General features: G+C 34.8%; 5 protein-coding genes across 5 annotated transcripts; all 5 read right to left on the bottom strand.

Moving 5' to 3' along the window:
• Positions 1-4,908: 4,908 nt before the first annotated feature.
• On the bottom strand, positions 4,909-6,379 carry LOC142627650 (uncharacterized). The gene is made up of 3 exons (XM_075801529.1): positions 5,877-6,379; positions 5,691-5,782; positions 4,909-5,420 (listed from the first exon to the last, which is right to left on the bottom strand). The coding sequence occupies exons 1-3, from the start codon at positions 6,199-6,201 to the stop codon at positions 5,136-5,138; spliced, it is 702 nt and encodes a 233-aa protein (XP_075657644.1). The 5' UTR covers positions 6,202-6,379; the 3' UTR covers positions 4,909-5,135.
• A 6,474-nt stretch (positions 6,380-12,853) lies between these two features.
• On the bottom strand, positions 12,854-33,768 carry LOC142628319 (uncharacterized). Its single transcript, XM_075802417.1, has 21 exons — positions 33,111-33,768; positions 32,883-33,027; positions 31,256-31,587; positions 30,677-30,758; positions 30,286-30,601; positions 29,355-29,413; positions 28,860-28,949; positions 27,140-27,231; positions 26,865-26,963; positions 26,681-26,758; positions 24,773-24,857; positions 24,630-24,688; positions 24,441-24,510; positions 24,236-24,327; positions 22,780-22,842; positions 22,587-22,653; positions 20,640-20,918; positions 18,571-18,687; positions 14,387-14,539; positions 13,812-14,002; positions 12,854-13,352 (listed from the first exon to the last, which is right to left on the bottom strand). The coding sequence occupies exons 1-20, from the start codon at positions 33,542-33,544 to the stop codon at positions 13,907-13,909; spliced, it is 2,808 nt and encodes a 935-aa protein (XP_075658532.1). The 5' UTR covers positions 33,545-33,768; the 3' UTR covers positions 12,854-13,352; positions 13,812-13,906.
• Positions 33,769-50,086: 16,318 nt separating this feature from the next.
• On the bottom strand, positions 50,087-50,629 carry LOC142629259 (subtilisin-like protease SBT3). The gene has a single exon (XM_075803212.1). The coding sequence runs from the start codon at positions 50,627-50,629 to the stop codon at positions 50,087-50,089; it is 543 nt and encodes a 180-aa protein (XP_075659327.1).
• Positions 50,630-57,942: 7,313 nt separating this feature from the next.
• Positions 57,943-60,404, bottom strand: LOC142627618 (subtilisin-like protease SBT3). Its single transcript, XM_075801494.1, has one exon. It carries the CDS (start codon positions 60,388-60,390, stop codon positions 58,087-58,089), a length of 2,304 nt encoding a protein of 767 aa, XP_075657609.1. The 5' UTR covers positions 60,391-60,404; the 3' UTR covers positions 57,943-58,086.
• Positions 60,405-64,308: 3,904 nt separating this feature from the next.
• Positions 64,309-68,992, bottom strand: LOC142629258 (uncharacterized). Its single transcript, XM_075803211.1, has 2 exons — positions 68,706-68,992; positions 64,309-64,483 (listed from the first exon to the last, which is right to left on the bottom strand). The coding sequence occupies exons 1-2, from the start codon at positions 68,990-68,992 to the stop codon at positions 64,309-64,311; spliced, it is 462 nt and encodes a 153-aa protein (XP_075659326.1).
• Between the last annotated feature and the right edge of the window lie 3,097 nt (positions 68,993-72,089).

Below are 72,089 nucleotides of genomic sequence, written 5' to 3'. Positions count from 1 at the left end.
AAAACGCACCGTTTCCCGGATTTTATTATATATAGTCACAAATTAGAATTTTTAATAGTTTTTCTTTTTCCTCCTAAAAATACTTTTTTTTTAAACCTTAAAAATAATTTTTTTTAAAAAAAGGTGACAAAATTATAGTATCTCATAAAAAAAAATTACAAATTTATTATTTTTGTGAAAATAATACATGACTATTCATTCTTAAATTTAAAATAAAATACCTAATTTGGTATGAGTAATGAAATATTGTCTAAGAGTTTTAAGTTTTGTTAATTATGCACTTTTTAGACCGTGTATCAATGCTTAGTTATTTTTTTCATTATTTTCTTGAGTTCTTTTTTTTTTTTCCTTCAATTTTTTTTTCTTGTGATTAATTTTTTGGTCTTTGTAATAAGAAGAGTGCAAAGTTATACGATAAGATGTCAATTGTAAAGAAAATTGAGTTGTTTGAGAAAGTGGTTGGAATGATAGTTTCCAAATTTGATTGTTGATTGGTGTATTGTTTTGTTATTTGCGAGTTATAAATGAAATTATTTTTTTAAGTAAAAAATTCAAACATATAAAAGTTTAACCAAAAAAACAAATCTGATAGTACATTAATAAAGCTAAAAATATATTACAAATACAACATAAATAATTAATTTAAATTCAATTTTTTATATAAAACTTATTGATTCTTCAATTCCTTGATAGCATATGACTTATTCAATGTTATATGAATTATTACGTTAAAACATCTAAAACAGAATTTGAATGAATATGTTTCTATTATATAATTAAGTTTAGCTTTCTTACAAAATTTCAACTCACCTTTTCAAGTAAAAGAGAAAAAGCATACGTAACTACATATGAGCATGTTTGTATGTATATATATACTTTTAGGTTTAGACCCCTATCAAAAATATTAGTAATTAACAAGTTTTAACTACGATTTGTTAATATATATATAAACCGAAGTCTTTAATTTTTTATTGACCTCTCTAAAGTTTGCCACATCATTATCATTTTTTTAAAATAAAATTATTTTTGTTTAATCCAAACTTAACAAAAAGCGAAACTCTATCTTTCTAACAAGTCCAATTTAAACTCAAACGTTAATAATTTATCTTCAAATTTGCAAGGTTAATCATGAACACTATAAAAGTAGTGCAAATCTCAATATTTTTTAAAGCCGAGTAGATGTATGAGCTCTTCTTCTGTTATTTTCTTCTCCCCTACTTTGTTTAAAAAAATTATTTTACGGTTTTTCATATATTTTTAAAAAGTAATTTTCGTAAATAAACTATCAAACTCTCTTTAGCCGTTTCTTACAAGATAAAAAAAGCTTGCATTAATTGAAATTTAAGGTTACTGCTACTACATATGTCTTTGTTTCACCTCATGATACAAAATTTTGTTAATTTCTTGGATAGAAAACTTATATACAATATATTAAGAGGAGGTATGACTTTCAATATTTCAATGTGGACTCCTGCTCAACATTTTTTAGCGTGGGCCACATGCTAATAATGTTTGTTTAAAGTTTAGACCCGTTAAAATTTAAAACTTATTACTTTATGGGTTCGTGTGCTTTTTTCTTTTTCTTATATTTTTCTTTTGTTATTCTTTAATTATATATCTTTTTTGGCATTTTGAAAGTTTTAACATCTGAATATGTGTAGTCACATACACGCACGCACGCGCGCGCGCGCACACACACACACACACATATATATATATATATGTATATATATATTTATTATCTATAATTTGTAGACTTTGAATCTTTTGATTCATTTCCTAGTAATTTATATATAACCATTATATAGTGCATATAGTTAGGTATAATAAATTAGGGGTTGATCAACAAAAATCAACATGTTGCTCCACGCCCTGTGATGCTTATTACAGATCATGACGCTTGAGTGTACCATTAACCACCACCCTGGGCTCCAAAAGTCTCTAAGGTGAAAGTGAAAACTGAGTGCATAGATTTCAGGCCCAAATAAACCTAATCTTTTATGGAACTTTAAAAAGGTGACAAAACTATAGTATCTCATAAAAAAAAATTACAAATTTATTATTTTTGTGAAAATAATACATGACTATTCATTCTTAAATTTAAAATAAAATACCTAATTTGGTATGAGTAATGAAATACTGCCTAAGAGTTTTAAGTTTTGTTAACCTAATTCCAATTATGCACTTTTTAGACCATGTATCAATGCTTAGTTATTTGTTTTCATTATTTTCTTGAGTACTTAAGTATTTTTTTTTCCTTCATTTATTGCTTTTTTTTCCTAGTAATTAACTTTTTTTTTTTTATCCTTTTAATAAGAAAGAGTGCAAAGTTATATGATGAGATGTCAATTGTAAAGAAATTTTGAGTTGTTTGAGAAAGTGGTCGGAATGATATTTTCCAAATTTGATTGTTGATTGGTGTATTGTTTTGTCATTTGTGAGTGATAAATGAAATTATTTTTTTAAGTAAAAATTCAAACATATAAAAGTTTAACCAAAAAAAAAAATCTCATAATACATTAATAAAGCTAAAAATATATTACAAATACAATATAAATGCTCAATTTAAATTCAATTTTTTATATAAAATTTATTGAATTTTCAATTCCTTGATAACATATGACATTCAATTTTATATGAATTAAATTAGTATTTAGACAAAATTTATTATGTTAAAGCATCTAAAAAAGAAATTGAATAAATATTTTTCTATTATATAATTAAGTTTAGCTTTCTTACAAAATACCAACTCGCCTTTCAAGTAAAAGAGAAAAGGCATATGTAACTAAATATGAGCATGTATGTGTGTGTTTATATATACTGTTAGGTTTAGATCACGGTAAAAAATAGTAGTAATTACCAAATTTTAAGGTCGAGTTGTTAATTAGATCTACTAAGAAAGTCTTAGGTTAATCAAAGAAGCATCAATATCATGCACAGTAGAATATATATATATATATATATATATATATATATATATATATATATGACACAAAATATGATGACTTAGGAAAGTTTATAAAACAACTTATTCTAAAGGAAAAACCTATGGGACTTGACCTAATTAATCCCGAAGTAACACTTTCATTCTAAGCTAGAGACTTGACCTAATCAAGAATAAAAATCCATAATAAATCTAATTTCAGTTACTGAATTGAGCTTTGAATCTCACAAACCTCCTTTACAGTGAATTGCTTCAACGTGAACCTCCAATCCACTCACTTCAAAATCCCATTGAAGATTTAGATCTCCAATACAATTGATAGCCGAAGGTTAGCAACTTGAATCCACCGGTTCAATAAGCGTGTGAGTGATCACCGGTAATGACTTTGAAAGAGTAGTAGGCACAAACCTCTAGATCTCAAACTGAGCTACTACAAAGTCCTTGAAAACATGCATTAGGGTTTCCCTTAAGGATTGAGTGTAGTTGGACTGAAACCCTAATCACTTATTGGACTTAAAATGGTGAAACATAAATCAGCAAAATCATCTTTTGAACGGGCGAACTTTAGTTTCAATCTGTTAAAACCATTGAAATGTGTTCCTTGAATATGCAGCTTCTCTATTCTTGTACACTAAGTGGCAATAAGTTGAGCATTGTCTAATCATATCTGTAGGCACTATGATCTATATCTAAACAAGTTTATGTTCACCTATTTGCCAACAAACCCTATACAAAAGTATAACTTAATATATATTAGTCACAAGTTGTTACCGACTTCTTCAACCGTACCAAAAGAGCACTCAATAATTAAAGTGTTCAACTGTTTCAAGGACTGCATTGCACAACATATGTGACAACAACGCTATATAGATAACCCCTTCTATAAGATTCTGCAAAGTAGTAACTGTTTTTGACTCCTTTGAGTAAGTTTGCTTGACTTCCTATTTACTAAAGAAAGGAAAAAAGTTATACATAATTGCTAGTAATTTATATGTAACCATTATATAGTGCCTATAGTTAGGTATAAATTTAATAAATTAGGGGCTAATCAACAAAAATCAACATGTTGCCCCACGCCCTGTGATGCTTATTGCAGATCAAGACCCTTGAGTGTACCAGTAACCACCACCCTGGGCTCCAAAAGTCTCTGAAGGTGAAAGCGAAAACTGAGTGCATAGATTTCAGGCCCAAATAAATGTGTCAGTAGCTGGGAACTCTAGCTTTGAGAACTGCTTCTTTATTAAACACACAAGGGCCCGAAATTCTTGACAAACACCAATAGCGACAAATGGTATTAAATCATCAACAGTACAGTACTCTACATAGTACACTGCAGTAGGACCGACCAACTAAACTGTATATTTAACCCATAATGAACAAATCAATGGTGATACGGTGAAGAGGATTGGAGTTCCATTAACATAACTACTGCACATTGATCTTAGATTTATGAAAGTTCAACATCAACCATAGATGCACTTCTCTTGCAGACAGAATTTTACTTACAAATTGGTTTGCTTTTTGGTAAAACCATGTGAAAAACATGGCATTGCTACATAAAGTTGCAACCACTGCATTGCATGATGAGGCTGAGAATTGTGACAACCGACAGTTCCAGGTGGATCTAAGTGCTCCCCCACCTTTTCCTAGTTTAGTTTCCATAAATGTTAAATCTTTTTCAAAACTGTTGCGATAAATTTTGATTACATCATTTGTATATGCTCAATCTCTAACACCGATTTTGTTAGTATCAATCACAGCATATCAACTTAATAATTGTAAAGGGTTTATGAAAAAAAAAATTGTATTCTTGACTTCATTGCACCAAGAATATTTTAGGTCTCCCACCATGTGCACTCTTGGTATCACTGTAGCAACTGGAAGAGACCCTAAAGGGATCAATGGACCCCATTGTCTCTCCCTTAACCATAATAGCCAATGGCCCAAATAATGACACTACACACTTTTTCTTCTTCTTCTTCTTAGTAGTGTTCTTTTTCTTCTTTTGTTTTTTTTTTTGGGTTAATATAGCACAAGCTTTTTCATACACACCCAATCCCCTTTTCATAACTCAGCATGATTTATTATTTACAGACAATACAGACAACAATCATACTTTCTCATCTGGTTAACTTACTCTCATGATCACAAGGCTTCAGATAATTAATTAATATTTACTTATGCAGCCAAACTAAGCCAAGAGCCAAAAATCTTTCTGACGCTTTGTAGTGATCAAATACCCTCCAAGCTTCTTGCTTTTCCTTCTCACTGCAATTGCCACGCAATCAGCATTCTGAATACAGTACTCCACCACACCACCAGCAACCCTGTTGCCTGCCCACATCATCAGAAGCCGCAATGTTGTGGAGCGTTTTTTCTGTCCTAAAACCAGCATTGACACCCCTTGTTTTCTTGCCTCTTCCACTATTGTAGGTCCTTTATCCTTCCCTTCCACAACTGCAACCTCAATTTTCACCTAAAATTTGGACCAAAATTTTGTTATCACAAAAGAAATGACCAAAAAAAAAAGTGATATATAAATAAACAACACTACATTGCACATATTTCAATGAACAAACATACATGTGATAGCCAACATTTATGTTCATTCAAGATACTCTTTAACCATTCAAACATTATGCTGAATTTTATTAGTCCATGCATGTAGTGATGAACAAAATTCATCAATGACAAAATGTGATCCTGTCATATGATTTTGATCACAACTAATATATTATCTACTAACCTCAGGTTTCTTGGATTGACACATTTTTTTGAGAGAGTCAATAAATTCATAAGCCCTTGGAGCTTTCTCCTCTCTGGACCCTTGACTGGTGCCTGTGACAATTACCAAACTTTACTCAAGACTTTAGCTTTGAATATCAATCAATTTACATGGAATTTGGAAAGAAACAAGAAGCTAGACCCGAACCTTTCTTAGAAGGCTTGGTTACAAAGAGAAGAATAAGTGTGTCCTGGTTCTGAACAGTGTGAGAGAGTGCCCACTGTAAAGCTCCTTTAGCTTCAAAGCTTGAATCAACCACAATCATTATTCTCCTACCAATTATCAACACGGGTTTTGCACCATCACCAAGTTTTTCTTCTTTGACATGGCCAGAATCATTCTCAGCTTTGGTGGAACTGATCACATTCTCAGCTGGCTTGGATTGTGCTTGTGCAGGAGGGGAACGAACTCTAGCATGAGGCCTAATTCTGTTTAAGCAGAAATTAGGCAACTTTGTTCCTGTTTTGGCCATCCTGAGATGGGGTATTAAGTGAGGCACCAATTATTATAAGAACTAAGAAGGAGAAGAGAAAGAAGAGAGTGTGTGGCAACAATTAGCTAGGCATTTGCTTGTGCCTGAACAAATTTCTAGATGTTGTCATCTTGGTCTGGTCCATGTTTTTATTTCTGCTTTGCTTTTCTCTTTTTTCTTTAATCATGTCACTTCATTTGTTTCTTTTTATTTGGCCTTGTGGGGGCTTATTGCTGAACGTGCTTGTCATGAAGCTGTAGGGCCATATTACTCATAATACCAGCTGTTCAGTTCAGTTCTACTGCACCAGGACATTTGGTAGCGTAATCAATTTCAATTATACCTTTAAGCTGCTTTTTCTCACCCTTAATAAGACTGATTACTCAGTTAATTCATGAACTGGTTGGTTGATCACTGTCACCCAGTCACTTATAATCTTTGACCTTGTCCTTGTCCATTTCTTTTTCTATTTTTCCTAACAATATTTAGTCTATTCTCATATCTTCAACAAATTGCAGATATAGATTCTCCATGACAACATGTATTTTCTCTCACCCACATTGTGCCTTGGTGTTTGTGACAACTGTTTCTTTCTTTCAGTTTCTAAAATAAGAAGTCAGGATGAGATTATTAAACAGAAGCCACCCATCTATTTTTTAATAAAACTATGAAATTAATGAGGCAAACTCTCTCTCTCTCTCTACTCGTATTTTCTCCATTTTTTTTTTTTATATATTAAAAATAATGTATATGTACTTTCACCATTGATGTTGGTATACATACTAACATTATTATTATTATTACAATTATTATTATTATTATTATTATTATTATTATTATTATTATTATTATATGATTTCTCTTTAGCATGAATGATGTGATTAAGTGAGGAAGATTCTAAATTTCTACAACTAGCAACCTAATGACATTTCCAATGACGACTATCAAGTATCAACTAGGGGTCTAGGCTTATCATGATAACATTTTAAAAAATCCTCAAAAAAAAGAAGAAGAGTAAAATAACAACATATATACTTTTTAATGCTGATGCCAGAAAATTTTTATATATTTATAAATAAACTATATTCTTTTACCAATACTACTAGTCCAATATTAGTATCATCATTTCTTTGTTTGATTTCCCTGTAAGAAACTATCTACGTTTCTTGTTAAAAATTAGATATGCTTTTTCTTTTTTAATATTTGCTATTATGCTATTCTACTATTATAGCAACCATTTTAAAGTTGCTTTTTCTTTCTTAGAGTACTTCCTTCTTCTTTTCCTGTTCAATAAATCTAGAATCTAGTAATAGTAAGAAACACAAAATTAATAATTTTTTTCACAAGCTAAAGTCACCTATTGTGATTAATTATAAAAGAAGTGTTGGTGATGAATTCATATGTTGATCCAACATTATTTAGTAAAAACCTTATGAACACCCCCCCCCCCCCACACACACACACACACACACACAAACCTCTACTTGTAGGGTGGAAAGGTTTTTTTTTTTTTTTTTTTGAGAAACAGGATGGAAAGGCTTATATTTACATGTCCCTACCAAATGCTTGATACTTTTTTCTCTTTTTTGAGAAGAAAATGCTTTGATACTTACTTAGTTTGATTATATAATTTCGTATATTTATTTTGGAAAAAAGTTAGTTTGATACTTTAATCATGCACATCTAAGTAATTATAACGATATGAACATGCATACAAAAGAAGTAGACACAAAAAAATGTCAAGAGCAAACCGCTTGCAGTGCCATGTTAGGTGAGCTTAACATTTTTTAATTCCACAAAGCTTTTATTAGTACAATGATGGCTTTCCTAAATTAAGGTTTCGTTCTTATTTTAACTAGCGTGACTCAGACGCCACAGAACCATCATTTCTAGACTGTACAATGGAAACCAACACACAAACTTAATGATTTTATTTACTAAAGGGAAAAAAAAAAAAATTTCTACTAGATTTTAGAATGATTTTATAAACAGTCCTTCCTTAATTAATACTATGCAAGGTAATTATCTATTTTAAGACGATTTAATGATAGAAAACACTATAAGACACTGACTAATCTGACAAACTAAAAGTTAGGATATAATGCCCAACTATCCTCCCCTGATTTTTATAATTTTGATGGTTAAGATGTCCCCTCTCACTCCTTTAGTTACACTTAAACTGTACCTTACATCAATATTAGTTTACGTTTTTAGGTTGCGTTTGAATAAATTATTTTTTGTCAATTTATTTTACTATTTAGTTTATTTTTGTTACTATTTAGTTTATTTTTGTTACTATTCATGGGCCTTACTGCACTTTTTAGTACTATTCATGAGTCTCACTGTACTATTTTAGCTAACTTTTATCTTTATCTATAGTATTTTCAACAAAAAAATTTCAGTTTCAGCAAAATAACAGATCCGAAACAAACCCTCAAAGTTTGCTTTGTTGCCTTGTCCTTTATTTAAATCTTTAAGTAGGACACATATTTTTGCTTAAACAAAAAGCTTAGTAAAGGCAATGCACCATGCTGGAAAATTCTCCTTTTGTTGGCATCAATTAGAAGTACAAGGTAATTTCGGAATGAGAAATGGTTTATCCAAATAAAATTAGAAAATTGCACTTACAAAATAGGCTTTTTACTATCTATTAAACTCTCAATCTGTTATCTATAATGACAATTTCAAGGCTTATTCATCAAAAAAACAAAAGACAATTTCAAGGCTGCGGTAATGTGGCCCTTCTTTCTTTTCTTTCTTTTCTTTCTCCATATTCCATACAATTATATGCCTTGTGCCTTTCTAGACGAAGGTTAATCTAGAATCCAAGGCTATTATAGTTCCAACCCCACCTCACACCCCCCCCCCCCCCCACACACACACACACACACAAAAAAAGGAAAAAGGGGCTTATGGTAGTAATTCTAATTGGATCAACTTATGCCACATTTGTGATTGTGTATCCTACACTCCTACTATATATGTAAAGAAGGAACCCATATGGGGAAGATGGCTAGAGCAGGGTCATGTAACCTAGGGATGTCCATTGTGAATAATAATCAATCATAGTTTTTCTATGATAAAATAAATTTTTAAATGACGTGACATTATACATATCCTTAAAGTCATGAAAATTAAATGTGAAATATAAAATAGAGCTTCTCCACTAAGAGGCAATGGAGAGAATATTTGTTTTCGTGCACTACTTTTAAGGGTAGGAGTTAACATGTCCATGCAGATGCTAATAATCTATAAGGACTACTGAAGCACCATCCATCACAAAAAGGGGACATACCAACTTCCACTTTGACATTCTACCCAAAAGCACAATCAAAGTGGAAGAATTGACACTGAAAATGGGGTTTTTACGAGACAAGCATACAAGATAACCCAACATGGCCGGCATGAGAATGTTATTAACCAATTGAGTAACCAGGTCAAGACTTTATTAGTTATTTTCACTGATGGCATAAACCCCTTTTTGCTTTTTTTTTAACCTCTTTTTAACTTTAATACTTTTCTTTGCAACAATATACATCCAATCCAATGCTGACCTAGTGATTAATGACCATTCACATAAAATATGCTATTCTAATCATATGATTAAATTGTGAAGACAAAAGGAAAAAATGAATCATGATTGTATGTCTGAGTCTCACTTGAAAATGTGAAGGAAGACTTTAGAAGATTGAGAATTTTATATTTAAAATGGAATGAGATATGATTAGCCACACAGTCTAGAAATGAGATGGGAATTAATATCAATCATGGTGTACAAGTGTACGACACTGGCACTGCTATGTAATATGTATTTTCCTTTCTGAATTACGACAAAGCTTTGTAATAAGAGGTGGAAGTGGCATGCTTGTTGGACCAGGCTGGAAGAACTTGGTCAATTCACCTCCGCATTTGGATTGCACAAACCATTCATCATATGGGGCCATGCCTAAATTTGGGCACTGCACAGATTAGTGTGCCAAGCTTAAGATCACAAGGCATGTGTATGAGATGACCAACATCATTATCATTATTGTTTTTGGTAGTGTTATTAAGCTGGTTGGAGATGAAATTGCGGTTGGTGGTCAACGAGTCGAGTCCCAAGAATTGCAAACGCACCGGAATCTTACCAGTGGTTTCACTGGTAGCCTTGCTAAGATGTTCAGTAAGATGTCATTTGAGAGATGGTTCCTTCCCACGTCGGAGGATTTGCGGTTGTGGCGTTTGGGACATTTTTGGGATAGCAATGGGAAGAAGTAATAACAACAGAACAGAACAGAGTAATAGAAGAATAGAGAGTTTTTTATTTTTTGGAAAAACAGAGGAAGAGAGAGTGTGGTTCTAAATACAAAAGACACGATTAAATTCAAACTATGGCAAAATGCAAAATACGAATAAATTTGGGCCCAGATTCTATTGGAAAGTCCTTTAGGACTCTCAATGGACTCGGACCAAATTCTAACCCAAAAAGAATTTGTACACATTGGTCAATCTAATCTGCTTAGGCTAACCCCATCCTTCTTCGAATTAGAATAGCATGGGCGGGCAGAGTCCGGCCATATCAGTCTATAAATGGAAGGGAAAAAGTTTGGCTACAAATATGTTTAGAGCTATTTTACTTCATCCTATTATGTGACTACTAAATAAACAATTCATATGTAGTTTCAGTCATATAACTTTTTAAAGAAGTCACGTGATATGTTTAAATAATATACATGGATAACTTTATAGATCTTTACCTAATAGATTAATTGAAAATGATAGTACTAGTCATGTTTATAGTCAAATTTTGTCCCAAAAGAAGAGAACTATCTATCACTTGTAGGCATGTGCTGCAATCAACTCAATCCACCTGCCCACTTTGCTCCACATCACCTCGCATGTATATCATACTTATTTCCAAGTGGCTGGGTAGATTCAACTATTAAAGTGGCAAGTCAGGTTGGGTGGTTTCAAACCGCCAAGATCCAACCCAACCCGGCTATATATGTGTGTGTGTGTGTGCATGTATACCATGCTCATTTCCAAGTGGCTGAGTGAATATAACTATTAAAGTGGCAGGTCAGGTTGGGTGGTTTCAAACCGCCAAGATCCAACCCAACCCGGCTATATATATGTGTGTGTGTGTGTAATTTATCTCAAATCAAATTTAAGTTTTTTTTTTTATTACAATTTATTAACTCCATAATTAACATATGTTGATAAGGAGAATGATTAGGGGTGGCACTAGTTAAGCCAAGGGGGTTCATGAACCCCCTGACTTGGCCAAAAAAAATTAAGCAGCTTTCTTTAAAGTGGTTACCCATTTGGTAAAAACTCTTAATTTTATTGTAACGACCCCACCCTAACTATGTAAATATTGTTCACTTTGGGGCCCATACCCATAAAAGTGGGGAAAAAACCTCTACACATTAAAGAGAAATCACTCCTTATAAACATATCCTCACGTGCTTCCCTAAGCGATGTGGGTTTCCATGAATTAGAAGTCTCATTTTGGGTTTGTACAGTTATAGATTCTCTTCTTTCTTGTACATAATAATTAGTTTTCCTTGTATTGTTTCGGCTATTTCGTTTTTTTTTCTTTTTCTTTTTTTTTCATCAAGTAGTCTTTATTAATACAAAAATTTCTTACATAAAATTTATAAAATTAAAATTTAAAAAAAAAAAAATGAAAGAAAGACTGAACTCTACAGTTTCTTTCTTCTTCTTTTTTCCTTCCCTTTGGTTAGTGGTGCTTAGAGATACCCAGAAGTGATCAATCCAATCGTCAACAGTTTAATTCATCAGAGAAATCAATTATAGGCGTTCTTCTACTTCTTTGCTTCTCCTTACTTAAAAAAAAGAGTCAATTATGGTAAAAAGAATATATCATGTATTTGTATTCTTCGCCACCCTACAAACATCCATGAATAAGACTTGCATTCTAGACTTCAATATCCCTCCAAATAAAAGAGGACAAATTGCACAATCAGGAAAGGACCCATCACCCATACCTGTATATCAATCATGCATGAATTTTTTTAAAAAATAAATAAATTATACTTGTACCCACTAGTTCTTAAACCTACAACCCTATCCTCCACCTTGCTCTTATAAGGAGAGGTGTCATTTAAACTAGAGTTCATTGTCACCCGTGCATGTAACATACATATTTTTTACATTAAATTCGATAGCTCCAATAGGCTGCATCAAATATAATTGGAGTAAAACTATCTTCCGTAACCTCTCTTAGACCTTGCAAACGCGACAACTTTGTGCACCAAGTATGACCTTTTTATTATAATTTGGATTTCTAATAATTTGAATTCTAAACTATTAATTATAGGGTTTCTTAGTTCAACCTTTAATTAATTTTTTCTATATAATTCACATGCATTGCAGTTTCCTAAATATTTCAATGGATCATCTGAGATAGCTAATGTATCCTACTTACAAAATACCTCGAGCAATTCTTATCCTTTTCTAATATATTTCTTATTCATTTCAAATCCCCCATATATTATTCAAACTCAAAACTGGAAATGCAAGAGCTTGATGTGGTGGTAGAATTATGATGGTGCTGGTAGACAGTAAGATGGTTATGGTGGCAACGAAAATATTGACAACTAAGTAATCCATCTTTCTCCTTTAGTAAAAGACATCCAAATCTGGCCTATCATAATTTTTTTTTTTTTTGTTTATCAAAAAATAAAAACTTTTTTTTTTATAAAGAAAAAATTCTTAGGAAAAGCACATCTCGTAAATTAAATGGTTAGGTGGTTTCAGAACCACACTTTTTCACAATTTTTTTAAATTCTATTTAATTTCCTAGGGACTATTATCGAAGTACAGCTGCTGTCCATTATCAAACACTTGAATATAGATACAACAATGGCTGAACTCCACGATTTCTTCTTCTCTTTCCTTCCCCCCTGCCGCGGTGGTGAAGCTAAGAGATACCCAGAAGTGATCAATCCGATGGTCAACCGTTAAATTCATCCGTTTAATTCATGAGTAAAATCAATTGTAGGCATTCATCCATTCATCTACTCTTCGCCTTGGGAAGCAAAAGAAGCAATTATGATCAAAAGAATTTGGCTATATCATGTACTTGTATTCTTTTGCCACCATACAAACATCCATCAAAAAGGCTTGCATTCTAAACTCCAATATCCCTGCAAATGAAAAGAGGACAAAGTGCAAAATCAGGAAAGGTCCCATCCCCGTATATCAACCATGCATGAAACAATTTTTTTTTTATCAGCAAATTATACATGTTCTCGGTGGGTCTCAAACCTACAACCTTAACCTCCACTTTGCTCTTAAAAGGAGAGGTGTCATTTGAACTAGAGTTCAGTGTTACCCATGCAGGTAACACATTTATTTCTTTGCATTAAATTCGATAACACAAAGACAACCAAGACATAGTCCAAAAATTTTGGGGTCAGTGATGGATCTTTTTTTCTAGGGGGGAAAAAAGACAACATACTGAAGCAACATTTTCTCTTATTTATATAATTTAAAGCTATCATGGTAACTATGGAAGGTAATTCATCATAAAGATAAGCATCAGTGCCGCTTTAAGACAAAAGACAGGAAGAAGCTGCCACTATCAAAAAATTTCATGTTCATACCTTGGACAATGGTATGAACCAAGATGTTGTAACTGTAGGTCCAACCTTGTGTTAAGAAGGTAAATAACATATCCAAGGGGCATCATCAAATAATTTTAGGTAGGCACAGGACTGGATTGGAGCTTCATCTTCACTTCATCAAGGCAAGCCTGAAGACCTTTAAATTCTTCTGTGTCTGAGAAGCTCTCCGCCTGTGATTTTATAAATGAATCTTATAAATCCAACTTTACAAAATGATTGACAAATTAAAAGGCGATCTGACCTACATATTGTCATGCAAAAATGGTTACACCAGCATAGCAGCTAAGCTAATTTAAAGTTCTACACACAATTTAGTAAGATAAAATATATATATATAGAACATTGTTCCAAAGTAAAGTTTTCTTGCTTAGAGCCTTGTAGCTCAATTGGCACCTCTTGATGTTTCCAATAGAGACATCCTAGGTTCAAATTCCCCATCCACCATCATAACTATTAAATTAACACACACTCACACACACACACTCACACACACACACACATATATATATATATATGAAAAGGTGTTCTCAAACATCAAAATATAAACATCTTACCTGTTTAATTATGTTCTTTAGATGCATCTCAGCTGCAAGGAGTTCCCGACGGCTACCAGTAGATGAAGAAATTTCCATGTACACCTTGCAAAGGTCCAAGGAGGCTTGTGCAAAACTTTTAAAACGATCTCTATCTTTCCATAAATCAGATCCCTGAGAGAGAGAATAATGTGTTAATAATGTGATTATAGCTTTCTCGTCTAAAGTAAAATTTGATGCAGAGAAAGGAAACTATAATATCCACCAACAATCAAAAGGAAAAAAAAAAAAACATACTGAGCCCCTTGCGGGCAATCACAGAAAGCATCTCATGGCCAAAATAAGAGTTTCATGCTCAGAAATTCTCATTCACATGAACCAGAGTTTAAGCTAAGTCCCTAGTGGGGAATTGTCTATGTGTGCTTGTGGTGGGGTTAGAATTTGGAGAATTTATGGATCTAGGCTTTAGAGTTATTGAAGAAAGGGCTATGGGGTAAAAGGGAATTAAAAGCTGGCTTGATGAGTTGTTTAATGGCTATTTGGTAGAATTACATTTGGGGTTTTGGGGTTTTAATAGGCAAAAAAAGGGACTTGAATTGTGGTTGTAAGGAAGAAGGAAGAAAATAAATTTAATGGTATATAGGATTGTATGAACAGAACCAAAAGAAAGAGAAGGGAAAAAGATGAGAGAAATGAAGAACATCACACAAAAGTCAAGATGCGTTAATGCTCAAAAACACTCAATATTTTTATTATCAACTCCATCCATCTTTGAGTACATTGAGCACAAATATATATAAGGACTCTTTGTTGTACTAGAAGTGATAAGACTCCATTGACTAGTATACTAAAAATCTGGTAAAAGACTATTTTAACCCGAGGACACATAAAACAAGAACTTTAAAATGTCATGATTTTTACTTCAATTGGACTTCACATGTGGGTCCCATAACATAAATCTTGAATATTTGTTAGCATTCTCCCCCAGCTAGGGAGAACTCAGCTTTGAGTTTTAGTGTTGAAGTATAACAACCTTTGAACTTGAAACTTGCACCAAATCTTCATCACCTTCGAAAGCATTAAGAATAATGATTTTTTTTGCCCACTATCACACTAAATTCATTTGGAATGATAAAATCAATGACTAGAGGACTACTCAACTTACAGTCCTAGAATTGACATATAGCAATAATATCAATATCTTCCTCGGTCTTGACTTTACCATGATCAACCTTATGCTCAACTTGTTCCGTTGCGGTCTCCATTATCCTTGCAAGGTATTCCTTTGGTTGTTCTTGGAATTGGAAATGTGACTTGAAAGGCTGGATTTTGCTCTTCAATATAACACATAGATGCATTGAACCAACACTTGATTGAGGTTTCTGTGATAGCAAATTGGTATTGCCATATCCATCAATTTTCAAAGGGATAACAGGTACAATGTTTGCAGACAAGGGTGGGGACAAACATGGGTTAACTTAGAATATCTAAGTTCTTAATGAACTACTGTTCTAGCAAGTTACTTTGTCAAATAGCAACTGTCAGATTACTCAAAGTTTCTTGCATGGAACACTCCCTTTCACAGAACTGGTTTAAATCCTTCTTTGTTTTGTAATAGTATTGAGAAGTCCTAAACTTGGTAGAGGGGTGCATGGGTGTGGCTTGTGGAGAAGTATCCGCATGGGATGGGAGGATTTTAGCAAGAATATTCGCTTTGAGGTAGGGGTGAGGGATAGAGTGAAGCTATGGACAGATCAATGGTGTGGGGATTCTCCTCTTCAATTGACTTTTCCGAGTGTGTGTGGGATTGCATCCAATAAAGAGGCATCGGTGGCCTCTTCTCTTGAACGGTTGGGGATAGAGGAGCAGAGAAGCTGGAATGTTCACTTTACTCGGTGACCAAATGATTGGGAAATGGGTGGCGTGGATGATTTTCTCCGTACCTTGAGCTCTAATCTTCCTCCTACTGAGAACGGAGATCGTATGCAATGGAAGTTGACAAAGAATGGGGACTTTAATATTTGTTCGTTTTACAATAAGTTGAGAAGCCCCTTTCCCATTATGTTTCCTTGGAAATGTGTTTGGAAGGTTAAGGCTCCTCGGTGTGTTTCCTTCTTTGTGTGGACTGCTGTATGAGATAAGATCCTTACAAGTGATAATTTGAGGGGTAGAGGGTTCGATTTTGTAGACTGGTGTATCATGTGCCGCAGTAATGGGGCAACGACGGATCATTTGTTACTACATTGTGGAAAGGCTCATTGGCTGTGGAGTTTGGTGTTTAGATCTTTTGGGTTTTATTGGGTCTTGCCTGGTTCGGTTGCAGATAATCTATTCGGCTGGTGGAATTGGCTTGGAAAACATTTGTCTAGCATTTGGAATTTAATTCCATTATGCTTGATGTGGTGTCTTTGGAGGGAGCGAAATAAGAGGGCGTTTGAGGATATGGAAAGTTCAGATGGCCAACTTTTGGCCTATTTCAGTGGCACTTTGTTTGACTAGTCTAGGGCTTGGGGACTCACTTCTAGTGATTCTTTCTCTATGTTCCTTAGCTCTCTTCTGTGTACTTAGTTTCTTTTTCTTTTTCCTTTATTTTTATTTTTATTTTTAATCTTTTTACTCTCACTCTTCCCTTTGTATTTATCTCTTTGCCTTATGTTTTTCTGCATAAGGTATTGTTCTTGAATATATATCTTTATTACCTATCAAAAAAAAAAAAATTCTGCATTAGTCAGCATTATCTTGGATGAGAAGATTTGTCAAGTGGTTGGGGAAGAAAATTACAGCAAAGAACTTTTGGTAGGAACCTGGCTTTGGTATCTTTGATACCAAATTGACATAGGGCAATTTGGGGATTTGTCTGCATGTACTTGTGGCAGGTTTAGTGTTAGGAGAATTTTATTAATCCAGAGTTTAGATTGTTTAAAAAAGGATTATGTGATTATGGTATGGTATGATTAGACTTTTTCTTACATCTATTTGAGAGAAGTATGTAGGGCTTTAAGGTTTTGATAGGTAAAAGAAACGGTTTAAACAATACCACAAGAAAGAGAAGAGAATGGGAGAACATACGAGGGTCAACATCACTCAATGCTCAAAACACTCGATATTTCTATAAATCAACTCCATCCATTTTCAAGTGCATTGATCACAAATAAATATACTGATTCTTTCTTGGACTAGAGTAGTATTAAGACTCCTAGTTTGACTTAGTAAACTGAAAATCAGATAAAAGACTAAATTGGACTCTAAAAACATAAAACCTTTAATACTTAGGACATCCTAGAAAATTCTAGACTCAACTAAACTACCAAAATGCCCTTATTTCATAGGGATTGCCAAAATTACAATTTTGCACTTGAATCCAAATGTTTTTTAAGGTGGCTGGGACAATTAAAAAATATTTTAACCTAAGACACAGAGAACTAAACCTTTAAAATCACAACTTTTATTTCAATTGGACTTCACAAGTGCGTTCCATTAAAAAAAAATCTCGAAAAAGGTGAATTTACGAAGTAGTAACAATCTCTTCCATGGATGTATCAGTCTCCTCTATACTTAACATATAGAAGGCAAGAAAGAAAAGCTCTATGGGATCATACTCTAGTTCACTGTAACCAAAGATCCAAGCCAAAACCCTATTTTATGCGCTATTAACAAACTCCCACAGAATGATACTACAAATCTTCCCCCCACAGGATGATTCTAGTTTGCCACAGGTGGTACAATGACAATAATTTGGGGGTCATTAATCTGAGTTTGACATGAGCATTATGAATTTAAGTTTGGCACAATAGAAACAATGATCAGAGTATGACACATAACTGACATAAGACTGGCAATGTTTTAATAATAACCTATCTAGTACATCAAAAATAAAGAAATATCAAATACATTAACTAAAACACTTTAAGACTTCATAATTCAAAATTATATTATTAAAAGAAGTACATGATATAGGCGCCTGTGGTGCTCCTTTCTCATAACTCTATAAATCTAGGAAATGTCCTTCACAAATTATTTGATAAGACTAAATAGATAATCTGTTCAGTTATTCCTCTTTAAATGTATAGCATACTAAGAACAGCTTTCAGAAAGGGCACACTAACCGAAAGGGGGAAAAACAGTGAATTGCACTAAAATTAATCAAACAAAGCTTCTTCTTTTTTCCATCAGAAAAAGGATGTACTAGTCATTGCCAGTGATACCTGATATGATCTAACTTGCTTTAAGAGGGCTTCAGAGCACATCGTCAAATCTCCTTTGATTTTGTGCCACCTTGCATATAAGCCCCAGATGTCTGCTCTACCATCATTTCGAACCATCTATATCAGAAAGAGAAATACTCAATTCAAAATATGTAATGAGAAGCCGTGCTGATCCTACTTAAAAGAACCATAAGAATGAAACCAAGGGATCACCACAAGAACAAAACCAAAGTTTTTTTTTTAAAAAATCCCAAAACATATAGAATCAGTTATTGAACAAGGTTTTTTTTAGGTAATAAAACTTTTATTGAATAAAATGCACATCGTGTTCATGATGATGAACACTCTGGACATGAAAATATACAAAAAGCTCAAGAGCTAAAGCGAACAAATTGTACGAAAGTAGAAATTGAAATACATTGTGTAAAATCCCAAATATGAGCTTAATCAGTTATTGAACAAGTAACACTCCATTTGTTTTGATGGAAAGAATACAATTTCAACAAAAATTAATTGGTTTCCTGAGTTTGGTCAAAACCTTGGAAATTATCAGAAAAAAATGTGTTGTTTGAGTCACACAAAAATCATTAATATTTCAGTTCCCAAGGGAGCACTACAAGAACGAAACCAAAGATTTTTTTTTTTTCATAAAAAAATCCCAAAAAGTATAAAATAAGTTATTGAACAAGTTACGCTCCATTTGTTTTGATAAATAGAAATACAATTTCTAGAAAAATTACTTGGTTTCCACTGTTTGGTCACAACCCTGTAAATGATCCAAAAACATTTTGCAATGCTTGGCTTGTACAGAAAATCGTTAATATTTCAGTTTCCATATAATTATAGAAAATCGTTAATATTTCAGTTTCCATATAATTATAGAAACAAACACTTTCATTCACAACATGAATATTGTTTAGAGCAACTAGAAAATCAACCTTTTTCCATGTACACATTTACTAGTTCACAAACATAAAAGTCATAACAACAAATAAAGCTAATAATAATTATTCTCTACATATTTACAACTTTCTTATGGAAATCATTTTAAAAACAAATAAATTTCCCAAACCCATTTTTATTTCTCTTTTTCCCCCCTTACCCACCTATTACTATCCTTTTCTGCCCATTCATTCCTCCTTATCTTCTCTCTTTCCTTTCTCCTCTCTCTTTCTTTTAAATCACATGTTCACCCCATCATATCTTCTCTCTTTTCTATTTCTTTCTCCTCGTTTTTTTTTTTTTTTTTCTAACCTTTTTCTCTTTCACTACCTACTGTACATCCTTATCTTTCTCTTTTTTTCTTTTTTTTTTTTTTTTTTTTTTTTTTTTTTTTCCTTCTCTCTCTCGTTCACTCTCACCAATTACTTCTCTCTTAACATGCACCTACCTCCTTTCCTAGGGAGCATTGTCATAGGATGACAGTGATGTGAAGGAATGAGTGATGGGTGCCATGGTTTTAGCCAGTGAATGTAACAGGGTGGGTGTGGAGAGGAGATGTGGCACTTGCAGACAGGCAGCTGCGGGTTAGGATTTGGGGTCATGTGTGGGGTGGGTGTATGGTGGTCACAGGGATGAGAGAGAGAGAGAGAAGAGATTGTTACTGTTGCTGTGAGGTGCGTCTAACTTTCCACGACTCGAGTTAGCCCAAAAAAATGTTTTCCACCTTCAAAAAGAGGAAACATTTACCACCCTAAACAGCTCATTTTCTGTTGACCACAGAAAATAATTTCCATTGACTTTCATAGTACGCCATATCGACACCAGAAAATAAAGAAATTTCCACCAAAACAAATGGAATGTTAGATTACAAATAGAATTGCCACAGCACGAATAAGCATAGATCAATAGCTATATGCACTAATATGCGTTCATTTTAGCATGGCAATGATCAATTGGTGCACCGACTTGATTCAAGAATGGCCCCATATGCATTTAGAAGAAAAACAAAACAAAAACTCCAAAATATATGACAGTAAACACAAATCCAAGTAGGCAGGGAGAGGACTCCACAATTGGTACTGAAGAAAAAGTAAGACCAGATGATAATCATGAAAGTATTTGAATACCCGCTGTAAAACTTTCCCAAGAATCTCCAAATGCTCAGTTTCCCTTGACCTTCTCTCCACAGACTCTGCATTTGTTGACTCATTAAGATTAAGACGGTCTATTTGAGAATCAGCTGGACAATCTTGATCAGTAAAATTATCGTCATTGGTCATCACAGGAGATCCAGAATGATCAGTTGAAGCCCTTCTTTCCACCTCTATCATAATCCTCTTTAATAATTCAATGTCAATTCTTTTATTACTAGTCATGTCTGAAACCTTCTGTATAGCTTCCAGAGCCTAAAAGAGCCAATATATAAATGAAAAACAAGGACATATAGACAATTAGAATGATGCCACCATAAAAAAAATTCTAAATCAACTTCATGGCCTAAACAAGCATTTTCACATGTAACAACTATGCAAAGGACGGTTAAATATGAAAAAAAATGGCCAACAATTGAAAGGCCTAAGCTAGTCCATCTGATAGAAAGTGAGAAAATTGTATTGAAGATGAAGCCTTTAATTATTGGTTTTCCATCAAACCACATTCCAACATCATAGAATTTTATATCTTTTTAAAGAATAGTTAAATCCTTTTTTCCCAAAGTCAAGCAGACTTGTAACTATGCCCAGTCATGTTATTTTAAAATAACAACCAAGCCTTATTCCCAAAATATTTTGACTAGTGATCTTCAACAAACTAGGAAAGGTCAGCCACATGAATTCTTTTTTGTCACTTGATTCTATCCAAAGTCATTCTCTCTATTACCTCTTTAATTGATGTCATTTTGTACTGCTATTAATGTTATTTTAGGTTTTCCTCTACCTATTTTTTTTCATTCCCACAACTTGAATCAACTCAATCTTTCTCACAGGTACATTAATCGTTCTTCTTTGTACATGACTAAACCATCTCATGCAACTCTTCCTCATCTTCTCATCAATAAGGGTCACCCCTACCTTTAAGTTAATTTCCTCATATCAAATCCTAATTATAATATTATCATTTCAGCTATAAACATGTTACTTTTTAATATTCCAACATTCAATACTATAGAGTACAAATGGTCGTATAACAGTCTACACATCGAATGGTCGTATAACAGTCTACTCCTGATGTGTTTCTCCACTTCATCCACCTTGCACTTATCATATGATTCACATCCTCTTCAATCTCGTCATCCATTCATTTTTGTTTCTTCTTTTACTAAATTTATATTATATGTACTCTATTTTAGTCCTACTTAGCCAAAAGGCTTTAGAGTGCAAACCATCTCTTCAAATTTCTAACTTAACATTAACTTCACAATTTCATCCACTAAAACTATATCATGTGCAAAAAGCATACACCAATGAACTTCATCTTGAATCAATTTAGTGAGCTCATCCATCAATTTACTCCATATCTCTAGCATCCATAAACTCTTTCAAAACCCCCTACTATCTTTTCCAAAAAGACCATTTAGATGGTCTCCCATTGAAAATCTTTCTTCATTTGGTAACCCTTAAATCAATTCATCCATGTCCTCCCAAATTCTTTGCTTGATGGAGTTATTTCTATTACTTATCAGAGGGAGATAGCTTCCAGGTAAGCAATATTAACTGCCACCGAACTAACAACATCAGGTTGAACATATATATTCGGATAAACATAATTTGTAAACCTAGAATAATTGTTTAACAGGGCCATCTCAAGCAGAGAGGGTGGTTCCATGTAGTTTAAGGATGTAATTTATCAAAAAAGTTTAAGGATGTAGACCATTCAAAAAAAGAGCTTGAGCTAAGCTGCAAGAATGAACCATAGGTCAGGTTTGTATACTTAATTAGCACAATGTTTCAGTGTGCCAACTAAAATCCTTCATATTATGGCCTGACAAAGTACCCCATTGTTAAGGGCTGTATCACATGAAGCCTCCAAAGGAAGACTTAGAAGAATGCACTACTTTGCTAAAAGAAAGCACTTACCTGATCAATATTGCCCACATCCAAAGCAACATGACAGTAATTCTCCCACAACTGCCAGCTATCTCGCCTGTCACCAAGTCACGTTTGGTCACCACATATTCATATGTTTGCAAATCCAAAAATTAGAAATGTGTGTGTGCGCGCATGAGTGTGCGCAGAAACATCATTATAATATAGGGAAGAAAGACGAAACTTGAACTTAAGAGCTTCTTTAAACGCAATGAAAGACTCTTTGCTCCTCTTGTTGATCATATGCCTGCATAATTGGTAAGTTGCAAAAATTTATCCTCTAAAAAAAATATAAAGGCATGCATATAATTTATAAAAGCCAGTTAGAGGAATTTAACAACAAACAAGTATTCACAATATTAATTCTTGAATGACAACTAATCACAAATGACTTTCAGTTATGAAAAAATATAAAATGACTAAACTTAGTCTGCATTCAAAACATAACCTTTAGTATTTCATGTTGTTAAGAGGAAGAGAGGGACTCTAATTAACATGTAATGCAAAGCACATATAAAATGACTTGCCAGTATCTCAAGGTAAAAAAATTGCATTTAATAATTCGCCACAAAGGAGACTGTTTCAACAAAAACAAATAATCAGCTTATTTTCTATAAATGAATGAAAACAACACCTCATTTCCTTGCTTCCACCATCTCAAAGCCTTGAAACAAAACCTTTGTTCCTGATACCTATGGTATACTTGTTTCCATCACATCTCTAAAAATCCTAACGAAGCCCCTACAGAATTGACTCAACTTATGGCTTAAACACGTAGTTCAAACTAAATTTATTATTTTTTGATAAGTAACTGAATTCATTATTGCACTGGTAAAATGTTCAACCGGGAAAAAAATAAGACAATTACTTTATCAAGAAAGTAATGAAATAAAAGACAACCAAGCCAAAATGAGATTTTAGAGCTGGATATTTAATTTTATCCACCCCATAGTGTCTTAAATCCTAACCACCAAATGCTAGATTCCAATCTAAGAGCAGACACTGAACCAACTAATCTGGAAAGAAAGGTTCGGTGACAGGATTTTAGAGGCTATGCGGTGGATAAAACTAAGAATCCAGCTCTTAGCAATTTCAGCAATTTATATTTTATATACAATTTAAAAATATTTGTTGAAAAGTATATGCATTTAATAAATCTCTTGAAACAAAGACAAAAATAAGATAAATAATTGAGGAAGCCCCCATGAAAAAATAAAAGGTAAGTTACCTCAATCTCTTGTGAGGTTTTATGACATTACAATAACCCCCCCTTCCTGTTTTATAAGCTAGACTACACACTAGCAAGTATACTATCCTTTTGAGTAAAAGAAGGCAAAAAATAGTCTGTTTCATCTTTAGATAATAGAAATCCTGTTATTGACACCATTGACCCTTTTGTTGTGACAGCAAAGGCCATTGTAATATTCCAAACAAGGAGGGAGTCCATTATAATTGTCAAAAAAACAAACTTATCAAAAATCTATAGATACAAAAAAAAAAAAATGCTGTATGATTGAAGTAGGAAATTTTATGTAAAAGTTCAATAAAAGATATTAGCACTGTATTGAGATTAGAAAACAAAAGGCAGTATATTTCAGGATGGAAATAATGCAAGATGACTCGCAGCAAAGGGTGCGTACAAACAAGCAATATTGTTCCAAGCCTCCCCGTTATCAGGATCAAGTTGAACAGCACGAGTAAATCCATCCAGAGCCTTCTGAACATCTCTAGCCTGAAACAATTATTCAGCAATAGATTCAGAAATTTCTGATAAATTGAAGAATTCAATGCAAGGAAAAATCCCTTAATTAGGGAATTTAACACAATGCAGATCACATAAGTCACCTTCAAAGCAGCAGCCCCAAGGGCAAACCAACCATCTGGATACAAAGAATTCAAGGCCATCGCAGATTCCCTGAAACATAATAATCACAACAAAATTGTTGGAAAACCAAATCAGCCATGAAGTACACATATTATCATCGGTACTAAATAACAGAAATAATATAGTAAAAGCCACTAGAGGAAAATTACCAAAGGATTTTAGACGTCTGATAGTCCCCTCTATTGTATGCACTACGAGCAAGGGATCGCTGACAAGCAGACTTGATAATATTAACATAAAGTCCACATAAAAAGCATACTGATAAAAGGTTGATAGCAAGAAATGGAATCACCTTAGCTCTAGCTGACTTATCATTTGAAACTTCCAGGGCTTTTTGGTAGCAAGCATCGTCATTTGTAACATCACCCAACGAACACCTAGGAATCATTTTTAAGCAAGTAAGATATAGTTTGCAAACCCAAAGATAAATTTTAAGCAAGTGAGATAATTTTAATAAATAAATAAATAAAGGTCACAGCATGCTATTTCAGTTTTAGCATTATTTGAGTCATGCAAATAGCAACTGCTAAAGAAAATGTTAAGTAATAATAATCAACACCACTATAAGAATAGTTTAGACCCCTCTTGATTGAAATAAGTTTTAGAAGTAATTACCATAAGATTCCAATTCCACTTGTGTTTTCCTATTTATTCTCTCATCACCTAAAATAATGCATTCAGAAAATACCACTCTTAAAGAACTCTGAAGAAGTCTTTTACAGATAAGCTGATATGGATGCAGTGAACAAGAATATATAAAACTGACACAAACAGGCAAGCAAGCTGATATTTCTATGAATAACCAAGTAATAAGCAAATGGACCACCTTCTTGCATATGATACACATATTTTAAGAATGAGCCTAACATATTTTTTTCCTTAAGAATCTCAAATATATGCACTTTTTAAAAATTACATAATGAGACAGGCAAAGCTTTACTTTTGGGCACTTTCAGACCCAAATAAAAGACAACCTTTGGTAGATAACCTGCATTTTTTTTTACATATAAATCCCTTAAATACCTTCTTCCATAACTCACTTCCCAAATTTAAAAACTACAAAAAAAAAAAAAAGCATCTAACTTACATAAAAACATCTAGAATGTGGATAATCTATAATTATTCAAACTACCACTCCTTTCAGCCCACCTCCGCCCCAAAAAAAATATATATTGTTATTGCTTATTCAGTAGTTTTTAACAAACGTTTCCAATTTTTCAGGCACATGCTTGCATGTGTATCATAGCTAGGGATACAAAAAGATTAGAAAGAGAGAGAGATATAGTCAAATTGTAAAACAAATTGATCCAATAATCTAACTGGGACCAAAAACATCTAAAATGTGGATAATCTATAATTATTCAAACTACCACTCCTTTCAGCCCACCTCCACCCCAAAAAAATAAATATTGTTATTGCTTATTCAGTAGCTTTTAACAAACACTTCCAATTTTTCAGGCACATGCTTGATGTGTATCATAGCTAGGGATACAAAAAGATTAGAAAGAGAGAGAGATATAGTCAAATTGTAAAACAAATTGATCCAATAATCTAACTGAGACCCTTATAAGATATTTAGATGGCTAGGAAACCTGCAAGATGATGCCAACACCACATTAACACTGTGCAAGTGATTAACCATCAAGGATTTTTAGTTTTTAGCACTTTGTCTTTTTTGAATTATTTTCATCTGAGGCATTCACCAGAAATTCTTTGCATAATTTAACTTTAAAAACACATATATACCATAAATGCAAGAATGAAATAAGTCAAATAACTGAATACAAGCTTTCATGTTGTAGGCAAAAGTACAACATTACCATATCAAGTTAACAAATACCATGTCCTCTATGATATTAGCAGGCATGTAAATATGATTTGATACAACAAGCTTTGCAAAACAAGCACAATATTATTTAGAAAAGGCCCAACATGTGTAAATACATATATATAATTAAATAGTCTTCCTTTTTAACATTTTTGTGTCATAAATGTAGTTCATTTCAGTCAAAACAGATCAGAAAGAACTCATCTTTGAGCTTATTAGTTGTCCACTTTAAATCAGGATTGATATCAAAAAGAATATTTGCTTCCAAAATAACATGCCAGTGTAACTTTCAAACTTCGATTGCATTAGCTGAGGTAGAAAATGAATTCAACTAAAAGGAGAAAGAAAGGAAAAGACAAGTAACTTACATACCATAACCTGGGGTCATTAGGCATTTCAGATAGTCGTTTCTTGATGAGTTCAACAGCTGCTGCTTTCTTCTCCAATAAGCTGATTTACATATTCAGTCTCACATGAGACTCCCAGCAACAAAGTATGAAAAACACACTAACGAAGGAAATTGACTTAGATAAAGGGCTGTCAAGTATGAACATACCGGTAGCAAAATATAAGATTATCCCATAACTCTAAATCCTCGAAAATTTTAACTGCCTCACCAATTAAATGACAGCGCACTAAAAGTTCACCATATTCCCTAAAATTGATAAGAAAAAAAAAAATCAAGAGAAGTTAAACATGCATACAAATCTAGCAAGAAAAGAGCTTTTAGTATGAAATACTACACAGAATAATAGATCTGCTCAATAGAAAAATGATTTTTTTTGGGGGGGGTTGTTACAGTGTATAAAGGCAATGAAAGTGAATTTGTACTTTCGCAAGGCAGGAATAGTGGGGATATAAACCCCAAAACAAAAAGGAATTCGTTGTGCCACTCCTGGAGAAGGCTCGCTGACGCTCTGGACCTGTAATAGTGCAGAATCTTTTTGTGAGATTTATAATAACAGAATGATAAATAAATGAGGACTATTTATATACTGGAGCTAAAAAACTAGATTGCCTCATAGGATGAACTTTCCCAAAAAAAAAAAGACTATTGGGAAGCTAGAAAGGAGGACATCAAAGCAATCAATCAACCCTAAGAACACATGAAATCTACAAAAACACCAGATATCTAGTAAGTAGTAACATTTTTTTATTAAGTCAACACCTAATTAACCAACAAGGTAGGAATTAATGAGCAATGACCTAAAAAAATATAGTTCTGAAAAGATGCTTCAATGAGCTTCCCTTATTATGAGCTTTTATGTGCACTCCCTTATCTCGTGTGAATCCAGTATGCATACACTTAGCTTACTGATCATGAGTTGCATAGTACACACTCCAATATAAATTATAGAAAAGTCCCTGTCCAAATAATAAATAATATCTTATCTTTAAAACCTCTATGGGCAGTAAGGATCTGAGTTTCACATGCTAGTTGCACAATTTTTTTTTCCTTTTGCTCACTTTTAGAGAAACACAAAAATAGTTTGACAGATATAAACACAGCAATGGTGAAACTTTCTTGATGCTTATGCCATTGAACAGTTGCATAAAAATTAAGACCAGGCTTTGGTAAGACAAACCCCTTACAATTTATAAAATATAGTTTAAGTGTAAGGGACAACATTGCTGACGTTAATGGTAAAAATGGCTAAATCTGACTGCCAAATACCAATAACATAAACAGCATAATCCACACTGCAAATTTTTTTTTTGATAAGTAAGAATGATATATATACGAAGGGTTACTCTATGCCTTAAAAAAATCCACACTGCAAATTGACAAAGAATAAAGCATGTTGAGCATATAGGAAGGAATTATTTGAATAGATCCAACATCATATTTACTTGGCCTCATGCTTACTCAGGTAGCATTGAGTGGGTGCAGACTCTGGTGAGTACAAAGTCAGTATATACATACACATGTACATACCCACACCCGTGTATCTACATATGTTTGCACACACACTCCCTCTCTCTTCTAGGGTTACACTATCTAATTATGGAAGAACAAGAACTACATTATCAGAGATTACAGAAGTCTATGAAGCAGAAGCAACTAAAACGGGGCAAGCCATAAAAAGCAAAAGCTGTGAGATGATTTGTAAGGCCTGAAATAACAAAACTGCGAGATTTCAAGTAGTAGCAAAGAAGCTCATCATGAATTTCAATGAAGGAAAACATGCAACTTGTTAGTGGATCCTCATATGACTCCAATACATAAAGCCTTGACACCATAATCTGGGACAGCAAACCAAGTAGCTGAGTATCTGATAAGTTCAGGGAAATCAAATGGCCAATTTATCTTAGAAAGTTTCTTCTTTTTTTCTTTGTTAATAGTATATGGGATTACTAACTTTGCCATGGGTGTCTTTGCTCTTTAATATTTCTTCCCTACCAAAAGAAATGAAAACTTGCACAGGAAACCTTTAATTTAGAGAGCAGGCAGCAGTTCGAAAATTAGGAAGGAAAAAGTATTCAGTTGGAAAAACAACTGGATATCCTGCAGAAAATATAAATAACATAATAACAATGATGCACCTCATACCAGTTTATCCATCATCAGTAATGCACGCTCCTTTGTGCGACTGCGAGTCGATTCCCATCGAATACGTAAGATGTCACAGAAACACCGTATCTGAAAGGGGGAAAATTTTAAACAAGTCATGCAGGAATCAAAATTCAATAGGAATGCGAGATGACCTTGGTTATCTATAAGACATTAACGCCCAGATGACCTTGGTTAAAACACGCATCCCTATATGGAGTATTAGGTAAATTAATCTTATGGCAAGCCCCATAACCAACTGTTACTGCTCAAACCCCTAAAGTATAAGAAAGCCCCAACTAATAATAATGAAGTCTTGACCAAATTTCAAATTTCTTATACTTGATTGTGGTACCCATTGTAATGGCTTATCAATGACTTTTATCAGAAGATTCAACATTTAACAGATTTATCACTGAAGAAATAAATGGTCTCATTTATAAAAATATTAAATGCAATGTGAGTAAATACATATTGCAGTAATTATCTACTTACAATGAAGTATGACAACTGCTGAGAATCAATTGCCTCTATAAATGGAGCCATATCCCATCCTGAAACAGAAATAGGGCTGTTGAATAACCAAAAGAGGAGGGCCTCAACTCAGAAAATGACTTTATAATATAATTAAAATGACAGCAATGGGGAAAAGGAACTCTAGTAAAGGAGATCCTTGCCCTATAGATAAGAAACAAATGTACTTATCAAAAAAAAGATAATAAACAAATATGTCACGACCATGATAGAAGCAGAAACTGTTATGCTGATTGGTTTGAGCATTTCAGTGGCAGATAGAACTTTAACTGCTTGAACCCAGTGGTGAACAGCTTTGAAGTGGATCTCTAAGCAGGAAAGACGTGATAGATCATGTTTCGATGTAATTTCAGATCTATTTATTTGCTGCAGGCTTTCATTGTTCATTTTTAACTTAAAATTCTCTTTTCTTGAATCTTGTCTCTCTATAAGCTTCTTCAATGCTTGATTGATCATTTTTTTTAATTGAGGAAAAAAAAAGTAGACATATTGAATGATGTAGTAATATATATATATAAGATGATACTAATGGGCAAGTGAACTACTAACAATGTCTTCTTTTTTTAATTCTAAAACTCTTATTAACTAGATTTTTTTTTCTTTTTTGTCAAAAAAATGTTTCAAAAATTGAAAGCCATTTTTAGGAGAACCCACAGGCAGTTCAGCCTCCATTCCCCAAACTGTTCAAAGACAAAAATCAATTTTTTTGCCCTTTCTAAAAATCTAAGTCGGTCTGGTTTATTAATACAATCTTTCATATCAGTTAAGGAATAATTTGAAATGATACAGCATGCATTTTGAAAATACAGTAAAAGTATAGTTTATTTTGCGTTGATCATGTTAACCAAGATGCAGCAGATACTAGTACCAGAAGTTTGTGTCTAGAACTCACCTTGCATTTCACCATGTGGAGTGCTCTTTTCAATAAGAAGGCATCGGGCCAGAATCACTGCCTGTTGGATCCCCCTCAAAGGGGCTGTAGCAGGACCACCATTTTGAATGCCTTGCAATCTACTTCCTTCATCATTATCCACTAACAATTTTGGGGTCATCAATATGTCAGAGGTTTCAGGTTGATGTAGATGCAAATTATCTTCTCCAACACTAGACTTGTGGACCTGGATACCAGAGCTTTCTAAGGGGCAATTACTGACATTGTTGGATGAGCTTGTGTTGGTAACAAGTACACTCTGTGCCTTAGGTTGTGCCTATATCCAAGAATGATCTGTAAAGCTAAGAAGAAAGCATCTCTGGCAAAGTCCAACTATGTGTGCTTCAATTACCTGATGTACAGTACGGAAGCCAAGAATCCCAGTAACAGAAAGCTGAAGCCCAGCTGCCACTTCAGCTGACTCAAAATGTTGCCTGATATGACATAGGTACCTCAGCAAATAAAGAGAAGCTAGGAGTAATCAAAAACCCAAATCCCATTTCAAGACAGCCAAGTATACCTAGGGTAATAATCCCTCCACATTAAACTCATAATGATGTTCTAACAACTGGAAGCACATCTTCAGAGGGAAATTAGGGATTGCATGCAGTCTCCAATACAAATTTATATGGCATACAAATAAATTTCCCATTTATCAACTAATAATACAAGTCACAAGATAAGTGAAGTGTTTAAATTTAAAGACAAGGGTTCCTTAACAAGAAGATTAAAAAAAGTCTTCTGTATTATCTTACAATATATATATTGAAAAAAGTTCCCACAAGTTAAATATCAACCAATACATTATAGCTTATTGTGCAAACATTATTTCAAGTTAAAATAAACATGACTCCAGTTACTTTTTTGGGCCTTTTTTAATAAACCACAAATTAGTTCATCAAAGAAAATAGCTTCCCCTATTGAAATTTACCTGCAAGAATCAACTCTTCCATAGGTGTATTCCATTATTCCAGCTTCTAAATGAACCATCGAGATGATTGCTAAAGCATCTTCATTGCGTAAACTTGAACCAAAATAGCGCGTTACTTTTTCTAAAGTGTCAAAGTGATGTAGAGTCTCGCCCACATAGACATGCAATAAATCAAACAAGGAAGACGACCGCTCATCCAAAATTCTCTGTTGAAGAAATATGAATCTAGCAAGCCACCACGAGATGCTACTAATTCCATACGTTGAAGACACACTTTCTCCAAATAACAAGTCTCTTGTCCTCGTGAGCAACATCTTAGCAAAAACTAAATACTACATTACAGCAAAAAAGACTTGTCTAAGATTTCAAAATAACAACAATAATAATAATAGTTATGAAATATTACTACCCTTTTTTTTTTCTTTTTCTTTTTTTGAGAATTCAATAGCTAGAAGGGTGGATTTGAATCCTAGACATCTCTGTTAGAAACACACTAGGAGATGCCAATCAAGCTACAAGGCTATTGGCAATACTACTACCCAGTTTCCGATGAGTCGTAGCTCAAATGATACCTCCTCCTCTAACAATTATAAGTAGAGAATGAGATTATAGGTTCAAAACTCACTATCTTCATGTGTAATTTACCAATAAAAAGAAGCTACCATTATCCAGTCAACAAATTTCACCTTCCATAAATTAAGTTGATGTTATTCATAAAATTATGAAAAATTCAAGTTAAAAAGCACAATAGCTTGGTAGTACATTGGTGTAACAAAGAGTAAATTTTTCCACAACAAAATGGAAATTTAGACATCCCCTGCAATCTGGGGCAGAATTTTCCTCCAACTTGATCTAGAGGAAAGAACATGGAAAATTATTTTCCACTAATCATACAACATTTTTTTTTAAATAACTTAATTGACCACCATAGATAATCATCTTATTGACCACATAACACAATAGGTTGAACGAGATTCCTTTAAAACGGTTTGAATGTTTGTTCTACAATCCAATCTACTATTGTATTGTACAAAGTCCCAACCATTCAAATTTGAACTTAAAATTGGCACCTCGCGGGTCTACGGAGGAATAAAGTTTCTCACCAAACTAGTTTGTGTAGAAACTCTTCAAACTTCTCATATATTTCTTTTTTTGGTGTGAATTTTGAAAATCTAACTATTGAATTTCATGTTTCTTACGTTCTTAACATGCATATCAAATTTCGTTCAAATCAGATATTATTTATTATTTGATTAATTAACTTACTTTTCATATACAACTTTAGATTACAAAAACTTGAAACTATAACATTTATTTTATAACATAGCAATTGATTTTTGATTTCCTTGAAATTTTGTCAGCATTAAGAATGTAATAAGAACATGCAATCTAAGTTAGATTTTCAAAATTCACAATCAATATAAATATATACCATAAGTTTGTAGGTTTTTCTCCAAACTAATATGGAGAGAAACTTTGTTCATCTACAAAGACGTTCAAGATTTAAATCCACCCTCCTCCATTGTAATTATCGAATTATCCATAGCATGTAGACCCCAAACATAAGTACAGTTGAAATTGAAGTTTTGAAGCAATATTAGAATTAGATTCAGAAGTGTAGAGCAACCTGAAGATTAGAGAACTTTCCAAGCAAGTCAGAGCCAGCAGCCATTAGCTGATTACGAGCCCAGTTTTCCCATTCCTCATCTTCTCCTTTACCACCACCCACTTTCTTCAATGCCAATGGACATTTTGCCATTTCCTTCAAAGGCCTATTATTCCAAAAATTCAAAATCACACAATTAGACAAGACTCAAATTTCAAAAAAAGTTGCGATTTTTTTTCACTGACTCACCCGGTCACGTTGCACTGAGTGAAGGCGAGGAACGCGGCGACGGCGATACTGACCACGATCAACGCTCTATAAGCCTTGTCCTCGTCGTCGTCGTCGTCTTCCGGTTCTGAAACGAGGAAGGACTCGACTCGGCGGAGCAACTCGGAGTAGACTCGGTCGGCGGACTCGTCATCGGCGATATGTTGGAGGACGAGTGCGGCGGCGGCGTCGGAGGATAGGGCGCGGAGATAGTCGCCGGACTCGATTGAAGAGAGGAGGTCGTTGAGGAGTGAAGAGTGAGTTTGATGATGATGATGATGATCGGACGGCTGCGGTTGAGGAGGAGGCGGCGGCGGAGAGTCGGACGCCGGAGATGAAGTGAGGGTGCAGCGTAGGAGACGGAGCTCGTACCCGCGGAGGAGCACCGCTCGTTCCGTTTCGGGTTGTTGTGACATTGTCTGTCTGAGACTTTGAGGTTTTGCAGTTTGTGTCGAGGGTTTTAGACTTTAAAAGTTTTATGGAGTGTTTGGGTACTTTAAAAAGGAATAATGTGTGACGTTGCTTGATTGTTGTCAGTGGGCTTTTGCACTGATGTGCTGCTTTTGGTTTAATAACGTGTGCTATTAAGCTTGAGGCACACTATAGTAAATTCCTTCTTTGAATAAGCTATGGTTTGGCTTGTTTTGTTTTGTTTGTTGTACCGTTCAGCTTCTCTGCAAGCTTTTAGTTTGAGTTTGTAATAACAGGGATGTTATCCTTTTAAGGACCCTACCATGTGTTTCTTTATATTTCCCTTTGTACTCTGTTTAAGCTGATGAATTTCCCCAAAAAAAAATATGATCCATCTGTATAATATTTCTAAATTGGACTCTTTTTGTGTTTTTTAAGTTGAAATTGTGGGAGCTAGTTTATTGTTTAGAGGACAAGGCCTGAATACTGGCACCATCCCCAACCCGCCAACAGCAGCCTCTCTTTAGGATCGGTTGGGCAGCAATCAAACTTTTCCAAATGTATGAGCTATTAGGGACATCAGTGGCCTCTAAAAATGAGACCCGATGAAAATACCTTGCCTTAAAGCACTTATAAATTAAAGACTCATGATCTTGCAAAAGCTGCCACCCTTGTTTTCCTAACATAGCCAAATCAAAGCTCCTTGTGTCCCGAAATCCCATTTCACCCTCTTTCTTAGATTGAGATAATACACTCCAACTCTTCCAATGTATTTTCCTTTCATTGTTGACCTGCCCCGCCAAAACCTCGCATCCATAGCATTCAACTCATTACACAACTTCATCGGTAATTAGAAGACTCCCATAGTGTAAGTAGAAATGGATTAAGCCATAGCTTTAATGAGAACTTCTTTCCCTGCTCTTGATAATAATAATCATTTTCATCCTTGCATTTTAAAAGAGCTAATAGTGAATATTTAAGTACATTTTATTTTTTTCTTTAAAAAAAAGTACATATTATTTAAGAATTTTTATAATAGTGGAATTTATAGTATGCAATTAAGTTTTTTTTTTTTTAGTACAAAAGAAATGCCTAGTTGATTTCCTATTGTATTTATCAATTATATTTCCCATGTTATTTCTATCACATAGCCAAATTGAACCCAGAATAAGATATAAGATATAAGCTTAAGGTTTTTTTTTTCTTCTATTGAGAATTAGATAAGTTTATTTAACCTAACTAAGGTTGTAAGGTCACAATTTGCATCCAAACCCAACAGTGAGAAGGGAATAGGCCCAAAGAGCCCAACACAATGAAATTTATAGAGAGTGGGCTTGAAATCTAGGTTCTAGTGATGTTGGATAACAAAAATAATGGGCTCAATCCCCATGTTGCATACAAGGAACTATTTATCTAACAAAATTTCTCCTCGGACAAGCCGAGGATGACTTGTATTATATTTTTCCAAGATAGATTACAATTATGGATGGTTAGGTGTATAGTGTTTTATCCTTCTCCCCTCTCTTTTATGTCTTCCTTTTCCTTTTATATCTCTCACCCTCTTCTCCCCACCGTCCACGTATGGATCATATCATTAATTTAAATACTTGTCTTATCCCCTTCTCATGAAGTCTGTGGAGGCAGCTGTAAGGCTAAACCCTGATGCTCAGGCATCACTTTCCCATTAATGCGGCCAGAGAAGCAGTTGCAGCGCATTCAATGCGGTGGCGGTGGTAACAACTTTATTTTTAGATATTCCACCGCCCTTCTTCTTATCTTCTACATCTTCCGTGTTTACCCTTACCTATAGGGTCTTCTAGAATATTGCCTATGGACGTTAACCAGCCATTCTCCTACCTTGGCTTTTCATAGCCGAGGACATACTCTTCCTCAAACCACCCTCTTAGATATGCTTGACCAGATATCACTTCTTTACCTATTAGTATTGTTTCGTGAATTGACATTTACACATCCTCGGACCATTTAGTGTCCCTGGATTGGGCCTTTAGCCCAACAAAATACTCTTGGGCCAACCCAACACATATTTCAAGGCCCATTGACCCTACAATAGCCCCTCAAAATTCTCATTTCTACTACCTCGAGAGGAAAGAGGATCTCAACATTTGTTCCCATTGATCCGTACTCACCACACCTCTTCCATGACAATGATGACATCCCTTGAACTGCCCACTGCATGTTCTTGACATTTCAGTATGCGGAGCATCCCTTAATTAAATTCTGACGGCTTCTTGTCCCTCATGTTCGACCACACGATGCACATCCAATGGTTGAGGATTATATAGGAACATAGGTGAGAACTTTCCCGCTTCACAACTCTTGCTGATATAAATATCAACAATTTAAACATCCTCCTCACTTCAACAATTTATTCAACGAACTTGCAAAATTTTTCGGTCTACACACTCCCTCATAGTTCCCAAGATTTAGTCTGAGGTGGTCGTTTCGTCTTTAAAGTAAGTCTTCCCAAACTTTCTTGTTCATTACCTTTTTACATATTCTTCTCCTTTCTGAATTTCTTTAACCTCGGCTCACCTTCCTTTTATCTATTCGCCAACAATTTTAACCTTCTCCTAAAAAATGGGTAAATTCATTTCCTTAGTATATTCTAATGAAAAAATAGAATAATTTAAGGCTAAGTATAGGATTCCACCAGGAGTGTCTTTTACATACTGTAAGGAAGGGGAATGGCTCTTGAAAAGGCAAGAAGGAGAGGTAGTAATCCCGATAATCGCCTTCATAGAGGGAGGGATGAAAATCCCAATGGGGACAGTTATGAGGGACTACCTTAGGGCCTAAGTTATCTCCTACCCAGTGCGCCCCGAACATATTTAGGATTTTGGGTTCCATAGATACGCTAAACAAAAAGATGGGTCTAGGACTTACCCATCATGACGTGAATTGGATTTACAATCTCCACCACCTAAAGGGGCAGGGGTATTACTTAAAATCTAGGTACCCCGAGGTCAGGTTAATCCAATGTCTTCCTGAATCTAACAAGAGAATGAAAAAAGACTTCTTGATCATATCGGGAGATTGGTATGATGGAGTCCCTTGTCCAACCAGGGAAGGGGAACCAAGTGACGCCCTAGTTTTAGATGAACTATTCATAATCACCCTATCTCTTTCTTTCCTAATTTGAGTTTATTAGGAACACTGACTTGATTTAATTTTGTTTTTCTTAACAATTTTGCAAACCCACATGCAGCTACTCGCCACCATGGTCTTGTCAACTTTGAAAAATTGGACGAAATATTGAAGGCCGAGGTATTCGTGCATATAGATAACCAACTCTGAGCAGCGCATTTGATTCTCGATTACAACCCCATCTCCAAAGCTTTTCAGGCGCCAAAGTGCGTGATTAGAGCGACGAACCCCCGCCTACACTAGATAAGTGTTGTTGCCGAGGGCTTTCTTTTACCTGAGGGCGCCCCCATTCCTCAAGGCACCCTCGTCACACAACCCATACAACTCATACCAGACAATATTCCCCTCATCCCTTTTCCAACTCAACACACATCTGGCGAAGCAACCTCTTTTCAAACCAGTATAAAGGAAGAAGAAGAGATTGTTGAAGTATCAAATTTCGAGAACAAGTTTGAAGTCTTCAATCAATCCCTTTCCCCTGAGGATCGAGTTGCTGTCCTTGACACCCCCTATTCAAGTCATCCACAAGAAGACACCCACAACCCTGGCACAATGGGAATCCAGCGTAAGCCTAAACAGAGCCTCAAAGATATAATGGAAGCCCAAGTAGGGAACCAAGAGCTCTAGAAGGTAGCTCAAACCAAACCTCCCCAGACAAAGGATAAAGGCCCAGAGAAATCTTCTCAGCTCAAACTCCCTCCTCCTCCACCTACCCAACCCCAATGCGTTGACCAAGCTGATCATAAGAGAAGAAGGGATCGGCATAAGGGGAAGGATGTGACTGAGGGAGGGAAAGACGTCCTTTCCAAGGATGTGGAGCCTGAAAAGGGAGGAAAATAGGCTCACACAATGTAGACGAGGTCAGAAAGACGGACCGAGACTTATGCACCTGTATCTGCCCCGATTTGGGCTCCCCCAATAACCATGGATGACCATACGGTTACCACCAATGCATCCATTAGGGGTTCAGACGCAGGAACGACTGCCTGTGTGGCAGATGCGCTTGAACAAGCTTTTTTACTGTCTGAGGACATGCACGAGTTGAGGCAGATGAGGGACCAAAATGTCTTCATGACATTAAAATAGGAGCTTGCCATCGTAAGATCCTATCTACCTATTACATTTCATTTCTCTTTTGTACTTAGGTTTTTTATTTTGAATATATTTCTGTGTTCCACCTTGTCACTGTCCACAGGCTGTCCAATTTGCTTACAGAGCTGAAGAGATTGTTATCAGCAACTACAAAGCCTTTAAAAATGAGGAAACAAGGCGCAACTATAACCAGAAAACCCTTGACCTAAAGGACAAGAAACTACAAGAGGTCACTACTCAATTAATCAAGGCAGAAAGTAAATGGAAGAGTGCTGATGCAGCCTTAAAGACAACTGAGAAACAGGCTGAAGCTCAACGTTAGCAACTTCGCCGGGCGGACGAGGAAAACATGGCGGCGAAGAAACAAATAGAGGCTTTAAAGAAGAGTCTAAAGGATTCTGAGAATGCTAGGGAAGAGGCCAACAAAGCTAAGGAAGAAGCTGTAAGAGCCAAAGAAGAGGCTGAGAAGGCACTGGACAAAACTGAGCAATATGGATACGAGGTTGTGGCTGAGACAACGGAAGACCTCAAATCACACTTCTCAGAGGTATGTAGGCATTACTGCCTCCAAGTGTGGAATGAAGCATTCACCCAAGCTGGGGTTGATGCCTTTTCTACCCATTGGAGGACCAAAAATGTCTTCTACCCCCCAGCCATCCAAGCTTCTACTTTATCTAGCACCAAGGATGACATTGTTACTCAAGGAACAGATACCGAACAAGGTAACTCAGCTGAAGCCCTTGCCTCCATTGAACGTGAGCTTGAGGACGCTAAGCAATCTGAGGCCGCCAAGCAAATTACTAAACCAACAAAAGGGGTGGCCCATAATGATACCTAGCCTCCCAATGCTTCCAAGGAACCTACCAAGGAAAAGGGATCTACCGAGTCGATGGAGCTTGTCCTGGCTACTGTCCCTATCACCATTGTGGAAGATCCAAAGGGCAAAAGGGATTGCCTTTGATTCCTCGGCTCCAATCCAGCCTCCAAAGGATCCCAAGGGCCCTTTGAAGATAAAATTGAAGCCATGATTGAGCCTCGTTTTTTTTTTTTTTTCACTATAACTTAGTTGACTTTTTATTTGATGTAGCTTGATGCTCTATAAACAAATTGTTTATACAAAAGACTTTAAATTAATGAAGATATCGAGTTATTTTCTTTACGTGTTTGACGTTTCCTTACTTTTTTTTATAAGGCGAGACATGAACTAGACAATAAACATGTTTATCATACTTGCAAATGCTATAAGTGGTGCTCATGAACCCCCATTTATTCATCGTTTTGGGATTCTTTAAGATATGCAACCAAAATGGCAAAAAAAATAGTGCCAAAATCCACACAAGATATAAATTTACCCAAGAATAGATCGATTGAGGATCAAATATAATCAATATTTTACAAGATATGTGGTTTGAGAAGCCAGATATGGCCAAGTTTGAAGTTGATATGTAGAAAAATGAACTAAAGTGTTAATTTCCCCAAAGTAAATGATCTGAGGACTAGACACAACTAAGGTTCTATTCAACACTTAATAAAATATCAATTTATACAAGGTATGTGGCCCGAAGAGCCAAGCATGACCAAGTTTGAAATTGAGAATTAGAAAAATGAACTGAAGTGCTAATTTTTCCAAAGTAGATCATCCGATGACCAGACATAACTAAGGTTCTGTTCACCACTTAATAAAATATCAATTTATACAAGGCATGTGGTCCGAGGAGCTAGGCATGACCAAGTTTCAGTTTATTATTTAGAAAAATGAACTAAAGTGCTAATTTTCCCAAAGTAGATAATCTGAGGACCAGACATAACTAAAGTCCTATTCAACACTTAATAAAATATCAATTTATACAAGGTATGTGGTCCGAGGAGCCAGCCATGACCAAATTTCAATTTGATATTTAGAAAAATGAACTGAAGTGCTAATCTATACTACTATTTAAGGGGCTTCCCCTGTTTGGATTCCATATTTTGGATGCCTAAAGTACCCCCATCATATCCACTTACAAGTTTTCAACTAACAAGGATAAATATGTAAATTAAAACTCCTACACTTTAAAACTCACAAACTCACGTACACTTTGTAGTTTCTATCTCACTTTCTATCTCTCATTCTTCTTCAGATTGAAGATATTTAGTTTAGCTCTACATCCTCCTTTCTTTTTCTTCAGATTCAAATTAAATACATTTATTTTCAAAGGCTCCAACAAATTTTTAGGTTCTATTTTTTGCAAGTTCCTCTTTATTTTCTTTTCTTTGGTTTATGATTGACTTTCTTTGAGTTCTACTTTTTTTTTTTTTTAATATGTATCACGTTAGCTCTTTTTTTTTAAAAATGTAATTTTGAAATGAATGTTTCCTTTGTATAAATGATCAATTACTATTTCCTTCTATTTCCTCACTTCTTGTTCTTTTTTCCTTCTTCGAATTTTTTTGTTTTTTTTTAAGATTTTTTTTTTTACTGTCATTGTATATGTTTTTGGCGTTAAAGTTTTTTAGTTTTTTTTTTTTACCATCATTGTAAATGTTTTTGGCTTAATTTTTTTTATTTAGTTATTTATTTAAATAGTTGATGATATGGTGATTAGATTTTAAAGAGTCCGTGATAGAGTTAAATTCTAAAAAATCTTTATCTTCTATTTCCTCACTTTTTTTTTTTACCATCATTGTATATGTTTCACCAATTGTTTCATGATGTTTTGGAGACTGTTTGGTGTAGTCTTGCTGATGGGGATGCCGATGCCTTGGTCTTAAAGGTTTGATTTTTACTTCATATTTTTTTTTCTTAGCTTAACCTGTATGGCTTTGTTATTTTATGATGAATGTGTTGCAGCTTTAATAGGAGAAGAAACAAGTTCTAATTGTTTTTTTGTTTGATCTCTCTTGGATTGTTTATAGGATTAAGAATGAGATAATAGGGAACAATGTAGATAATAGCATTGTCTTTTTTCCTTCTTCGTATTTTTTTTTTTCTTTTTAAGAATTTTTTTTTACCATCATTGTATATGTTTTTGGTGTTAATTTTTTTTATTTATTTAGTCATTTATCTATATCTATATCTATACTATTATTTAAGGGGCTTCTTCTGTTTGGATTCTTTATTTTTTAATTCAAAAATGTCTCTACACCCCTATGTTTATGTAGAGACAAAACTAAATGGCAATCCGGTAAAAATGCAACTCTAACTCCCACTAAAATATTGCCTAAAAAATAGGACCACTCTCTTGTGAAGTTTTAAATTACTTTATCCACTTTTAAATTACTTTTTCAAAATAAAAATTATATATATTAGTGTTTATTTATTTATTATTTATTTTGTTTTTTTATGTAATATGCGGATGTTTTTTTTTTTAGGAAATAGTGGGTGGGTTTTTTTTTTTTTTAAGAAGGTGGGGTATTTTATTTTTTTACAGAACTTGGGATAGGTGTTTTTTAATAGAAAACCGTAGGGTAGGTTTTTTTAGAAGCTGGGATGATTTTTTTTAGGAGAAAGTAGGGATTGTGGACAATTTTTATTTTTCCACTTTTTTGTTATTAATTTTTGTTGATTTACAGTTTTAACTTTATTTTTTATTTTTTAGGAATAAGAATAAGTTAATTAAATTAGGAGTATTTTTATAAGTTGAAAACACAATAACTAACTTTTTGAATCCTCTTAATATATAGAGAAATCCTCTTAATATATAGAGGAGATAAAATAAAAAACACAATCTTTTCCTACAAAATAGGACCACTAACAAAAAAAAAGCCTCATTGCACGCGCGAAGTGCGTGTGATGAGACTATTTTCCTAAAGTAAATGATCCGAGGACCAGACATAACTAAGGTTCTGTTCAACACTTAATAAAATATCAATTTATACAAGACATGTGGTCCGAGGAGCTAGGCATGACCAAGTTTCAATTTGATATTTAGAAAAATGAATTGAAGTGCTAATTTCCCCAAAGTAGATGATCCGAGGACCAGACACAACTAAGATTCTGTTCACCACTTAATAAAATATCAATTTATACAAGGCATGTGGTCTGAGGAGCCAGACATGACCAAGTTTCAGTTTGATATTTAGAAAAATGATAACCAACGCAATACAATGTCAACGGAAATAAAATGACAGAAAAGCCTTTCATTAATAGTAATACAGAGGTAATACGATAAAGTCCTTCCCAGTTAGGTCCCAACTTTTCCCATGTTGGGTTTTTGGTAGTACCCAAAACTTTCCTCAGTACCAAGTCTCCAAGTGCTAGTGGCCTTAGTTTCACATGGGAATCATATCCCTACTTGAGTTTGTGCTGATAATAAGCTAGCTATACCATGACACTTTCTCGCCATTCCTCAACTAGGTCTAAGTTTTTTTCCAATAAATTGTCATTACTGCTTAGGATGAAGGAGCTTGTCCTCAATGTCCCCAGTTTTTAGAGGAATCGCAGCCTTGACTTCATAGGTCATAGAGAAGGGTGTCTCCCTAGTGGATCTTCGAGGTGTAGTTCGATACATCCACAAAACATATGGCAATTCTTCCACCCATCTCCCCTTAGCACCATCCAATCTCTTCTTGAACCCATTAACTATAACTTTATTGACAGCCTCGCCTTGCCCATTCCCCTGTGGGTAAGTTGGAGTGGAATATCTATTCGTGATGCCTAAATCACAACAATATCTCCTGAAGGCCTTATTATCAAACTGTAGGCCGTTATCTGAAATAAGAGTATGAAGAATTCCAAACCTGGTAACAATATTTTTCCAGACAAACTTCTTCGCATTCACATCCCTAATGCTTGACAAGGGCTCAGCTTCAACCTATTTAGTGAAATAATCTGTTCCAACAAGCAATCACCTCATATTCCCTACTGCTTTTAGGAAAGGTCCTAGAATGTCCAAGCCCCATTGAGCAAAAGGCCAAGGACTAGACAGAGGATTAAGGACACCTCTTGGTTAATGGATGTTAGGAGCAAATCTCTGACATTGGTCACACTTTTTTGCATAATCCTGTGCCTCTCTCTACATATTTGGCCACCAATACCCTTGTGTAAAAGCTCTATGAGATAAAGACCTTCCTCTTGTGTGACTTCCACAGATCTCTTCATGTAACTCTTCTAAAAGTAACTCTGTTGCTTTAGGGTGTATACATAGCAAATATGGTCCTGAAAAAGAGCGCTTATACAAGTTCTAGTCCTTGGACAGCCAGAACCGAGGTGCCTTTCTGCGTATTTTATCTGCTTCAGACCTCTTCTCGGGCAAGATGTCATTTTTAAGGAATGACACTATAGGATCCATCCAACTAGGTCCCACCTTAATTTGATGAATTTGAATGGTGTCACTAGTTGTTCCAACAAGCTTACACAGATCTTCAATAAGGATAACCCGAGGTAGGCTTTGTGCCGAGGATGTCGCAATGGTGGCTAGGGAATTAGCATGAGTATTCATACTCCTAGAGATATGCAACAAACTAAAAGATTCAAATTTTGATTGTAAATACCTAGCTCGAGTTAAATACTCTTGCATTCTTGGATCTCTAACCTCTAACTTTCCTTTCACCTGGCCCACCACTAATTGTGAATCTGAGAATATCTGCACTGTTTTTCCACCCATTTTCTGAACCATATCCATTCCTACTAGTAAAGTTTCATATTCTGCCTCATTGTTGGTGGTTGAGAATCCCAATTTCAAGGATTTTTCAAAAGTAATTCCCTCTAGGGACACCAAAACTAACCCCACACCAGATCCTCTCTAATTCGCTGCTCCGTTAGCATACATGAAATCATGCCAACTAATTTTTCATTCATGTATGACCCCTTAGCTTTCTCTTCTAATGAGGGCTCAACAAATGCTGCCACCAAATTTGCAAGGATTTGGCCCTTCATAGAGGTACGAGGCATATACTTGATATCAAAAACCCCTAAATAATACCCCATTTGGAAATCCATGTAGTCAGCACTCCAAAGTATAGACTTAAGAGGAAGTTGAGTTAAAATAACAATTGTATGAGATTGGAAGTAATAGGGAAGCTTACGTGTAGCATGCACCACTGCTAGGATTGCTTTTTCCAATGGTAAATAATGCACCTCGGTCTCATGTAGAGATTTACTTATGTAATAAACTGGCCTCTGTACACCATTATCAACCCGTATCAGAACCAAACTAACAGCATGGTTTGCCACAGCAATATATGCGAACAGAACTTCATCGATTTCTAGCTGAGACATACTAGGTGGTCATGAAAGATATTCCTTAAGTTATTAAAAAGCTAAAGCACACTCCTCGGTCCATTCAAATCCCTTCTACTTATTCAATGATTGAAAGAAAGGTCTGTACCTATCTGCGGACCAAAAAATAAACCGGTTAAGAGCAGCAATCATCCCTATCAACCTCTGAACTTCTTTAGGATTTTGAGGTGATTGCAAGTTATTAATTTCCTTAACTTGCATAGGATTAACTTCAATTCCCCGATGAGTTACCATATAACCCAGAAATTTACCAGATCTCACGCCAAAAGAACTTAGAAGTATTAAGGCGCAACTTGTACTTCCTTAGCATCTGAAAAGTATCATTTAGGTCTTCCATACGCATGTAAACTGTTTTAATTTTTACCACAATGTCATCCACATACACTTCAATAGTCTTCCCCAGTTGTGGCTTAAACATTCTGGTCATAATCTTTTGATAGGTAGTTTTGCATTCTTCAACCAAAAGGCATCACCTTATAGTGATAATTGCTTATAGGAGTAACGAAGGCTGTCTTCTCTTGATCATCCAAAGCCAAAGGTATTTAGTGATAACCTTGAAAAGTATCCAAAAAACTCATCCGAGAATGCCTAACAGTGGCATCCACCAGCTAATCTATACGAGGCATTGGGAAAGAATCCTTAGGACAAGCCTTGTTCAAATCTGTGAAGTCTACGCATACTCTTCACTTCCCATTCTTCCTCTTCACTACTACTGTATGAGCCAACCATTTAGGATAAAAAACCTCTTTGATAGCACTAGCCCTTTTGAGCTTGAGTACCTCTTCCTTGACAGCCTCGGAATGCTTCTTAGACGAGCACTGAGGTGGTTGCCTCCTTGGCACCACAGCCAGATTGACATTCAAATGTGACAAATGAAAGTTGGATCAACCCTGAGGGCCTCGTAAGCATTCCATGCAAATATATCCATATTTCTTTTAAAAAACATAACTAGCTCTGCCTTCTTTTGAGATGGCAACTGAACTCCCACCTGAAAGAATTTTTCTGGGTCATCATCAATAAGAACCTTCTCTAGCTCCTCACACGCAGGTTCTTCCACCGCTGCTGCCCTAGGTGTGGCCAGAGACATTGATTGCTAGGAGCCCCCCCTCAGCCGAGGCCGAGGACTCTGGCCTAGGCTGATGTAGAATTGTAGCCGCTATGCACTATCTAGCCATAGACTGACTCCCAATTAGTTCCTCGATCTGATCTATAGATGGAAACTTCACCTTGACATGTAGAGTTGAGGAAATGGCACCTAGAGGATGCAGCCAAGGTCTTGCTACAATGGCTGTGTAGGGAGAATATGCATCTACTACAATGAAATCCATTTCTACCACTTCTGGACCTGACTGCACAGACAACCTAATTTGCCCCTTTGGTATGCCAGTCTTCCCCTCAAAGCTTATCAATGGCGAATCATAAGCCGTAAGATTCTCAAGTTTTAAGTTTAGCCCCTTGAATAAGTTAGGATATATGATGTCTGCGCCACTACCTTGATCAACCATCACCCTCTTCACGTCGTAGCCCCCTATCTTCAACATAACCACTAAAGTATCATCATGTGGTTGGATAGTCCCGATCTTGTCTTCTTCTGAGAAACCTAAAATTGGTAAGATATTCCCTTTAATCCTCTTCGGCTAAGACCTAGAATCCTCGGCCAGTGTCCGGGCTACAGACATCACCCTAGAAGGACGAGAACCAGTCCTCCTAGGAGCAGCAAAAATAACATTGATCAAACCCAAAGGAGGCCTTGATGAAGTGTTGCCTTGGTTCATTGCGCCTGAATGGCTTCCCTGCCCATTAGGCCGATACAAGAATTGCTTTAACCTTCCCTCCTTAACCAACTGCTCCAAATGATTCCACAGAGTTTGACAATCTTTAGTGGTATGACCCCTTTCCCGATGATATTGGCAAAGAAGGCTCTGGTTGAGCCTCATGGGGTCTCCTGCCATCTTGTTGGGCCATTTGAAATATGGTTCATTCTGTATTTTTTTTAACAGCTAGTGTACCGGTTCTCGAAATATAGTATTTACCACCTGAGGAGTGGTAAGACCAATTTGCCCGGAAAAATCTCTTCTGGGCTTGCTGTTGTATCTGTCCGACCTAAAATCCATCATCTTTTTAGGGATAACCTTCGTATTTCCCTTATCTTGCTGTTGATCTTCCTTAACCCTTTTATATTCATCAATGTGATCCATGAGTCAACATACACTCATCACAGGCTTTTTGGTCAAAGATTTTCTTAAGTCGTGCTTGGCAGGCAGGTTGACCTTGAAGGTCCTTATTGCTACATCATCAAAGTCTCCATCGATCTCATTAAACATTTACCAATACCTGTCAGAGTACGTTTTCAAGGTTTCCCTTTCTCGTATGGCCATGGATAGTAACGAATCCAGAGGCTAAGGAACTCTGCTATATGTAATAAAGCGAGATTCAAAAGCTCGGGTAAGCTCCATGAAGGAATCAATGGAGCTTGCCCTCAAGCCATTAAACCACCTCATCGCCATGGGAAAACTTTGCACACTAAAGTCTCATTCTTAGAATGCACTGCCATCCTTTGATTAAAATGACTCACATGCTCCACAGGATTTGTTCGGCCATTATAAATGGTGAATGTTGGCTGTGTCAAGCGCCAAGGGAGCTTCCCCTCTTCCACCCTGTGTGTGAGGGGTGATTTGGAGATTTGATGTAATGTCCTACTCATAGCATCATTTACCAAGCCCCTGGAAAAAGAATTTTTACCCCCACATTCATCCAAATTGTCTTCCTTATAGGATAAAGACTCATTCGAGGGAGTTCTTGACCTGGGCTTGTAATTGTCATCCCCAGAGCCTTCAGAAGAAGGATCAAAAAAGGAAGAAGTTCGCCTTTGCCTCTTGCGGCGCAACTTTTTCTTCAAGTGGTCAATTTCCTTCTGCATGGCCTTGACATTTTCCTCATGAGGAATTCTATTTCCACTTCGTGAATGACTCCTACTAGTGTGCGTTGTATGCACACTACCCTCTCAGTCACTTTCCTGCTCGAGATGCAAGGAGTGATCCTCACGTGGGGACCCCACAAACTCCGCACGGTGGGGACCTGAGCCTACCATAATGCTAAACCTCCGAAAAAACAAGATTTCCCACAGACGACGCCAATTGTAAGGTCACAATTTGCACCCAAACCCAACAGTAGGAATAGAATAGGCCTAAAGAGCCCAACACAATGAAATTTGTAAAGAGTGGGCTTGAAATTTAGGTTCTAGTGATGTTGGAAAACAAAAATAATGGGCTCGATCCCCACGTTGCATACAAGGAACTATTTATCTAACAAAATTTCTCCTCGGACATAAGTCGAGGATGACTTGTATTATCTCTTTCTAAGATAGATTACAATTATAGATGGTCAGGTGTATAGTGTTTTCTCCCTCTCCCCTCTCCTTTATGTCTTCCTCTTCCTTTTATATCTCTCACCCTCTTCTTCCCACTGTCCACATATGGATTAGATCACTAATTTAGATACTTGTCCCATCCCCCTCTCTTGAAGTCTGTGGAGGCAGCTGTAAAGCTGAACCCTGATGCTCAGGCATCACTTCCCCATTAATGCGGCCAGAGAAGCAGTTGCAGGGCATTCAATGCGATAGCAGTGGTAATAGCTTTATCTTTAGATATTCCACCGCCCTTCTTCTTATCTTCTACATCTTCTGTGTTTACCTTTACCTATAGGGTCTTCTAGAATATTGCTTGTGGACGTTAACCAGCCCCTCTCCTACCTCGGCTTTTCATAGCCAAGGACATATTCTTCCTCGGACCACTGTTTTAGATATTCTTGACTAGATATCACTTCTTTACCTATTAGTATTGCTTCGTGGATTGACATTTACACATCCTCGGACCATTTAGTGTCCTTGGATTGGGCCTTTAGCCCAACAAAATACTCTTGGGCCAACCCAACACATATTCCGGGGCCCATTGACCCTACAAAGGTAATATGATTTAATTTGTGTTGGACTATACAAAATCATTCTATTTGTGTTGGATGTGTATATATAAAATATCTATTGGTTAGCATGATTTGAATTAAGTTGCAAAATTTCCTAAGAATGAGATCACATCGAGGTATATGCTTCAATTGAAAGAAATTTTAAATTCCAAAGTAATGGACATTAATATTACCATGAAAAACATAAAGCAATACTGTATGCATGTCCAAAATCATAAAATGGATGCAATAGTTCAACATTGTAAGCATCCCAAAGTTATTTTTAAAAAAATTATAAATTGTAAGAAAAACATTTTAGTGAGAAGATATATGGTAAGAATTAAAGATTAGATCTTTTTTTTATATAAAAAAACTTTAGTGTGTCTAACTTACCATAATGTAATTTACATCATAAATTGTTGAAAAATTAATGAAAATAATCATATAAAGTTAAGTTATAATCTCAAATACAAAGAAAAAGATGAACACCAAACAATCCATACCTATCAATCATAATATTTTCTTTCCTCTTCCAAGTTATCCTAAGAAGTTAAAAGTTAGCATAGATTTAGATGAGATTAAAAGAAAATTAGCAAGAATTTATGCAGTATTTAATTTAAAAAATTACAAATCCATTTAGAAAATAAAATAAACAAATGGGAGGCAAATGATCATGTACTAAATAAATAAAACACATTCCAATTCTTTAGGTATAAACAGTTTTAATAGATAAAACGCAATTATATAAAGAAAAATTGTAAATATGAATACAAAGAAATAGACCATCAATTGAAAATTCAAAAAAGAAAAAAGAAACACGGTCTTTACAACCTTGGAAAAGAAAATCTAGTACAAACCATAAAAATTGCTATAGAACAACAAAGAAGTTGAAGGGAAGAAAAAGAAAAACTGATCTCAAATGGACTTTCCAATTCTAGTTGTAACTTGGTAACTTTTGGTGTGGAAAGAAAGCAATTCAAAATCTATATATAAAAAATTAAATCAATGGGTTTTAAATCCAAAAGGAAACAATTGAATGTTTTGAGAGGGAGAGAAGCCATTTGTTTGATAAGGAGATGAAAAGTTAGAGAGAGAGAGAGAGAGAGAGAGAGAGAGAGAGAGAAGGATTGATTGTTGAATTTAAGGAAATTTGGATTCAATCGAAATTCATTAATAGTATAAACATTAGCTGTTTGTTTGATGGGAAGATGATGAGTTGAGAGAGAGAAAGAAAGAGAGAGAAAATGAGATTGATTAAAGAGAATGTGTGAAGTGGAAACCCCAAAAAAAAAGGAAAAAAAAATTGTGACATTGGCTTAACTGGAGCGTAGCAACAATAAATACTACATTTCAGCTTATATATATATATGACTTAGTATAAGCTTACAACACATAACTCCATGAGTCATATTTCAAATTAACTCAGTAAACCCAACTTAAAAATAATTATGCCAATTGATACCCCATTAATAACACCACTTAGCACAAAACAAATAATGTGATGATGTTAGTGATAGTGCGAATTTGACTTCATAAACCTTATCATACATGATTAATCACATGATGAAGCCAAGAAAAAAAAAAACAATGATCATTGCATAAAATTTTTCATTATGCAATATTCTGTCTTCCATGTGTCATTGACTTTGCCCATACCTTCTTATTCCACATGGATGTTAAGTACTAATTAACTTGTACCCCACAAGATACTACGTATAATTATAGTATTAGCTAGATGCTAAATGTATGAAACTTCTTTTGATTGATAGTTTTATGATGTAACAAGCTACAACTTAACAACCACACAAAACCATATCCAATAAAAATAAACTAAAATGTTTTAATCACCAACTGGGTTTTGTTTTTTTCCTTGACTTCACATTACCAACCGGTTAGAAATAGATTAACTTGAAACAAATTAATCAAGCTTTATTTAGCTAAAATATCACAAGCAAAAAGAAAGACAACTAAAGTTTGGACTATGACACAAATTCCGAGCTGTAACTTGTGGCCACTATGGGGCTTGAGACCAGTCGTTTACTTGCACTATCCACCCAACGAAGATAACCGAAAACTAACTCCTCTTTCAGCTTTTGCGGACCTTCAATACTCAACTTGAAACTTTGCTTCTCATTCTTGTTTTTGAACACCAATTCTCTGGCGTGACACCGACTTTAATTTCTTTAATGAGTGTCACACTTGCAACATAGGTTGATTGTCCCTCTCCAACATTGGTCACTGTTCTATGAAATTCTCGTACACTTTTAAAATTAGAATTGGAGCCCTTGGCATTGAAAAATGCAACGAAAGATGGGTAGTTAAGGTCCAAGGACGTGTTGGAACAATTATTTGAAGCTGATTTGGTGATGATTTGAATTTGTTGATTGGTATACTTTAGACCACATAGAACGTTCACATAATCTTGTGCATTCACATCGTATATTAGACCAGTGTCTAATGCCTTGTTGGGATTGATGTGTCCAGCTGCAAAGACAAAAGGACTGGCTGGATGGTTATCATCACCAAGGTCTGTGATTGGATTGAGTGTGTTGTCGAATGCATCCGATGTGGTCATCATGGCAGATCTAATGGCTGCAAGACTCCAATCAAGACATAAGTAGAAAGTCCAAACAGAGGACTTTTGGGGTACCATATAGGTTTATCAGAAATTTGAGACTTTCCATTTTTTTTTTCCCAAAACATTTTATCGGAGAAAATAATTTCGTTCATAAATGAGAATTTTATGGTTTTTTTTTTTTTTTTTTTTCAATTAGAAGAAATATATAGGTAGGGAATGACTTCTCACCCCCAATTATACCAAAAGGGAAATTGTATGTAGAAGTTAAACTATTTTAACTCTTGCCTTTTAGGTTACTCTGGCCCCCTCCCCTCCAAAAAATAAAAAAAGACTTTTTAGTTACTAGTATCTGTGTGTGTGTGTTAGGAATAATTTAAGAGGAAAATTAATCCCACTTTAGGGTAAAAAAAAATTGATTGCGTATCTAAAAGAGCTAATAGTGAATATTTAAGTACATTTTATATTTTTCTTCAAAAAAAAAGTTCATATTATTTAAGAATTATTATTGTAGGGAGGAAGGGTCTAGATATAGGTATTGGGCAGTGGATCGTGCCCAAGGACATCAAATAGCCCAAGGACAGGTAAGTACTAATGAAGACATACAAGTTAATGGGTTGTGAAAGAAGTCTGGGCATAAGGAACTAGAAATGTTGTCTGAGGAGAAGTACCTCCTCAGCTAAACAGAGTAGAGGTCAAAGGTTTGACCCTTCATCAAGAACAGGGCAACAAGCAATCATGCTGGCAAGGATAAACATCAGATAGCGATAAGACAAAAGAGAATTGAGAAATATCTGAAAAGAAAGCTGCTACCACCGCATTGAATGCTCTGCACCAAACCTTCTGGCTGCATTAATGCAGAAGTAATATTTAAACAGTAATCTCCAGCCTTATAGCTACCCATAGGGACTTCAAAAAAAGTGCTGATGAGACAAGTATCAAGAAGATTAGTAATCTGATCTACATGTGGAAGGCTAGGATGAAAGAAGAGGACATATAAAAGGGAAGAAACCCATGACAAGGGGGGTATCTAAGATTGAGAGAAAAAAAATCACTGTATACTCAAGAACTATAATTGTTGTATAAGTCCAAGAAAAACATATATAAAAGGACAGACCTTCCTTGGACTTGATTGAGGATCATCCTTCTTTATCTAAACTATTCGTCTTGCTTGTTTAGACATTAACTAGCCCATTATCTAACTCATTGAACGTTCAATATCAAGCCCACTCTCTAACAAATTCATTGTTTTGGGCTCTTTGGGCCATTGACCCTTCATTTGGGCTTTAGGAGCAAATTGTGTCCTTACAATTGGCGCCGTTTGTGGGAAATTGAATTTTCTAAAGCTTGTTCAATCATGGTGGGTTTAGGACCAAACTAGGAAGAATCTTTAGGATCCCAACATCAAGATCAATTCGTTAATCTTGAGCAAAAAAGGGACTGTGAAATTAGTGTGCACACAACTCATCCTAGCAAAGGTCATTCTAGGAGGGGGAGCCACGTATCTCATGGAGAAGATACCAGGCACATGCAGCTGGAGATTGATCATTTAAGAAGTAAGTTGCGCCATAGGAAAATGGGAGGGACTCCCTTCAGCTCGGGGTCTCAGTTTGATGACGGTGATAGTTGCAGACCCAATTGGGAGGGGCCAGACTGCATCACCTCCGTGGCTGGTATAAGGGCTTACTTTTTGGGAGGATTTAGATGAAAATGTTGTACCATACCTATGGAATGTAAATAACCTACGAAGGTACTATTATTAATGAAAGGCATTCCTACCATATTTTTGTTTCTATTGTTATATACTGTGTTTCTTATTCCTTTAAGTGTTAAACAGAACATTGGTCATATTTGATTCTTCGGACCACATACCTTGGGTAAATTAATACTTCTTATTCCTTTAAGTGTTAAGTAGAACATTGGTCATGCTTGATTCCTCGGATCACATACCTTGGGTAAATTAATACTTCTCCAGTTATCTGAGCATTAAACATAACATCGGTTATGCTTGGTTCCTCAGACCACATGCCTTGAGTAAATTAATATCTGCCTACTAAGCTAAATACCAAACAGAACCTTGGTCATGCCTGGCTACTCGGACCACATACCTAGGGTAAATTAGTACTTGATCTATCTGTGATGGATAATTAAGACTCTTATTGTAATAACTTAACTGAAGAAATGCCTATGAGCACCACTTGAAGTATTTGCAAGTATATCCATGAAATGTTCTTGAGTAATAAACCTTATTTCGTGGGGTCGTGCTCCTCGGACCAAATGCCTTCGATAAGTCAATGCTTCACATCTACTGGAAATCATTGATGGAGTTTTGAACCACACATAAGCTTTTGAGCCATATATCTCAGGTACACAAGGTGTGTTTCTTAGTTAAATTGCAAAGTGTTAAACGTTAGATGCCTAAAGGGTTAATTTATTGTATTACCAATTACATGAAATGTAATAGTCAAATTGCAACTTGCATAAGCGTCTGCCAAAGTTAAGAATGAAGATATATCTTAATCAAAAGATGCTATAAGTTATACTTATATCAGTAAAACACTAATCAGGAAAGAAATAATGTTTTGTTTTATCTAGACACAATGAAACATAAAGGAATTTAATGCTTTTCATGAAGATAGACCTTGAAAAGGAAAAGGAAGTACATGCTTAAAAACACAAACAACAAATACACATAAAAAGAAGTACATATAAAAAATAAAAATAAAATTAACTACAATTACAAAATATAGCTAAGGTTCTATTTGGTCTTGGAGGCAGGATTGGTCTTTGTAGTTGCTTTGGCAGTTGTCTTAAGCATAATTGTTTGGGCTGTACCCTTGCCATTTGGATCCTCCTTGGTAGTGAAGGGGAGGGTGACCAATACCAGTTCCCGGCTTTAAGAGGCTCCCTTCTCCTTAGAAGAATCTTTGGATGCAAGTGGAAGCTTTGTTGGCTCAGGGGCTATCTCTTTGGCTGGCTTTTTTTCTTTCTCAACAACACCAGCTTGCTCAGCCTCCTTAAGGGGAACGGTAGAGAAGGGAGCAGCATCAACAGAGGCAGCCTAGTTAGACTCTAGGGCTTTGGGAACGGCCTCAATCTGGGTGCTCGAGTGACCTACTATGCGAAGGGCTAGGGGATAAAAAGGCATTTTCTGTCCTCTTTAGTGGGGAAGAAGCATCCACCCCAGCTTGGTTTAATGCTTCATTCCACACTTAGAGGTAGTAGCCTTTACACACCCCAGTGACCTGGGCCCTTAAGTGTTCCTCTGTTTTTGCCACCCTGACCTCATACCTAGCCTGCTCAGTTTTGTCTGCAGCCTTCCCTGCCTCTTCCCAGCTTCTCCTTTAGATAAGGGGTGAGCAAAACGTTACTGGAGCTAACCCAACCGACTGGCGCCGACGTCACTGTCCAGACTTTAGCCCCAACCGAATGAGCCGAGGTCGGCATTCGGACTTCGCCCTTCGTTCCGATGCCGGTGTGGTGCAGTCACCGGATTGAGAAATTTGAAACTGAGACAGTGGTCGAACCGAACCGATACCAGGTTCTGTTGTTCTGATTTTTATATTTTTTTTATGAAGTTGATAAAACAACATCGTATGGTATGGGTGCTATTAAAAACAAATAAACAAAAGTAAAACAGAGCGCTTTATGCTAGGTTTGCAGATTCTCAGGGTATAAATTCATATTTTTCTCTTAGAAATTGTTTAACTCTCTCTCTCTCTCTCACTCTCGCCTCTCGAGTCTCGCCTAACGTAGCGCCTCGCCTGAGCTCTTGCCGTCACTCACCAGTCATGGCAAAACAACGGTAAGCTTCTTCATGTTTTCAGTTTTGTTTGTCTTCGTGTTTTTTCCTTTTCATTTGTTTGGGAAAGCTAAAAGCGTGAATGATTAAGTTTGGTTATTTAGGAAAGCATGATTTTATGTTAACCCCGAGACTCACTGTACCAAAACTTCCTTTGCCTACACACTTCCTTTTAACCCAAGAAACCATGTTGATTTGTTTGAGTAAAGCTTAGTAGCTAAGCCAATAGCACCTTTTAAAATCTCTCAAAGCAAAGCTTGTGTCTTTCTATTTTGTGGGGGGTCCAAGACTCCAAGTAGCTGCTTACATATATTATATACATACATGGATGCACGTGTTTGATTTAGGTTCATTAAGGTTGGCTGTTTGATTAAGGTTGTGATTTATTGATTTTCATATAAGACCTTAATAGTGGACTAGAAACTGCTAGAAAGACTATTATATTATATAATATATAGTCTAATAAGTATCCGGTTAGCCCTCCAAAAAAATTAATAAAATAAAAAATAAAAATGCTATCCTCTAATATGTCTTACTGTCTTTAATAAATTAATGTCTTAGGGTTATAACTAACTTACTTTAGTCCCACTTACTTTAATATGTCTTTACTAACTTACTTCAATATGTCTTAACTATGTCATTAGTTTTAGTTGTTACTTTAGTAAGTTTATAGTAGCAGTATAAACTATAAACTTAGTAAACTTAGTAACATACAGAGATTGAGAGAGTTCACGCTTTCAATCCTTCACGAAGAGGTAATCGCTAATCACTCACTATATTCAGCATTTTGATTTTAAATTTTTAGTACTTAGTAACAACTGCTTTAAGTTTTTATATATATATATATATATATATATATATAATTAACTTTTATTTTATATTTATATTGAGAACAATATAATAAATTCCTTGTTAATATTAGTGACATGAATTGTTGAGTAATGACTAATGATTGTTAATTTGTTAGTTTGTTATTGTTGTAACTAAATTGATTGATTATAATTTGATATTGTTGTGAAAACTTTGTTTTTTTGTTTGTTGGAAATTTTTTTATTAGGTGAATGTCGATGCTCCACCTGGATTTGATGCCCCTGGGGACCCTAACCCATCTCCTCCTAGTCCTGGTAGTGCTAACCCTAACCCACCTGAACCTGCAGCACCAATTGGACTTGGTGCATCACTTCTCCTACTGTCACCTAAACAAGGTGGTAAGGACCCATTTATAATATGACAGCACTTCATTAAGTTGGCTGGTCCTGATCCCGGTAAGCCTAGGTCTGAATGCAAGTATTGTAAAAATCAATATAATTGCCATGGTAAGAAAAATGGTATTTTGGGCATGTTGCAACACATGAAGGTGTGTAAGAAATGGCATTTTTCCCATGATGATAAGCAAAAAACTTTGTCTTTCCAAGCTAAGAGGGAAGGGGAAAGTGGTTCAAATGTGTTAGTGGTTGCAAACTATAGTGAAGAAAGGATAAGGTTAGCGTTGGCAAGGATGATCGTTATTGATGAATTTCCTTTTAAATTTGTGGAGCGTCAAGGCTTTCAATAATTTATGGAAATAGTTGAGCCTAGGTTTCCTATTCCCCATTGCATTACCATTGTAAGGGCTTGTATGAAACTTTATTCTAGTGAGGTGGATATTTTGAGAAGGGCTTTTGTTGGGCAACGGGTTTATGTGACAACGGATACTTAGATGTCCATACAAAACTTGAACTACATGGTAGTCACCGCACTCTTCATTGATGGGGATTGGGCTTACTAAAAGAAAATTTTGAACTTTTGCCCTATAGCTAATCACAAAGGGGACACCATTGGTAGAGAGGTTGAGTCATGTTTGTTGAAGTGGGGTATAGACTGGTTGTTTACAATTACCGCGGACAATGCTAGCTCTAATGATGTGGCAATTGATTATGTGAAGAAGAAAGCAAAAGAAAGAGATAGTAGCATATTGGGTGGTGGGTTCATGCATATGCATTGTTATACGCATATCTTGAATTTGATAGTGCAAAGTGGGTTGAAGTCCATTCATGAATCAATTGCCAAGGTTAGGAATGCGGTGCAATATGTGAGAGCCTCTCTTGCAAGGTTTGAGAAGTTTCAAGGATGTGTTGAAAATGAGAAAATCAAAGCCAAATGTTTGTTGTCCTTTGATGTGCCAACCAGGTGGAATTCCACTTATCTCACGTTAGATTGTGCTTTAAAATTTGTGAGAGCATTTGATAGGTTGGAAGAGGAGGATGGGCATTACAAAATTTATTTTTGTGAAGCGGATGGGAATGGGAAAAGCTCATTGGTCCTCCTAATTATCTTGAACGGGAAAATGTCAAGACCTTTGTGAAATTTCTTGGCATATTTTATGTGGCGACACTTAGATTTTCTGGGTCCTTGTTTATCACTTCTAATACATACTTCTATGAGCTAATTAGCATTGAAGATCAATTGCAACAGTTGTGTAGTGTTGATAGGGATCCACTTTTGAAGAGTATGGCGATAGAGATGAAAAAACAAAATATGATTAGTATTGGGGAAGTATAGATAATATCATGAGTCATATTTCAAATCAACTCAGTAAACCCAACTTAAAAATAATTATGCCAATTGATACCCCATTAATAATACCACTTAGCACAAAACGAATTATGCGATGATGTTAGTGATAGTGCGAATTTGACTTCTTAGATTTCTGGGTCTTTGTTTGTCACTTCTAATACATACTTCCATGAGCTAATTAGCATTGAAGATTAATTGCAACAGTTGTGTAGTGTTGATGGGGATCCACTTTTGAAGAGTATGACGGTAGAGATGAAAAAAATATATGATAAGTATTGGGGAAGTATAGATAATATCATGAGTCATATTTCGAACCAACTCAATAAACCTAACTTAAAAATAATTATGCCAATTGATACCCCATTAATAACACCACTTAGCACAAAACAAATAATGTGATGATGTTAGTGATAGTGCGAATTTGACTTCTTAGATTTTCTGGGTCTTTGTTTGTCACTTCTAATACATACTTCCATGAGCTAATTAGCATTGCATATCAATTGCAACAGTTGTGTAGTGTTGATGGGGATCCACTTTTGAAGAGTATGACGGTAGAGATGAAAAAAATATATGATAAGTATTGGGGAAGTATAGATATCATGAGTCATATTTCAAACCAACTCAGTAAACCCAACTTAAAAATAATTATGCCAATTGATACCCCATTAATAACACCACTTAGCACAAAACAAATAATGTGATGATGTTAGTGATAGTGCGAATTTGACTTCATAAACCTTATCAATAATAATTAATCACATTATGAAGCCAAGAAAAAAAAAAAGATGATCATTGCATAAAAATTTTCATTATGCAATATTCTGTCTTCCATGTGTCATTGACTTTGCCCGTACCTTCTTATTCCACATGGATGTTAGGTACTAATTAGCTTGTCCCCCACAAGATATTACATATAATTATAGTATTAGCTAGATGCTAAATGTATGAAACTTCTTTTGATTGATAGTTTTATAATGTAACAAGCTACAACTTAACAACCACACAAAACCATATCCAATAAAAATAAACTAAAATGTTTTAATCACCAACTGGGTTTTGTTTTTTTTCTTGGCTTCACATTACTAACCAGTTAGAAATAGATTAACTTCAAACTAATTAATCAAGCTTTATTTAGCTAAAATATCACAAGCAAAAAGAAAGACAATTAAAGTTTGGACTATGACACAAATTCCGAGCTGTAACTTGTGGCCACTATGGGGCTTGAGACCACTCGTTTACTTGCACTATCCACCCAACGAAGATAACCGAAAACTAACTGCTCTTTCAGCTTTTGTGGACCTTCAATACTCAGCTTGAAACTTTGCTTCTCATTCTTGTTTTTGAACACCAATTTCTCTGGCGTGACACTGACTTTAATTTCTTTAATAGGTGTCACACTTGCAACATAGGTTGATTGCCCCTCTCCAACATTGGTCATTGTTCTATGAAATTCTCGTACACTTTTAAAACTAGGATTGGAGCCCTTAGCATTGAAAAATGCAACGAAAGATGGGTAGTTAAGGTTCAAGGACGTGTTGGAACAATTATTTGAAGCTGATTTGGTGATGATTTGAATTTGTTGATTGGTATAGTTTAGACCACATAGAACATTCACATAATCTTGTGCATTCACATCGTATATTAGACCAGGGTCTAATGCCTTGTTGGGATTGATGTGTCCAGCTCCAAAGGCAAAAGGACTGGCTGGATGGTTATCATCACCAAGGTCTGTGATTGGATTGAGTGTGTTGTCGAATGCATCCGATGTGGTCATCATGGCAGATCTAATGGCTGCAGGACTCCAATCAGGGTGTGCTGATTTCAATAGTGCTGCCACTCCTGCTGCTTGTGGGCAAGACATGGATGTACCAGACAATAAATTGAACTCACTATATAGAAGGGAACTGCCCTCATAGGCAACTGGGATTTTTGGTGGCCATGAGGCTAAGACTAATGAACCAGGAGCCATTATGTCAGGCTTCAGCACAAATGGGCAGCTTATAGATGGCCCTTTCGAACTGTAGCTACTAACTCTTGGTGATGGTTTGATACCAAGAGTTGTCTTTTTGAACTCAAGGCTTGCTTTTGGGTTGGACTCGCTGGTTTTGATGTAGTCTTTGACAGTTTCTCCATTCTTCATGTTCAAGAAAATTGATGGAAATGAGGTTCGGATGTAGGACTCCAAGTCAGTGACGTTGGTTATGAAGACCGCAGCTACCACTTTTGCATCGTAAGCATTTTGAACTTGGTTAGACAATGAGCCTTTCTTATCTTGGCACACAACAATCTTGTACGCAACTTTCTGCAATGCCTTGAGATTGTCACAAGCATCAAAGAAAACGATTGGGATTTTATTGGAAGATGAATTCCATTTCCCAATATACAAAGATGAGCCCAAGAGTTGAACTCCATTGCCAAGAGTAACAACTCCATTATAGTCACGGTCCATGGTTCCAGCAGCAACGGTTAAAACCCATGGTATGCCATTGTGTAAGGTCCCAAGAAGAGGCCCTCGATTTCCAGCTGAAGTGGACACAAACACACCCTTTTTCAAGGCTCCAAATGTGGCTATGGCAATTGGGTCAGTATGCAATGGTACCCCATCTATGCCCAATGATAAGGATATGACATCTACACCATCCAAAATTGCTTGATCAATGGCAGCCATAATATCTGATGAATAAGCACCCTCATCCCACAAGGCCTTGTACATGGCCACTCTGGCTTTTGGAGCTATGCCTCTAGCAGTTCCTGTGGCATAGCCAAAATATGATGCACCTTGCACATAATTCCCAGCAGCCGTGCTTGAAGTGTGGGTCCCATGACCATCTGTGTCTCGTGTGGAATTTTTAATGTTATTGGTCACGTTGGGGTATTTGGCTATTAGACCTTTGTTAAAGAACCTTGCACCAATTAGCTTCTTGTTGCAAAAAGATGTGTTGAATTCGGTGCCAAATTCACATTGACCCTTCCACCTTGAAGGAACTTCGGAAATGCCCTTGTCATTGTAACTTTCACTTTCTGGCCAAATTCCTGTATCTACCACTCCAATTATGACATCTTGGCCATAGTCTGTCACTGGCCATAAGCCCGACTTGCCATTAAGGCCAAGAAAGTCAGGTGAGTGAGTTGTGTCAGCCTTCACAGGCAAGTCCTTGATTGAAGAAACAAAACCTGGAGAGCTTTTTAATGCCTCAATCTCAGAAAGTGATAGACTTGCAGCAAAACCATCTATAACGTGAGTGTAGCTATAGATAAGTTTAGAAGTGGAGGTAGAAAATGAATTGGTGGTGCTAAGTTTAGAAGTTTCTAATGCAGAGGTTAGAGTGGACAAGTACCACTCTTGGTGGCTACCAAAGTCTTTGGGCTTCTCTGATACATCCATGTGAATGATATAGTTATCAGATTCTGCTAAGGTGGAGACAAGGTGAGAGATTGAGAAAAAGATAAGGCACACATAGCAGGGAATATGAGAAACCATGATCAATGGGGTTTGGTTTTAGAGCACAATCGCAAAGTTGGAGTACTTATATAGAGTCGAGTATGGGAACCCTGTGATACTCACTCTCTACCTGCTTGTCTGCCCATAATATTAGTAGGGGACCTTGGCCTCCACTACGATTTTAACCCCAATGTTGTTGTGGATTTTTATTTTCCTCTAATGATTCAATAGTTTGAGGAGTGGAATTTGAACCATAAAAGTATCTCTTTGCAATACTAAAAAAATGACAATTGAATTACAAGACACTTGGCATGAAATTTGGCTTTTAAGGATTTCTTATTTCGCCAATTAACTCTTCCTAAACCGACTGTTAGACAAATGAGACCAGGACGGTTAACTAAGGTATGTCACGTATACAAATTTTCTGTACCATTTTTTTATGTTCAATGCATCACAATTTGTTATGTAATTATTTGGTAAACTTATGAAGTGAATATCATATAATTTTATAAGATATCTAGGGTCATTTCTAACCTGCACCAAAAACTGATTGGTATCTTGGTTTGATAATAAAAAACAATCATTAGGAGCGGGCGCCATAAATTGAAATTCTCTCAAATTTATTAATATTATACTAGCTTTCTTATATGCTACTCTCATCAATCAAATTGTTACATTTGGTAAATTAACATGCCTATTACAAAATATACTTTATGTTGAGAAATATCCCATAATAAGGACTTCAACCCACTTTATATGTACTTTAGTTGAAGACTAGCATTATGCTTGTGCGATGCACGGCTTAATCAAAATTCATATGTAAATTTTTTTTAATTAATTTACTTAAAATAAATAATAAAAATAAATGAATATTTCACTTTTAAGTTACATAATGAATGCATGTTGTGTGAGACTAAGGTATCATAAAATGCATATATATATATATATAATTGAATGGAATATAGTAGAGGTACCTAACAATATATATAATGATTTTCAATAATACATTGAACTTTAAGGCTTAATTAATCACATATATTTAAATGGAAAACCCTTGAATTTAATAGTTAAAAACTATCCAAAACAATAATTGAAATCATGTTTAAGTGAAACCTCAATTCAATAATTAAGAACAATCTAAATTATTAAACATTTAAAAATTTGAAGTTGAGAGAAACTCACATGAGAATTTAATTTTTGTTCTTGAAAGTATGGAAGAAGGCATGAAACTTGAGTAGAGGTACCTAAAAATATATATAAAATTGAATGGAAGATAGTAGAGGTACCTAAAAATATATATAATGATTTTCAATAATACATTGAACTTTAAGGCTTAATTAATTACATATATTTAAATGGAAAACCCTTGAATTTAATAGTTAAAAACTATCCAAAACAATAATTGAAATCATGTTTAAGTGAAACGTCAATTCAATAATTAAAAACAATCTAAATTGTTAAACATTTAAAAAAAAAATTGAAGTGGAGAGAGACTCACATGAGAATTTAATTTTTATCCTTGAAAGTATGGAAGAAGGCATAAAACTTGAGCGAGTTTCACCCTACCAAGTTTAAGTTTAAACTTCTAAAGTCTAAACTTAAAGTTTAAGTCCTGTGTGTTGCACTCTACATGTGTGTGTCTATGCATGAAAAATTATTTGAATTTCACATTTATTGTAGAAAAGAGGTGGTGTAGTCTTACCCCTGTCTAGCTAATTCTTGTTATAATCCCTTTGTGTAGCGTGTGTATATGCATGAAAAATGATTTGAATTGAACATTTATTGAAGAAAAGAGGTGGCATAATCTTACTCCTGTCTAGCTAATTCTTACTATAATCCCTTTGTCTTGCGGGGAGAGAGAGAAACGCTTCTTTTGACCAAAAAAAAAGAAGTCAGCGTATAATATATAATAGCTAAGATATTAATCTTTAGAAGTGGTATCTCATATGGTTTAGTATTTTAATTGTGGGTTTTGGTAGTTAGAAGTTAGCGAATAGTAGTTAATAATTAAAAAAATTACTTCGAAAATTTTTAAACCAATCCCCTAAAAAAGTTTTAGTGGAGTTTAAATCACATTAATAAATTATCTCTCTATTCAATTTTTTTTTAAGTCATGTTAATAAAAAGTTACTGATAAAACTATTATTAATAAACATTTCTTAGGCTTATCTATTTAGCTTTGTTGCCAAATTTATATAAACTCTTTTATTTTTTTTTTATTTTTTCCCGAAAAATATAACACTACCAAAAACTTATAAACAACAATTTACATTCAATAAAAAGAATATAATCAAACTTATTCATAATTTAAAATAAGAAATTAACACAAATTATAAATTAAGATATAAATTTAGAAAAAAGAACAAAAAATAAACCTGTTTGTTTTCCCTATCACTTTGAAAGATGAAAGTGTGAGTATGTAACTAAAACCTGAATCAATTATTGTAGAAGAAAATAAATGAGTACGATAGTTTAATGTTATGAATTGGGTTAAAATGTGTGTGAGAAGTTTCTATTAATTTTTTTGAAGTTAAAAAAATAATAGCTTAAACAAAATGAAAAAATAATAATGAAGAAAGAATGCATACCTGTCATGGGATTTAGACATCCACATATTGGAATAAACTTCACTTCAAAATGGATATATATAAAGAAAAGATTCCATTTTTCCATAAAAAAAATGTTTTCTTTTTTCTTTCTATTCATATGATTTTACTTTATTCCACTTTTTATGAGATTTATGAGATAACAACAAACAAATTGATTAGAAATCTTAATTCCAAATAGGATTTAAATTCCATATCAAATAAAACTATATATATATGGAAAAATGGAAACTTTTCTTTTATAACCAAAAAAAATAAACAAACAAACAAATGTTTTTTTTTAGAAGAACAAACATTTATTATATATAGATACTTGTTTTTTAGAAGAAAGAGAAGATGTTTACTTTAAACTCAAATACTTATTACCTTATTTAAAATTTTTTTTAACTTTATCCAAAAACATTTTTAGTAAATCGGTATGAACAATAATTATCTAAAAAAATTTCATGCGTGAAGAGGAAGATTTTGTTGTTGAATACTTAACTTTTTTTTTTTTTACAGGAATTATGTTTTTTTTTTTTACATGAAGTAATATAATTTAAATTTTTTAAAAAAGGAATAGATGAAGATTGTTGTTGTTTTTTGTTTTTTAAATAAAAAAAATGATTAGATGAAGAGTTTGAATTATAATCAAATTAAAATTTTTTATCAACTTATAAATTATAATAATAAAAGGATTAGATGAAGAGTTTGTTGTAATCAAATTAAAATTTTTATCAGTTTAGAAATTATAGGAGAAAAAGATAAGTACAAAAAAAAAAAAATTTATTTAGTTATTTTAAAATTTTAAAAAAATTTCTGCAATTTAGTGCAGCCACTTGACGCAACTACGACTTCTAAGCCCAACTTTTATTATATAGTATACTAATCGCTAACCCGTACGATGCATGAAAAACCAATCAACTTTTTAAAAAAATCAACAATGATTAAATAGACATTTTGCTAGTTAATATTTTTTTTTAAAAAAAATAATGAAGAAATATTTAACTTCTATACTTTTCCATAGTTTAGAAGTTGTCTAACATTGAACATCATTGAGTTGTAAGTGCATAGTTGAATTAGATTGCTTAAAAAATGTGTAACTCTAAAGAGTTACACCAGGTGTAACTCTGGATTTAAGTAGATCGAACAGTCAAAAAAGACTCTCATTAATGCAAATATTTTGATTAAGATCTCATTAATTATTCTCCATTTATTATATTTTATACCTATCTTTAAACCTAAAAAAAGTGTTACTTATGATTCTCTCTCTACGTTTCTCTCACTGTCTATCATAACAAACCTTGAAGCCTGTTCATCCACAAATTCTTCAATACCCTGTGAAATTTCAGATAGAAATGTAGAGTTCTTGTTACTCATAGGACCACTGACATAGCTTGTAGTCACTAAAATAATCAGCACCAAAACTTCCAAAACTCAACTTGGTTCTTTCAGACTCAGGGACATGGATATGGTTTGGAAGAATAACAAGTTGACATTGTGGAAGATATAGCTCCTCCAGCAAGAAGATTGATAGAAACACATGCCTACAATGGCAATAATTCATTCAAAAGAGAATCAACTAGGCAATAGAGACAGAAAATGGCCAAATCTATAGTTTTCAAGTAGCAGAACACATGTACAATGTTCAGAAAACATCAGATAATTATTACAACTATAACTTAGCTTACAAATCAGCAAACTCTTTGATTTTTTTTTATTTTTATAAATTGATTGGATAACCAAATCAACAAACTCTTATTTAAAATTACACATGCATTAGGTCCCCAGATAAGAATAAAAATCATTTGCCTGGACTACATACAGACTGACTTAACAATTCAAGGAATACAGGTAGCAACAACCAACTTTAGCATCCATGGAGAGTCTGAAAGAACCAAGTTGAGTTTCAAAAGTTTTGGTGCTGATTTTGGAGTGACTACAAGCTATGCCAGTGGTCCTGTGAGTGATAAGAGGTTTACATCTCTATCTGAAATTTCATAGGGTATTGAAGAATCTGTGGATGAACAGGCCTCAAAGTTTGCTATGATAGACAATGAGAGAAACGTAGAGAGAGTCAAATATAGCATTTTTTTTGGGTTTAGAGATAGATATAAAATATAATAAATGAGGGATAATTAATGAGACCCTAATTAAAATATTAGCATCAATGAGGAGTTTTTTTTATTTATTTATTTATTTATTTTTTTATTTTACCGTTGGATATACTTAAATCCAATGGTTTAAAAAAGAGTTACATTAGGTGTAACTTGAACCCATCTCTCTCTCTCTCTCTCTCTCTCTCTCTCTCTCTCTCTCTCTCTATATATATATATATATATATATATATATATATATATATATATATTGTAGGGACGAGATTTGGATCCTTGGTCCAAAAAGCAATGAATTTATAGAGAGTGGGCTTGAAGGTTGGGCTTCCACAGAAGAATCAACGAGCACAATGTGTCGAGGATAATAGAAAAATGAAGAAGCTTAAACTGTATGCAAGGTAAATCACTCCTCGGCAAAGTCCGAGGAGAATAGCTATTGAATATATTCCTTTAGATTAGGTTACAATTTCTATTCTAAGTTGCGACAGTATCCTTTTCCACCATTTTTCTCCTCCTTTTCCTCTGAGGGTGTCTCCCATTATATGGCCCGCTTGAGATGATCTTGGCCCTCCAGTTGTTGGTCGCCCAGGTTATCACTTGAGTGTTTGTCCCATCAGGCCCCTTATCAAACCCCTTGTGAGTTGTGTCAACCAAGACAGCATTGTTCAGGGGTATTCTCCACATAAATATGGCCAGGAGGTTTGGTGGGAAGTATTAAATGTGGTGGCAGCCACTATTCCTTCAGTCAGGACTAACCCCTTCTCCAAAGTCCCTTCTCTTCAATGTGACCTCCTTTGGTAATGTGCCACTAAAGTGGCCTTACCATCCGAGGGTGTGACCTCCTCGAAACTACAGTGGCCTCCTCGGCCTCAGATATGACACGTGGCATGGTCTTCTCATTGGAATTCTGTACCCCACACACACACACACACACACACACACATATATATATATATATATATATATATATTGTCAATGTTTTATTTGAGTTTAAGTTGTTGTTGTTAAAGAGATAGAGTTTCACTTCTTGTTAAGTTTGGATTAAACAAAAATAATTTTCTTTAATGTTAAGTTTTTGCAAGATATTTTATATTTCTAGCTAAATGATTCATAGTTGTCAACTAAAGAAGGATTTAGAGTCCTAGTGAACTTGAACAGCCAACATAGAGGTTGTGTTTCAGCGTAAAATAATGGTCACCAAAAATTGTGTTGAACATGAAGTTTTGTGTGTTTAGAGTTTAGATTATGAGTAAAAACTAAAAATCTTGAAAACTTCAATTGTATATATTTTTTTTGCTAATAATATTATTTTTGTATTTAAGTTCGACTTGCTAGAGAGATAGTGTTTCACTCCTTATTAAGTTTTTTTTTTAAAAATAATATTGTTTAAAAAAAATTAAAATGATGAGTTTGAGTTTGAATTGGACTTGTTAAAAATATAGAGTTTCACTCATTGTTAAGTTTGGACTAAAAAAATAATTTTATTTACATACTGTGGTTATTTAAATAAAATAATAATTTTATTTGGATTAAACAAAAATAATTTTGTTTAAAAAAAAATGATAATGATGAGTTTGAGTTTAAATTGGATTTGTTAGAGAGATAGAGTTTCACTCCTTATTAAGTTTGGACTAAAAATAATAATTTTATTTAAATATTGTGCTGACGTGAAAAATTGAAAGAGTTTCAAAGCCTTCGATTTATATATATATATATATATATATATATATATATATATATATATATACATATATATATCATAGACTGCATTAGGCAAAAGCCACACTACTTTAGTATGACCAAGGTTTCTTATATTTGTCAACATGGTAATCACCCTGCTCATATTTTAGTTCGGTATGCCTTTTCATATTGTTGGTTTTTTAATTTCAATAAAAGAAATTACTTATATAATTGAGTCTGACTTAAGATGTATATTTTTTTTATCTTCTTCCCTTGTTTGTTTCAGCATTAACGTTTTTTAGAAAATAGTTCATTTTCTAAAGAGTACTTTCTAGAAAATTGTCTCATTTTCTAGTGTTTGGTAATGGCTTTGAAAATGAGCTTGAGAATTTTTTTGGTGTTTGGTATGCAATTTTTTTAAAAAATATTTCTTGTATAATTTAAAATATGTGTATTATGTAAACCAATTAATGTAATTGTTATAAATAAAAAACCAAGAATGAATTTGGTTTTCATACTAAAATTTTGACAATAGATACAATCAAAATTAATTAGTTGTCAAATTTTCATGATCTCTACCACTTATCTTGCTCATATATATGGACAGTAACGTACGTACGTAACGTACACACACACACACACACATATATATATATATATATATATCAATCATTTCTCTCTCTCTCTCTCTCTCTCTCTCTCTCTCTCTCTCTCTCTCTCTCTCTCTCTCTCTATATATATATATATATATATTTGAAAGGGGAATACATTTTCAATAAGTATAAATAATAATAACTTTTAATTGTTTACTCATTTTGTTAGTATATTAATTGTCTACTTTGGTCAACCACAAGTCTTCAATATTACTCTAAATTATGTATTTACATAATCTATCTCCATAATATATCATCACTACATAGTATCTGTCAACAAATGCAATTCTCCTAAACAATTATCATTCATTATTGTAAAGTTTTAGACCCCTTAACACAATTTGATTAACCTAATATTAAGTCAAGTTGATTAACAAGTTCGTTAATTAACACTAGGTTAAACCAACATATGTAAAACAAATATAATGTGGAAAATATAAAGAACACAAAGATCTAATGACCCAGGAAAACCAAACTGGTAAAAAACCTGAGGAGGATTTAACCTAGCTATTCTCAAGGTAAAACAGATCCACTATGAAAGAATTGAAGGTTGTACAATAGAACTTAGACTACTAATATCCTATTGCTACCTCGAGTAGAAAACTTACTACTACGATCACGTGATAGCTCCGAGTCCACAGACTACTTCTTTCCTTTGATCCATTACAACCACAAGTTTTCCTACTTGTGAATCTTGATCTTCTTGAATATTCTTTGTGTAACAACTGAAATGATTACCAAACTCTTAATGTCAATCTTGATCTTGATAACCCTAAGTATGTATAAAGGTAAACACCTCTAGATTTCACAAGAGATTCACACACATAGCATATTAAAAGCTTCTAAAACGTAGCTAGAATTTTTCTTTTTATATGAGAAGTAAAATATGAAACCTTACACGTCAAGCGGGTTTGGGCTGAGTTGGAAATTCTGCAAAAAAAAAAAAAAAACAATCTGCATGATTCTCAATTGATTGAGCCTTGCAGAATTTGCCCACTAATTTCTGCAATCACTCGATTCCAACTTTACAACAAAACATACTTTGAGCAAGCCTAACCTAGACTCTATGTTTTATTCATGATTTGCCAACACAATACACATTGAAGTTTTAATACATTAGTTCCTAAGGTCTTAGAACCTAACAGTAAGACCTACTAGAATGGGGCTGAAAAAAGAAAAACACCCCAAAGAAGAAGTGGGATGGGGACAGGGAATAGGAAACCCGCCCCAAACCTGCCCCATTGCCATTTCTATGCAAAACATTCCTCTAGAAGTTACTTAGGATTTTGAACATCTTTTGAGATGACCAAAACCATACAAACCTTTCAGGAGAACAGGCTTCAGAGGCTAGGAATAATATGGGAGCAAGCTTAGTGGCATCTTTGTTGCAACTGATGACATGGTTGAAGCAGAGATATCGGCCATAAGATGAGACTTTTTCAAAGATGCAGATGTGAGAGTCCACAATGAAGTTGAGAACCACAGTAACAAATACACCATCTTCATACATCTCAGCCGCTCCTTTCAAATATGGGTTTTTGATTGTTAGATGAGGAGGAGCCATCAGGAGCCCTCCGTTTATGGACACCATGTTCACCCCTCGATCCATGGCTAAGGCCCATGCTGTCGTAATCTAATTGGATAAAACTAAAAATAATCAGGAACCCTCCGTTTGTGTGATTGTGATTTATTGATTATAATTACTTCTTTAAAAATTAATTTTGATTAATTATGTATCATAATCTAATTGGATCAAACTAAAAATAATCATGAAGATGCATACACCAGATAATTTTAAAGTAACTAATAATCTCACAAGGTAGTGGAGTGAATTTAAATATCTAGTTAATTACCTTTAATTTAAGATAATTAATTAATAATTAAAATCCATAAATGACCCCTTAGAGCAACCACACCAGATCAGCTAAAAATTTCATCTATTTTACACAAAAAACCTCCTTTTAAAATTTTACACATTCATTTTTACAAATCACCCACGTCAGTTCATCTATCCTCCCACCTCTATTAATTAAATAATAATTTTCTCTTTTTTTTTTTAATTATATCTCTCAACTACCGCGCCTACTGTTTATTTTTTGGTAACTTCTCTCTCTCTCTCTCTCTTCTCTTCATTTCTGATTCATGTCTCTCTCTCTCTCCTTCTCTTCATTTCTCTTTCTCTCTCTCTCTCTCTCTACCCATTTTCCAGCTCCGATCTCCGATCTCGCACTGCCGAGCCCAGCGGCGATCTCCGATCCACGCCGAGCCCAGCGCGATCTCCGATCCACGCCGAGCCCAGCCGCGATCTCCGATCCGCGCACCACCGATCCCAGCTCCGATCTCCGATCCCCAGCACCACCGATCCCAGCTCTGATCTGCAGCTCCGCCGACCAAAGTTTGTGTATCTGTGTGTTTTTTTTTTTTGGAGCAAGTGTATGTTTGAGTTTGTTACTGAGGATCTGTTCTGTGTTAATTTCTCTGTGGATGATATTGAGTTTGTTGAGTTCGTTGAGAACGGAGTAGAGAGAGGAAAAATGGAGCGAACGGAAAGATTCAAATAATCCATACACGAGCTACAGTACTCGTGTATATTTACACGGTACTGTAGCTCGTTTAAGGGTTTCCACGTTTTTGCACCTTTATCCACCCACTGATGTGGGTGATTTTTTGCATAAAATATGTAAAAGTTGTACTTTTTTTCATTTTACACAATTTTAGCTGAAGAGATGTGGTTGCTCTTATAATATCTAACTTTAAAATGGCCAAAAAAAGAAAACAGGCTCAAAGTCAGATTTCTCTCAAAGGATAGTCAGAAAAACGTCCAAATCTATATCAGATCAAATAAGGACTAGGTGTTTATTTCCGATCTAGTACCTTAGTGCTTTGCAGTCCATTGTCCCAAGCCAATATGGTCCATGGCTTTGCAGGTAGAAATTGCTTATTCATATCGAGTAAACTCTTCCTCAGCGGGCAGAGCCAGGATTTGACTTCGGAGACGGGACAAAAGTTTTTATATAACATATGCACATTTATGCCAAGAGGCAGTATCATGCATATTTGTTGTACCCTATTTATCTATTAAGTCACATTTTGTGGGTTTTTTTTTTTCAAAACCAAAATTTCATCCATGAACTAAAAGATTTTTAGTAATTAATAAATATTAATAGCAATTTACTTAAATTTATGTTTTTCTAGGTAACATAGATTCCGAAAATGTTCGAATTATAATACTTTCATTAATCTTTATTATAAATATTTATATACTTGAAAATTATGACATTAGCATAAAGAATCTTTTCAAAAAAAAAATGGCTAAAGAAAAATATCATATTTAGAAGTTTATTAATACGTAATTACCATCTTACTATTATTCTTTACACAGAACTTTTTATGAAGGAGAATAAATTATTACACAAAGAATTGGGAAATTGCCAACATCCCCCTCCCCCCACCTTTGGGGTAGTGGTCATTGTGCCTTTTAAAATTTTATTTTAGCCAATTTACTCTATAAACTTCACACATATACCGAATTAAAGTAACTTACATCACTCATGCGACACATGTGAAAATAAAACAGCCTAGTGTAAAACTTGAACTTTGGAAGACATTTGTAAGAATAAAGCTCAAGTCTTGATTGACTTTAACCTATCTTTCCGAAATTATACTTAAGTAAATACGCATTAAAAGCACCATGTGGAATATAAGACTCGTCTATATATATATATATATATTAATAACCAAAGCTCAAAAAAAAATCTAAATAAATTTTAATTGGATTCTCAATTTTGTGTCATGTGTCCTATTTAATTTTTAATTTTGTGCCAAATGAATTATTGAGTGTAGAAATCAAAAAATCCGAATTCAATTATATTCAAATTTGGATTTCAATTAAAAAAGTCTATTTTTTCACCACATTTCCATCTAAGTTTTTAATTTTTATGGCAAGTTGTAAGGACTAGGAAATCAAACAGCCTAAGCCCACCTAGAACAGTGAAGCTCACATAGCTCACCTAGGCCCAAATCAATAGATATTTATAAGAGAGTGGGTCTAAAAGAAAGGAGGGCTTCACCCAAAGACGGATATAGGGAAGAAAAGGGCTAAAGTCCATTGAATATGTACGTACATTGCTGGTTACACACTTGCCCGAGGAAACACATATTACCTAGGCTAGTATACTGTTCATGTTCTTCTCTCAATGTTTTTGCTCTAGTTCTTTTTTCCTGCTATTTTTCTGAATCCCCCTTGTTTGGGGTTTTCCTTCCCTTATATACTGCCTAGTGTTTCACATCCTAGCCCTTCATCCCCACCTAACCCAATTCTCATCATGACACTTGCTCCTTTATATCTCTAATGAAGATGGTAGAAGAAGTTGCTTAGTTGTGAACTCCGTTGTTTAGGTCACTTCCTCATCAATGTAGCTAATAAAGCTGTTACCAACCATTTAATGCGGAGGCAGTGAGCTACTTCTCATTGGAAACTTCCCTTACTTTCTAGGATTGTCTCTTAGCACCCTGGCCTTCCTAACTTTATCTCCAAAAGGTCCTTTGCCTCTTCCCTTCCTTGGGTGGATTCCCTCTTCGGGATTGCGATGCCTTAATAATGACTATAACTCAATGATCGCCTTTTAATGGAGGGGTACTCCCTTAGAAGGTATTGTCCGCTTTGGGAAACTCTAGTACTCCCACACAGTTTTGTCCCACACCGG

This window comes from Castanea sativa, chromosome 3 (assembly GCF_040712315.1).
Source record: "Castanea sativa cultivar Marrone di Chiusa Pesio chromosome 3, ASM4071231v1".
Taxonomy (NCBI): domain Eukaryota; kingdom Viridiplantae; phylum Streptophyta; class Magnoliopsida; order Fagales; family Fagaceae; genus Castanea; species Castanea sativa.
The sequence above is the reverse complement of the archived record's forward strand: the minus strand, read 5'-3'. Positions and strand labels throughout refer to the sequence as shown.

Excerpts from the sequence above, each read along its gene's own strand:
- LOC142627650 (XM_075801529.1), bottom strand. The coding sequence starts at position 6,201 with ATGGCCAAAACAGGAACAAAGTTGCCTAATTTCTGCTTAAACAGAATT. Across the intron at positions 5,783-5,876 it reads AACCAAGCCTTCTAAGAAAG|GCACCAGTCAAGGGTCCAGA; the intron begins GTTCGGGTCTAG and ends TAATTGTCACAG. Across the intron at positions 5,421-5,690 it reads GTCAATCCAAGAAACCTGAG|GTGAAAATTGAGGTTGCAGT; the intron begins GTTAGTAGATAA and ends TCCAAATTTTAG.
- LOC142628319 (XM_075802417.1), bottom strand. The coding sequence starts at position 33,544 with ATGTCACAACAACCCGAAACGGAACGAGCGGTGCTCCTCCGCGGGTAC. Across the intron at positions 24,689-24,772 it reads ATAAGTCAGCTAGAGCTAAG|CGATCCCTTGCTCGTAGTGC; the intron begins GTGATTCCATTT and ends TCTGCTTGTCAG. Across the intron at positions 14,003-14,386 it reads TAAAGAACATAATTAAACAG|GCGGAGAGCTTCTCAGACAC; the intron begins GTAAGATGTTTA and ends ATAAAATCACAG.
- LOC142629259 (XM_075803212.1), bottom strand. The coding sequence starts at position 50,629 with ATGGTACCCCAAAAGTCCTCTGTTTGGACTTTCTACTTATGTCTTGAT.
- LOC142627618 (XM_075801494.1), bottom strand. The coding sequence starts at position 60,390 with ATGGTTTCTCATATTCCCTGCTATGTGTGCCTTATCTTTTTCTCAATC.
- LOC142629258 (XM_075803211.1), bottom strand. The coding sequence starts at position 68,992 with ATGGATCGAGGGGTGAACATGGTGTCCATAAACGGAGGGCTCCTGATG. Across the intron at positions 64,484-68,705 it reads GAAGCCTGTTCTCCTGAAAG|GCATGTGTTTCTATCAATCT; the intron begins GTTTGTATGGTT and ends TTGCCATTGTAG.